Source organism: Triticum aestivum, chromosome 2D (assembly GCF_018294505.1).
Source record: "Triticum aestivum cultivar Chinese Spring chromosome 2D, IWGSC CS RefSeq v2.1, whole genome shotgun sequence".
NCBI classification, from domain to species: Eukaryota; Viridiplantae; Streptophyta; class Magnoliopsida; order Poales; family Poaceae; genus Triticum; species Triticum aestivum.
The window spans coordinates 564050683-564122771 of NC_057799.1; the positions used below are offsets into that span (position 1 = coordinate 564050683).

Consider the following 72089-nt stretch of genomic DNA (forward strand, 5'->3'; position numbering starts at 1 on the left):
GTGTTTTAGTAACAATCTTGATGTTGTATCTTTGCAAAGTCACGCAGCCAATACTCTATGACATGATTAAATGGTCCTAGCGGACGGGTGGAGTGTAATGCTACCTTAGATCATGTTCAGATCCTCTCCGCTCCTCAAGTGCGCTCCCAGAGCGGATGGAGCGGCACCGAACTGCACGGGCTCCGTGGAGTCAAAAGAGCGGAGCAGAACATCATGCAGTTCATTTTTCACGGAGTGGCTAAAACCGAACTCCGCGGGCTCTGCAGAATCAGAAATGATGGAGCGGATTAGGTGGAGTGGAGAGATTCAAGACGGGCTCTTAGTCTGTCACTACGACCACCGGTAGGTCGTTCATATCACGGCGAGGATCTGGTCGCTACCATTCCACACCCGCATGAACGGACTAGCAACATCCAACACTCCCCTTGGGTAGTTACCTCATCCTTCGTGTGAAGAAAAGTAGATGTCGCACTGCTTGATGCCAATGGGAAACCGCCAGCGGATCTCAGCCCTGTCAACATTGTCTTGCTCCAAGAGTCCGATGCTCACCGACACCCATCACAGGCGGACACACTACCCTCGGACGACAGATGTGTCGCTTGGAGGGCCATCGTTGCATCATCCTACGTCGGCCAATCTGCAACTCGCATCCATCGTGTTGCCATATCATCTATCATTGTGCATCGTCTGGCCTGGTAGTGACACGCGTGTTGGTGGTTGAATCGAGAACCTCGGAGGCCGCTACGACAACCAACATCATTGCTGCAATGAAGTGACCTTGGAGAGGACAACTCGTCAACTCATACCACTGATACGTTCATTTTCCATCATGTTTTCTTACTGTTATTTATGATGTTTTTATGAATAAGAATGCTTTTTGGAGTAATTCTAATGCTTTTTCTCTCATAATTTGCAAGGTACACACCAAGAGGGAGAATTCCAGCAGCTGGAAATCTAGACCTGGAAAAGCTACGTCAGGCTACCTATTCTGCACAACTCCAAATGAGCTGAAACTTTACGGAGAATTTTTATGGAATATTTGAAGAATATTGTAGCAAATAACTACCAGAGAGGGCCCACCAGGTGGGCACAACCCACCTGGGCGCGCCAGGCAGCCCAGGCGCGCCCTGGTGGGTTGTGCTCACCCAGGCCCACCTTTGGTGCCCATCTTCTGGTATATAAGTCATTTTCACCTAGAAAAAATAGAGAGAAGACTTTCGGGACGGCGCGCCGCCGTCTCGAGGCGGAACTTGGGCAGGAGCACTTTTGCCCTCCGGCGGAGCGATTCCGCCGGGGGAACTTCCCTCCCGGAGGGGAAAATCATCGTCATCATCATCACCAACAACTCTCCCATCTTGGGGAGGGCAATCTCCATCAACATCTTCAACAACACCATCTTATCTCAAACCCTAGTTCATCTCCTGTGTTCAATCTTGTTACCGGAACTATAGATTGGTGCTTGTGGGTGACTAGTAGTGTTGATTACATCTTGTAGTTGATTACTATATGGTTTATTTGGTGGAAGATTATATGTTCAGATCCAATATGCTATTTAATACCCCTCTGATCTTGAGCATGATTATCATTTGTGAGTAGTTACTTTTGCTCTTGAGGTCACGGGAGAAATCATGTTGCAAGTAATCATGTGAACTTGATATGTGTTCGATATTTTGATATTATGTATGTTGTGATTCCCATAGTGGTGTCATGTGAACGTCGACTACATGACACTTCACCATATTTGGGCCTAAGGGAATGCATTGTGGAGTAGCAATTAGATGATGGGTTGCGAGAGTGACAGAAGCTTAAACCCCAGTTTATGCGCTATTTTGTAAGGGACCGATTGGATCCAAAAGTTTAATGCTATGGTTAGAATTTATTCTTAATACTTTTCTCATAGTTGCGGATACTTGCGGGAGGGTTAATCATAAGTAGGAGGTTTGTTCAAGTAAGAACTGCACCTAAGCACCGGTCCACCCACATATCAAATTATCAAAGTAGCGAACACGAATTAAACCAACATGATGAAAGTGACTAGATGAAAATCCCGTGTACCCTCAAGAACGCTTTGCTTATCATAAGAGACCGTTTTGGCCTGTCCTTTGCCTCAAAAGGATTGGGCTACCTTGCTGCACTTTTTTTACTACTATCGTTACTTGCTCGTTACAAATTATCTTGTTATCAAACTACTACGCTACTTACAATTTTAGCACTTGCAGACATTACCTTGCTGAAAACCACTTGTCATTTCCTTCTGCTCCTGGTTGGGTTCGACACTCTTACTTATCGAAAAGAGTTACAATTGATACCCTATACTTGTGGGTTATCAAGGCTATTTTCTAGCGCCGTTGCCAGGGAGTGAAGCGCCTTTGGTAAGTGGAATTTGGTAAGGAAACATTTATATAGTGTGCTGAAATTTATTGTCACTTGTTACTATGGAAAACAATCCCTTGAGGGGTTTGTTTGGGGTATCTTCACCTCGGCCGGAACCACAATTAGTTACCCCTCAACCTACTGCACCTACTGAAAATATTGAATATGAAATTCCTTCGGGTATGATAGAACAACTGCTAGCTAATCCTTATGCAGGAGATAGAACAGAACATCCTGATATGCACTTGATATATGTAGAACAAATTTGTGGATTGTTTAAGCTTGCAGGTCTACCAGGGATGAAGTTATGAAAAGGTTTTCCCTTTATATTTGAATGGAAAAGCATTAGCATGGTATAAGCTATGCGATGATATTGGATCTTGGAATTGGAATCAATTGAAATTGGAGTTCCACCAAAAAAATTATCCCATGCATCTAGTTCATCGTGATCGGAATTATATATATAATTTTTGGCCTCGTGAAGAGAAAGTATTGCTCTAGCTTGGGGGAGGCTGAAGTCAATGTTATATTCATGCCCCAATCATGAGCTCTCAAGAGAAATTATTATCCAGAACTTTTATGCTCGGCTTTCTCGTAATGATCAAACCATGATTGATACTTCTTGTGCTGGTTCTTTTATGAAGAAGACTATTGAATTCTGGTGGGATCTTTTGGAAAGAATTAAACGCAACTCTGAAGATTGGGAACTCGACGAAGGTAAAGAGTCAGGTATTGAGCTTAAGTATGATTGTGTTAAATCTTTTATGAATACCGATGCTTTTCAAAAGTTTAGCACTAAATATGGACTTGACTCTGAGATAGTAGCCTCCTTTTGTTAATCATTTGCTACTCATGTTGATCTCCCTAAAGAGAAGTGGTTTAAATATCACCCACCTGTTAAAGAAGAAATCAAAGAACCGGTACCAGTTAAAGAAGAAACTATAATTTATAATGTTGATCTAGTTGTTCCTTCTACTTATATTGAGAAACCACCTTTCCCTGTTAGGATAAAGGAACATGCTAAAGTTTCAATTGTGGTTAACAAAAGCTATATTAGAACACCTAAACTTGATGAAAAAATTAAAGTAGAACCTAGTATTTCTATGGTTAAAGACCTCTTAGAAGAAGATATAGATGGGCATGTTATTTACTTCTGTGAAGAAGCTGCTAGAATTGTCAAACCTGATAAAAAGGATAAACATAGACCTGTTGTTGGCATGCTTGTCATCTCAGTTAAAATAGGAGATCACGTTATCATGGTTTATGTGACATAGGTGCTAGTGTGAGTGTTATTCCTTACACCTTATATCAAGAAATTATGAATGACATAACACCCGCAGAGATAGAAGACATAGATGCTACTATTAAACTTGCTAATAGAGACACTATATCACCAATTGGGATTGTTAGAGATGTTGAAGTCTTGTGTGGGAAAATAAAATACCCTACTGATTTTCTTGTTCTTGGTTCCCCACAAGATGATTTTTGTCCCATTATCTTTGGTAGACCTTTCTTGAACACCGTTAATGCTAGAATAGACTGTGAGAAACAAACTGTCGGTGTTAGTTTTGGTGACGAATCTCATGAGTTTAATTTTTCCAAGTTTAGTAGAAAACTTCATGAAAAAGAATTTCCTGGTAAAGATGAATTAATTGGTCTTGCTTCTGTTGTTGTACCACCTATTGATCCTTTAGAACAATATTTGCTCGACCATGGAAATGATTTACATAAGCATGAAAGAAATGAAATAGATAAGATTTTCTTTGAGCAACGCCCTTTGCTTAAACACAATTTGCCTATTGAAACTCTAGGAGGTCCTTCTCCACCTAAAGGTGATCCTGTGTTTGAATTAAAACAATTGCCAGACACTTTTAAGTATGCTTATCTTCATGAAAATAAGATATATCCTGTTATTATTAGTGCTAACCTTTCAGAACATGAAGAAGAAAGATTATTGAAAGTTCTAAGGAAGCACCGAGCTTCTATTGGATATACTCTTGATGATCTAAAGGGCATTAGTCCCACTCTATGTCAGCACAAAATTAATATGGAACCTGATGCTAAACCCGTTGTTGATCACCAACGTCGGTTAAATCCAAAGATGAAAGAAGTGGTAAGAACGGAAATATTAAAACTTCTGGAAGCATGTATAATCTATCCTATAGCTGATAGTAGATGGGTAAGTCCCATTCATTGTGTCCCTAAGAAAGGAGGTATAACTGTTGTTCCTAATGATAAGAATGAACTCATTCCACAAAGAATTGTTACAGGCTATAGAATGGCAATTGATTTTAGAAAACTAAACAAAGCAACTAGAAAAGATCATTACCCTATGCCTTTTATTGATCAAATGCTTGAAAGATTATCTAAGCACACACATTTTTGCTTCCTTGATGGATATTCTGGTTTTTCACAAATACCTGTTTCTCAACCTGATCAAGAAAAGACCACTTTTACTTGTCCCTTTGGAACTTATGCTTATAGACGTATGCCTTTTGGTTTATGTAATGCACCTGCTACCTTTCAAAGATGTATGACTGCTATATTCTCTGACTTTTGTGAAAAGATTGTTGAGGTTTTCATGGACGACTTCTCTGTTTATGGGAAGTCTTTTGATGATTGTTTAAGCATCTTGATCGAGTTTTTCAGAGATGTGAACAAACAAATCTTGTATGGAATTGGTAGAAGTGCCACTTTATAGTTAATGTCGGTATTGTCTTGGGTCATAAGATTTCTAAGAAGGGTATTGAAGTGGAAAAAGCTAAGGTTGATGCAATTGAGAAAATGCCATGTCCTAAGGATATCAAAGGTATTCGTAGTTTCCTTGGTCACGCTAGTTTCTATAGGATATTTATCAAAGACTTTTCTAAAATTTCTAGGCCTCTTACAAATCTTTTGCAAAAGGATATTCCTTTTGTTTTTTATGATGATTGTTTAGAAGCTTTTGAAACACTCAGGAAAGCCTTAATTTTTGCACCTATTGTTCAACCACCTGACTGGAACTTGCCTTTTGAAATTATGTGTGATGCTAGTGATTATGCTGTTGGTGTTGTTCTAGGAGAAAGAGTTGATAAGAAACTGAATGTTATTCATTATGCTAGTAAAACTCTAGACAGTGCTCAACGAAATTATGCTACTACTGAAAAGGAATTTCTAGTAGTGGTGTTTGCTTGTGATAAATTTAGATCTTACATTGTTGATTCTAAAGTTATCGTTCACACCGACCATGCTGCTATTAAATATCTTATGGAAAAGAAAGATGCTAAACCTAGACTTATTCGATGGGTTCTCTTGTTACAAGAATTTGATTTACATATCACTGGTAGGAAAGGAGCTGAGAACCCCGTAGCTGATAACTTTTCTAGGCTTGAAAATGTGCTTGATGACCCACTACCTATTGATGATAGTTTTCCTGATGAGCAGTTAGCTACAATAAATGTTGCTCATAGTACTCCTTGGTATGCTGACTATGCTAATTACATTGTTGCTAAATATTTACCACCTAGCTTTACATACCAACAAAATAAAAAGTTCTTCTATGATTTAAGACATTACTTTTGGGATGACCCACATCTTTATAAAGAAGGAGTAGATGGTATTATTAGACGTTGTGTACCTGAGTATGACTAGGGACAAATCCTACGGAAATGTCACTCCGAAGCTTATGGAGGGCATCATGCTGGAGATAGAACTGCTCACAAGGTATTACAATCTGGATTTTATTGGCCTACTCTCTTCAAGGATGCTCGTAAGTTCGTCTTATCTAGTGATGAATGTCAAAGAATAGGTAATATCGGTAAGCGTCAAGAAATGCCTATGAATTATTCACTTGCTGTTGAACCATTTGATGTTTGGGGATTTGATTACATGGGACCTTTTCCTTCCTCTAATGGGTATACACATATTTTGGTTGCTGTTGATTATGTTACTAAATGGGTAGAAGCTATTCCAACCAGTAGTGCTGATCACAACACCTCTATTAAAATGCTTAAGGAAGTTATTTTCCCAAGGTTTGGAGTCCCTAGATATTTAATGACTGATGGTGGTTCACACTTTATTCATGGTGCTTTTCGTAAAATTCTTGCCAAGTATGATGTTAACCATAGAATTGCATCACCTTATCATTCTCAGTCTAGTGGTCAAGTTGAACTTAGCAATAGAGTAATAAAATTAATTTTGCAAAAGGCTGTCAATAGGTCTAGGAAGAATTGGTCTAAGAAATTAGATGATGCACTTTGGGCTTATAGAACAGCATATAAAAATCCTATGGGTATGTCTCCTTATAAAATGGTCTATGGAAAGGCTTGTCATTTGCCTCTTGAGTTAGAACATAAAGCATATTGGGCAGTCAAAGAACTCAATTATGATTTCAAACTTTCTGGAGAAAAGAGGTTATTTGATATTAGCTCATTGGATGAATGGAGAACCCAAGCTTATGAAAATGCAAAATTATTCAAACAAAAAATTAAAAGATGGCATGACAAAAGAATCCAAAAGCGTGAGTTTAAAGTTGGAGAATATGTTCTTTTGTATTACTCTCGTTTCAGATTCTTTGCAGGAAAAATCCTCTCAAAATGGGAAGGCCCATATGTTATTGATATGTCTCCAACGTATCTACTTTTTCTCACGCTTTTCCTCTTGTTTTGGACTCTAATTTGCATGATTTGAATGAAACTAACCCCAGACTGACGCTGTTTTCAGCAGAACTACCATGGTGTTGTTTTTGTGTAGAAATAAAAGTTCTCGGAATAAAACGAAACTTTGCGAGGATTTTTTATGGAATAAAAGAGGATTTTTGGAGCCAAGACCCACCAGAGAGGGGCCCGTGGGTGGGCACAATCCACCAGGGCGCGCCCAGGTGGGTTGTACCCACCTGGTGGCCCCGCAGACGATCCCCCTGATACTATAAAATCACATATTTCCAGAAAAAAATCAAGGAGAAAGAATTATCGCGTTCCATAAGACGGAGCCGCCGCCAAGCCCTGTTCTTCCTCGGGAGGGCAGATCTGGAGTCCGTTTGGGGCTCCGGAGAGGGGGATCTTCGTTCTTCGTCATCACCAACCCATCTCCATCGCCAATTCCATGATGCTCCCCACCGGGAGTGAGTAATTCCTTCGTAGGCTCGCTGGTCGGTGAGGAGTTGGATGAGATTCTTCATGTAATCGAGTTAGTTTTGTTAGGGCCTGATCCCTAGTATCCACTGTGTTCTTAGATTGATGTTGCTATGACTTTGCTATGCTTAATGCTTGTCACTTTGGGCCCGGGTGCCATGAACTCAGATCTGAACCATTTATGAATTCATCATTATATTCATGTTTTAGATCCGATCTTGCAAGTTATAGTCACCTACTACGTGTTATGATCCGACAACCCCGGAGTGACAACAACCGGGCCCACTCTCGGTGATGACCGTAGTTTGAGGAGTTCATGTATTCACTATGTGTTAATGCTTTGTTCCGTTCTCTATTAAAAGGAGGCCTTAATACCCCTTAGTTTCCAATATGGACCCCGCTGCCACGGGAGGGTAGGACAAAAGATGTCATGCAAGTTCTTTTAATAAAGCACGTATGATTATTTATGGTATGCATGCCTACATTATATCGATGAACTGGAGCTAGTGTCGTATCGCCCTAGGTTATAACTGTCACATGATGAATATCATCCAACAAGCCACCGATCTAATGCCTACAAATTTATTTATATTGATCTTGCTGCATTACTATTGCTATCATCACTGCTACACTTGCTACAAATTACTGCTATTACTCTTACCGTTACCATTGCTATTGTCACTATTATCAAAACTATCAAACTACTATGCTACTGATCACTTTTGCTACAGATAATTAATCTCCAGGTGTGGTTGAATTGACTACTCATCTGCTAATACCTTCAAATATTCTTTGGCTCCCCTTGTGTCGAATCTATAAATTTGGGTTGAATACTCTACCCTCAAAAACTGTTGCGATCCCCTATACTTGTGGATTCTCAAGACCTTTTTCTGGCGCCGTTGCCGGGGAGCATAGCAATATTTGTTGAGTCACTTGGGATTATTATCATATTATCACTATGAAGAATCTGAAGGATCCAAAGACTAAGATTTATCCCTCTAAGATGAGGGGAGGTAAGGAACTGCCATCCAGTTCTGCTTTAGATTCACCTTCTGTTATGAGTAAACTTGCAACACCACCACATGCTATGAATTCTAATATGTCGCAAGTTATTGATGATGCTACTTCTACTATGAATGATGCTTATGATGATGCTAGTACCTTGCTTGATAATGATGATGTGCCACTTGGTGAATTTCTTGATGAACAAATTGCTAGAGTAATACAACATGATGTTGTTGAATCTGATGATGAGCTTGAAACTGAAACTCCCGAAACACCTGCTAGAACTAGCCTTCCTAGATATGAATTGCCTAAGGTATCGGAAGGTTATGTTATGAATGAGGAAGCAACTAGAGATATTCTTGCTTGTAGGGATAGAGATGATCTAGATAAATTACTATGCAAGTATAAAGAAAAATCTCTGAATGCTAGAATGAAATATAATCATAAGTTTGCTACTTCACCTATCTTTATTGCTGACAAGGATTATGAATTCTCTGTCGACCCAGAGTTAATTACTTTCGTTGAATCTGATCCTTTCCATGGTTATGAAACTGAAACTGTTGTGGCACATCTTACTAAGTTGAATGACATAGCCACCCTTTTTACTCATGATGAGAAAACTCGCTATTACTTTATTCTCAAATTATTTCCTTTCTCATTAAAGGGTGATGCTAAAGCTTGGTACAATACTCTTACTCCTGGTTGTGTGCGTAGTCCCCAGGATATGATTTATTACTTCTCTGAAAAATATTTTCCTGCTCATAAGAAACAAGCTGCCTTACAGGAAATATTTCTTTATTCAAACTAAAGAAGAGAGTCTCCCACAAGCTTGGGGGAGGATTTGCCAGTTACTTAATGCTTTGCCTGATCATCCTCTTAAGAAAAATGAAATACTTGATATCTTCTATAATGGACTAACCGATGCTTCTAGGGATTTCCTAGATAGTTGTGCTGGTTGTGTTTTCACGGAACGAACTATTGCTCAAGCTGAAGAATTATTGAATAACATATTGAAAAATTATGATGATTGGACTATTCCTCAACCACCGGCTAAACCCACTCCAAAGAAGAGGGGCATATTATATCTGAGTCCTGAAGATATGCAAGAGGCAAAGAAATCTATGAAGGAAAAAGTTATTAAAGCTGAGGATGTTAAAAATTTACCTCCTATTGAAGAAATACATGGGCTTGATACACCACCACTTTCTAAGGTGGTAGAGGTAAATCCTCTTATGAAGTTCAATGAAAATGATAATCCTCACAATATGCATCCTAGTCAATGCCTTTATGAGTTTGAAAACTACATTAGAAAACAAGATCACTTCAATGCAAATGTTATGAAACAATTGAAATACTATTCTGATATGATTGCTCGCTTGAGTGACTTGTTATTTAGAATTTCAAATGATGTTAGAGGTGTGGGAAAACATGCTTCTATGGTACAAACCCAGTTAGAACAAGTTGCTAAATCACAAAGAGAATTGCTTGATGAAACGAATAATAATATGCATGACTTTGCTGTTAGAGTTGCAACTAGAGGAGGTAAAATGACTCAGGAACCACTTTATCCTGAGGGACACCCAAAAAGAATTGAACAAGACTCACAAAGAAAGAATACTAGGTGACTAGTGCACCTAGTCCTTCTAGAAAGAAAAAGAAGAAGAAAAATGATAGGACTTTGCATACTTCTAGTGAACCTGAAATAGGAAAACCTCCTGATAATGAAAATGAAACTTCTATCTCTAATGCTGAAACTCAATCTGGTAATGAACATCCACCTAATGATAATGAAAAAGATAATGTTGATGTTCATGAAGATGCTCAACCAAATGAAAAAGAACCATATAATGATGTTGAGATAGAACCACATGTTGATCTTGATAACCCACAACCTAAGAATAAAAGGTATGATAAAAGAGACTTTGTGGTTAGAAAACACGGTAAAGAAAAAGAACCGTGGGTTCAAAAACCTATGCCTTTTCCACCCAAGTGAACTAAAAAGAATGATGATGAAGAATTTGAACGCTTTGCTGAAATGCCGAGGCCAGTCTTTTTGTGTACTCGCTTGACCGATATCTTGAAAATGCCTCCTTATGCAAAGTATATGAAAGACATCATCACAAATAAGAAAAAAATACCGGAAGCTGAAATCTCCACTATGCTTGCTAATTATACTTTCAAAGATGGAGTACCTAAAAAACTTGGAGATCCGGGTATACCAACTATACCTTGCTTTATCAAACAGAATTATGTGAAAACTGCTTTGTGTGATTTAGGAGCTGGTGTTAGTGTTATGCCTTTCTCTTTATATAAAATACTTGACTTGAACAAACTCACACCTACTGAAATATCTTTGCAAATGGCTGACAAGTCAACTGCCATACCTATCGATATTTGTGAGGATGTGCCCGTTGTTGTTGCTAATGTTACTATTTTGACTGACTTTGTTATACTTGAGATGCCCGAGGACGACAACATGTAGATTATCCTTGGTAGACCCTTCTTGAATATTGCAGGAGCTGTTATTGATTGCAATAAAAGCAAGGTCACGTTTCATATTAATGGTAATGAGCATACGGTGCACTTTCCGAAGAAACAATTCCAAGTGAATGGTATTAATGTTATTGAAAAATCTCCGACAATCACTATTGGAACTTTTCAAATACCTCTACCTACTGTCAAAAAGAAATATGAAATGCTTATTGTTGGGGACATTCATATTCCCATTGAGGTAACTTAGTGATTTACGGAAGTTCTTCGGTTTCATGCTAATCGAAACTGGTTGTTAATAAGACCTGATCAACCTTATTAATGAATCATTTTTTAGCGGTATGAAGTTGATGAATTTAGTAAGCACTACCTTCTGTCCCTACTTTTTGTTTTCTGTTTTGTTTAGTTAAATAAAATAAAATGCCATGTTCTGTCTGTTTTGTGAATTTTCCGTGCAATAAAAAAAGACCCAAAAATAAAAGTTCTCAGAATGCTCTGAAAATTTTATACGATTTTTTTCTGAATATTTCCGAATTTTTGGTGTAAATAATACCAGAGGGAGGTGCACCAGGTGGGCACAACCCACCTGGGCGCGTCAGGATCCCCAGGCGTGCCCTGGTGGGTTGTGGTCCCCACGTGGGCCCCCTCACTTATCTCTTTAGCCCACATCATCACTTACCTCCAGAAAAAAATCCCCATTGCTCTCTCTCCCGTGTTCTTGAGCTCAAACCCGCGGATTTCGATCTCTTTGCTCGAAGCTCCGTTTCTGAAACTGTTTCGGAGGATTGTTGCTTGGTATGTGACTCCACCGTTTGTCCAATTAGTTTTTGTTTTAGTGGTTTATATTTTGAATAATTAGCTACTCTTTGTGCTGCTATAGATGAGCTTGCATATTGAATTCTTAGTGTTCTAAGTAGTTTGAATGCTTGCCATGGTCTCTATGTATCCCTATGAGTAGTTGCTATCAATTTTATAAAGTTTTGTTGACAAATTTTTGTCACCCCCAAAAAATTTTATTTTCAGAAAATTGTACGCGGATATGATGAAACTATTTGGAAGGAGTTCTTCGAGGAGATGATCCTCGGGGGCATCTTCTAGTGACAGTTCTGCTCGCCGGTCTTATGTTGAACCAAGTGAAAGTTCCACACGAAGTGCCGCTACCAAAACATGCTTATGGCCTTGCGATGAATATATGGTGCGTGTGGGCATCAAGGAGGAATTTGAGCAATATGTTCACAATGCCGGTCTCGGTTCCTACATTTCAGATAAGTGTGAACAACGCCAACTTCTCACTGAATCATTTGTCAAAGGATTTAGATATTTTCCATGTGAGTCTAGGGTGTCATTTATGCTTTATGATAATCCATTTACTATTCCACTAGAGAACTTTGCTTACCATTGCAAACTTCCATTTTGGGGTTCGCTTGATGAGCCACCAACGGCTGAGTATGAGTCTTTCTTGACTAGCCTTTGTTACGGTGAAAATAGGGGAGTGAGACAAGGAAGAATAAAGAGCATCCACTTTCCCGCAATTCAGTATTTTGCATTATTTAACGGGAAATGCATAGTAGGCAAGCAAGACTGTAGCATACTTTGTGCGCCAGACTTGAGCCTCATTCACACCGCTCTCACTGGTGAAAGGAATTATAACCTTGGAGTGATTGTTGTACATAGACTTCAGCATAACGCTAACAGTGGCTGGTTCTATGGTGGAATTTACGCCACGCGTTTAGCACGAGGACTGGGTGTTCCACTTTTACCCTTTGATCCCATCCTACCCACGCAGTATTTAGATTTTGACACCTTAAAAGAGCATAAGATTCTCAAGGGAAAGGTTGATAACTTCACTTATAATCTGTTGTTTAACCAATCACATGTTGTGGACACATATTTGCATGCGTCTGCTCTCTTTGATTATCACAGCAGAGGAAGACATTTTGTTCTTGAGAGCGAGGCTCGAGCTCACAACGTAGCAGTGAAGGCAGCACAACAGGCTGGGGCCTCCGCACCGAGAGCCTCCGTGAGCTACCACGCCAACTACTATCTAGACTACTGATTGACTACCAAGCTAGGCCAAAAGCTTAAGCTTGGGGGAGTACGTGTTCTCACCGACATTATATTCATGTTCACTCATATCATTCTACTTGTCGGTGTTCACACTTTTTCATTGTATCATCCATACTTAGACTTATTTTCTTGCTTTCTTCTTATGTGTTTGAAAAACTTTAGAAAAACCAAAAAAATAGTTGTAATAATTTACTTTCTATGCATGCTTAGTAGTAGCACTAAAAAGAAAATCCAAAAAGATTTCCTTGTTCTTCTTTTGCTTGTTGGGAGCTTTCCCGTGTAAATAGTTTTTCTCGTTTTTGCTTTTTCCTTGTATTTGCTTATTCAAGAAAACCAAAAACTCCAAAAATATTTCAGTGTGTTTCTCTGAATTTCTTTTCTTTTTTTTCGAGTCCTGCCGAGGAGAAGACCACGATGAAAATGTTGAGTGGCTCTCATATGAATAACTGTTCAACTAATAAGAGCACATTTTACCTTGTCTTCTCCTGTTAAATAAAATGTTTTGCAGATTCCAACTTAGTCCACGGCACTCTTGCACTATTATTATTTTCATATTGTTCGGTCGTGCAAGTGAAAGGCAATAATGATGATATTCAATGAACTGGTCGTAGCAAGGAGAAACTGGTATGAACTCGACTTGTTCTGTCTGTGTAAATATGTTTAACCTAGTATACAGGCTTCAGCCTATTATGATTAAACATGTTTGCAATGACAATTAGATATTATAGTTTCTCATGCCATGCATAAGTTGCTAGGAGTGGATAATGATTTATCTTGGATATCAACATAGCGTTAAAATGATTGTGATGTAGTATGATGATATGGTATCCTCCTCCGAATGTTCGAGTGGCTTGACTTGGCACATGTTCATGCATGTAGTTGAATCAAGACCAACATAGCCTCTATGATATTTATGTTCATGGTGTTCATATCCTACTCATGCTAGTGTCCAATGTTACTTATGCATAAGCCTGGTTATGATCGTTGTTGCTCTCTAGCTGGCCGCTTCTCAATCTAATTGCTAGCCTTCGCCTGTACTAAGTGGGAACTCTGCTTGTACATCAAAAACCTTGAACCCAAAGTTATTCCAGAAGAGTCAACCATACCTACCTATATGCGGTATTACCCTGCCGTCCTAAGTAAATTTGCACGTTCCACCTCTAAAAACTTCTAAAAATTATCCTTTTTGTGTGCCTGAATCGTTCATGGAACGACAGGAGGTGGTCGGTATCTTCCATGCTAAGCGGGTTATTCTCAGGTCGAGTGTTTATTCACTCGCCATCGCACGAGAAAATGGGCGGTAATAGGGATTCCCAGTCCCGAACTCAAAAATGCAAATAATTAAACAAAGCTCCCCCGGGACTGATGTTGGTATGGACGGCACCCGTTGTTTCGGACAAGCCGTGGAGTGTGATTGATGGTGGAGGGGGAGTAAACATTTACTTTTATCGCTTGGGAACCGCCACTAGCGTGCTTAGCATGGAAGATGTTGATAACTGATGGTCGTGAAGTGAATAAGAAGGGTGCATGTCTCAAAATATCATTTATCTCTGTTAAAACCTGAGCTCTGGCACCTCTGCAAATCACTACTTCCCTCTGCGAAGGGACTATCTATTTATTTTTATGTTGTGTTATCACCTTCTAAAACAAGCGCCAGAACCTAAGAGCACAGTTGTCATGATTTATGCATTGTGTATAGCTAATGTTGGGTGCATCATGACTGGATCTTTTCTACCATGAATTACAATGTCTAGTCGCTGCTTGAACTTTGGACGTGCTCTGCATTTATGTTTTGCGGCCTCAGAAAGGGCTAGCGAGATACCACAATTATCATATTATATCATGGTTGTTTTGACAACGTGTTGCTGTTTGAGATATGTTATTATTACTCGCTAGCTGATTTTGTCATTGGTATGAGTTAATATAATCTTTAAATGTTATTGTCGACATGGTTAGTTATAATGCTGGCTGAAAACCTGGGTGTTGTTTAAGCCTATTTATGCAAACAATAGCAAAAGAGTTCGTAAAAGTTTTTCTTTCTCACTTTCAGTTTATCAACTGAATTGCTTGAGGACAAGCAAAGGTTTAAGCTTTGGGAGTTGATACGTCTCCAACGTATCTACTTTTTCTCACGCTTTTCCTCTTGTTTTGGACTCTAATTTGCATGATTTGAATGAAACTAACCCCGGACTGACGCTGTTTTCAGCAGAACTACCATGGTGTTGTTTTTGTGCAGAAATAAAAGTTCTCGGAATAAAACGAAACTTTGCGAGGATTTTTTATGGAATAAAAGAGGATTTTTGGAGCCAAGACCCACCAGAGAGGGGCCCCTGGGTGGGCACAATCCACCAGGGCGCGCCCCCCTCTCCTGGCGCGCCCAGGTGGGTTGTACCCACCTGGTGGCCCCGCAGACGATCCCCCTGATACTATAAAATCACATATTTCCAGAAAAAAATCAGGGAGAAAGAATTATCGCGTTCCACGAGACGGAGCCGCCGCCAAGCCCTGTTCTTCCTCGGGAGGGCAGATCTGGAGTCCATTTGGGGCTCCGGGGAGGGGGATCTTCGTTCTTCGTCACCACCAACCCATCTCCATCGCCAATTCCATGATGCTCCCCACCGGGAGTGAGTAATTCCTTCGTAGGCTCGCTGGTCGGTGAGGAGTTGGATGAGATTCATCATGTAATCGAGTTAGTTTCGTTAGGGCCCGATCCCTAGTATCCACTGTGTTCTTAGATTGATGTTGCTATGACTTTGCTATGCTTAATGCTTGTCACTTTGGGCCCGGGTGCCATGAACTCAGATCTGAACCGTTTATGAATTCATCATTATATTCATGTTTTAGATCCGATCTTGCAAGTTATAGTCACCTACTACATGTTATGATCCGACAACCCCGGAGTGACAACAACCGGGCCCACTCTCGGTGATGACCGTAGTTTGAGGAGTTCATGTATTCACTACGTGTTAATGCTTTGTTCCGGTTCTCTATTAAAAGGAGGCCTTAATATCCCTTAGTTTCCAATATGGACCCCGCTGCCACGGGAGGGTAGGACAAAAGATGTCATGCAAGTTCTTTTAATAAAGCATGTATGACTATTTACGAAATACATGCCTACATTATATCGATGAACTGGAGCTAGTGCCGTATCGCCCTAGGTTATAACTGTCACATGATGAATATCATCCAACAAGTCACCGATCCAATGCCTACGAATTTATTTATATTGATCTTGCTGCGTTACTATTGCTATCATCACTGCTACACTTGCTACAAATTACTGCTATTACTGTTACCGTTACCGTTGCTGCTGTCACTATTATCAAAACTATCCAACTACTGTGCTACTGATCACTTTTGCTGCAGATAATTAATCTCCCGGTGTGGTTGAATTGACAACTCAGCTGCTAATACCTTCAAATATTCTTTGGCTCCCCTTATGTCGAATCTATAAATTTGGGCTGAATACTCTACCCTCGAAAACTGTTGCGATCCCCTATACTTGTGGGTTATCAGTTATCGAGGAGGTTTATCGGTCTGGAGCCATCAAAATAAATAATTCCGAAGGTACTAACCCGAAGGTTGTCAATGGGCAACGAATAAAACATTATATCTCAGGTACACCCATTAATGTTGAAAGTAATATTATCCAAACTTTGACACCGGAAGAACACATCAAAGAGTCCTTCCGGAACACTTCAGAATCATGAAAATAAGGAGGTATGTGATACGGTAAGTAAACAGACTACGAAAAATCCGCAAAAATATTTTTTATCAGTTCTGGAATATTTAAAAATTTAGGAAATAAAGAAATTTCCAGGAAGCGTATCCTGGTGGGCACAAGACACCAGGGTACGCCAGGCTTGCCTGGCGCACCCAGGTGGGTTGTGCCCACCTGGGACACCTTCCGGACTCCGTTTTTCTTCCGTATACTTGTCCTCCAAGATAAAAAAATCTATATATACTTCCTGAACCTGTTAACCACCATATCACGAAGAAATCCTCTGTTCTCTTTTCTTGCTGTTTCCGGTCAGATTTATCAAGCCAGGCATCATGTCTTCCTGCTCCTCCAACAACATGGAAGAAGATGCTTGGTTGATAAAGATCAAGACGAAGAGGGAGGAGCCTACAGACGCCATCAAGGGAGACAAGGGCAAGGGAGCTACCGTAGATCCATCCCCGGTGGCAGCACAAGCACTGCTGGCCGAGGAGGAGGAAGAAGATATCCTTAAGCCCTACCTTACTCATCTTACTCCTGCTGAGATTGAAGCTTTTCACGTCATTGAAATAGTTCGCATACAAAATAAGTATCTCACCCGCGAAAATATTCTGCATCAAGAGCATATCGTCCGTCTCCGGAGCGTCATCCGCCGGTTGGAGAATCTCTTGATCCTTAAGGATAGAATCGCTTCATCACCAACATCACCCTCTTCACCACCAAAGGAGAATTAAGTATCGGGTATGGGCACTCCCCTTGGCTTCCACCAAGCTTGGGGGAGGTGCCCCGGTATCCTACCATCCCACTATCTTTTTGGTTTTACTTATTTTAGTTCGATCTTTTGCTTTAGATGAATAAAAGTTTAGTTCGATCCTTTCTTCTTTTCGAGAGTTTTTGCTTAGTGATCTATCCTTGTAATCATGTGCAAGTTATATAATAAACTTTAGTTTGAATTTTTGCTTTCTTTACTTCCATGTTGCAAATAAAGAAAAGATAAGAAATAAAAAGAGAAAGGAAATAAAGAAAAAGAGAAAGAAAATAAATTAAGAAGATCATATACTAATCCTATGGTAGGTGATGACACCACATAAGGAAAAGTATAAGTAGAAAATTTTATTAGAGATTGACAAACATAGCATTAGTCAATGATGCAACTTATGAAAGAATTAATAAGGGAAGAGAAGCTTCACATATAAATATACTATCCTAGAAACCTTTTGTGCTTGTGAGCACTCATCAAAATATTATATGCCAAAATTGTTGACGTTGGACAAGGAAGACAACTTAATGATTTATGTTTGTTTATATTCACATAGAAGTCATATTGTCATAGATCCTTCAACATGTGGTGCTTGCCCCTATCTTTGCTAGCCAAAAATTCCGCACTAAGTAGAGATACTACTTGTGGATCCAAAAACCCTTAAACCCAAATCTTATTTTCAAGTGTCCACCATACCTACCTAGGGATTGAGCAAGATCCCTCAAGTAAGTTGTCATCGGTGCAAAAAGACAATAAAAATTGCTTCTAAATGTGTGAGATCATTTAGTGTAAGAGAAAATTGAGCGTTGCACGAACTTGTGATGGTGAAGAATAAAAGCGACAAACTGCATAATAAAGGTCGCTATCACAAGGGGCAATGCAACGTGATGTTCTTTTGCACTAAGGGGTTGAGCATACAAACAAATAAGTGCATGGCAACCTCTGCTTCCCTCTGCGAAGGGCCTATCTTTTACTTTTATGTATTTACTTTTATGTAAAGAGTCAAAGTTTTCCGTCTATTCCTTTTTATTTTTCTCCTTTGGCAAGCATCATGTGGTGAGGAAAGATCTAGGCACATATGTCCAGTTGAATATAGATAGCATGAGTTATTATTGTTGACATCACCCTTGAGGTGAATATGTTGGGAGGCGAAACTGTAAGCCCCTATCTTTCTATGTGTCCGGTTGAAACGTTTTGATCATGTGTACGCGGTGAGTGTTAGCAATCATAGCAGACTATATGATGGTTGAGTATGTGGACTTGCCTAAAGGCTCCGACACGTGACCCTTCCTGAAAAGATGATGAATTGTAGTTGCAAAGTTGACTGAGAACATAGTTTGTCGGTTTTTAATAGAGTTTTTGCTTTGTACTTCGACTGTGTGATGAATTGTCACTTATTCATGAGAAGTCTATGATAAAAGTTCTATGATAAAAGTCTTATGTTTAACTTTGTTGTTGTTATAATAATTCACATGATGCTTCTATGTCCGTATTTTGTTTTTATCGACACCTCTTTCTCAAAGCATGTGGACATGTTTTTCGATTTCGGTTTTCGCTTGAGGACAAGCGAGGTCTAAGCTTGGGGAGTTGATACGTCCATTTTACATCATGTTTTCTTACTGTTATTTCTGATGTTTTTATGAATACTAATGCTTTTTGGAGTAATTCTAGTGCATTTTCTCTCATAATTTGCAAGGTACACACCAAGAGGGAGAATTCCGGCAGCTGGAAATCTGGACCTGAAAAAGCTATGTCAGGCTACCTATTCTGCACAACTCCAAATGAGCTGAAACTTCACGACGAATTTTGATGGAATATTTGAAGAATATTGGAGCAAATAACTACCAGAGGGGGCCCACCAGGAAGCCCAGGCGCGCCCTCGTGGGTTGTGCTCACCCAGGCCAACCTCCGGTGCCCATCTTCTGGTATATAAGTCATTTTGACCTAGAAAAAATAGAGAGAAGACTTTCGGGACGGAGCGCCGCCGTCTCGAGGCGGAACTTGGGCAGGAGCACTTTTGCCCTTTGGCGGAGCGATTCCGCCGGGGGAACTTCCCTCCCGGAGGGGGAAATCATCGTCATCATCATCACCACCAACTCTCCCATCTTGGGGAGGGCAAGCTCCGTCAACATCTTCAACAACACCATCTTATCTCAAACCCTAGTTCATCTCTTGTGTTCAATCTTGTTACCGGAACTATAGATTGGTGCTTGTGGGTGACTAGTAGTGTTGATTACATCTTGTAGTTGATTACTATATGGTTTATTTGGTGGAAGATTATATGTTTAGATCCAATATGCTATTTAATACCCCTCTGATCTTGAGCATGATTATCATTTGTGAGTAGTTATTTTTGTTCTTGAGGTCACGGGAGAAATCATGTTGCAAGTAATCATGTGAACTTGATATGTGTTCGATATTTTGATAGTATGTATATTGTGATTCCCTTAGTGGTGTCATGTGAACGTCGACTACATGGCACTTCACCATATTTGGGCCTAAGGGAATGCATTGTGGAGTAGCAATTAGATGATGGGTTGCGAGAGTGATAGAAGTTTAAACCCCAGTTTATGCGCTATTCCATAAGGGACCGATTGGATCTAAAAGTTTAATGCTATGGTTAGAATTTATTCTTAATACTTTTCTCGTAGTTGCGGATGCTTGCGGGAGGGTTAATCATAAGTAGGAGGTTTGTTCAAGTAAGAACTGCACCTAAGCACCGGTCCACCCACATATCAAATTATCCCGTGTACCCTCAAGAACGCTTTGCTTATCATAAGAGACCGTTTTGGCCTGTCCTTTGCCTCAAAAGGATTGGGCTACCTTGCTGCACTTTTGTTACTACTATCGTTACTTGCTCGTTACAAATTATCTTGTTATCAAACTACTACGCTACTTACAATTTCAGCACTTGCAAACATTACCTTGCTGAAAACACTTGTCATTTCCTTCTGTTCCTCGTTGGGTTCGACACTCTTACTTATCAAAAAGAGCTATAATTGATCCCCTATACTTGTGGGTCATCAACCACCACATCAGGCCACTGGGAGCATCGCCAGTTGACACCATGATGCCGATGTGCAGCCATGCCTTCCACGAGTCGCACCCGTTGGAGCACAATCCTGGGAACCTGGAACTGCTGACCTCCATCATGTGTGGGTCAAGCAATGAAACCAAATGACATCTCCTCGGCAAGCAGGGCCCCGATAACTTGGAACTTGGTGTGTAGTCGATGTTGTTGCACCACTACACTTGTTGCAATCGAGCCCGTGCTTCCCGCTTCGCTTGCTGCAGTAGGCGCAATGCGTTGACGTGCGCAAAGCCACTGCTACTAATCCACAGTGGGGAGGATGAGATGAAGAGAGGGTCTGGTGAGGGAACAGGTGGGCACTGCCACAATGCCATCACACGTGGCAGGGACTTGAGAATGGTGGCTGAATCCCTGATGTTGGCGGATCAGAGGTTCGGTTGGGGCTTGACGAGTGATATTTTTACACTCATTCCACCATTGTTTAAACCAGATATTCCCAAAATATATGAGAGAATCACCTCGGTACTACCACGAATGACTAACTAATGCAAGAAATTGCAAAATCCTTTGTTTAATGTGTTTCCGCGGGAAATGGACCCAAAAATAAAAGAAAATCATCACTAGGAAGGAAACAACAAATTTGGAAAGTGAAGGAAACAACAAGTTTGGAAACCAAGCCAAGGAAAATGGAGTCGCCAAGAGAGAAACAGGGGAGAAGACAGCGCAAGGTACGGGCACACAAGCTCGTACCCGCGATCGTACCACGCATCGTTGATCGTGGTGTCCACCTGAACAAACTTTATAAAGGGGTCGAGGCCTAATTCGCAACACAGAGGATCGACATAATTGCCCATTGACAAAATACAGAACTAGAAGAAATCTACGAACCCTAGAGCCGCCATTTTCCACCTCATCTCCATAGCCATCACCCCCTTCATCACTGCAACCATTCTCTCCAAGTTAATCATAATTGTAATCGGTGCAACGCAATTGACAACTACTGTAAGAAAATTTTCAATCAATCACTCATCGTTATGTCACCTTCAATGACTTCATCTTGTGATTTAGCCATGATGTATGAGTAATTCCTTAAGGCAATGGGTTGAGGCAAAGGCTTGCATCCCTATGTATTTGTGCACGGGATTGTTGGAATGACTTTGCTTGATTTGTGTTATTTGTATGTGCGCTTCACAATGGATTTATCTTTTGTTTTTCTCTCGTTCTAAGGCCATGTAGGTACCCAGGCTCCTGTAGCTCGATCAAGGAGGAGGTAAGAAGCAAGGATGCATTGAATGCGATTCTGAGCATGATGAGTGTTATTTTTACACTCCTCTAACCTGAGTTTAAACCGAAATATTTCATTAAAACCGAGATATTCACTTCGGTATTGCTATTAATGACTAACGAATACAGAGGATTCCAAATATCTGATTTTTATTTAGTTTCCACGGGAAATTGGCTATTTATGGATGAAATCGGGCCAATACATGGAAAAGAGTAAAGTGGAGATAGAGGAACTCAAGTGGGAGGCGCCGCAGAGGACCCAGAGCAAAAGATGGCATTTCATACGACCATCCCCGCTCGTATGGATGGTCGTATGGTGTGCCAACCGAGGTGTCTGATCAACCTGAACAACTTGAGTTCATCGTCATCTTCGCAACAGTCATCTCCATCAACCCTAGCCGCCGCCATTTCCCATCACCACCTTCACCACCACCATAGTTCTCAGCCATCTAGTCATACTTGTAATCGTGTATCACATCCAGCATGCATTGCAAGACATATTATCAATCAATCAATCTTCATGATGTGTTCTTCAGTGAGTTCTTCGTGTGATATGATCTCCATGTGTGAGTACTTCGGTAAGGTCATGGGTTGAGGCAAGGCATTGACACCCAATGTATTTGTTGGAGGAATCGATGGAAGTACTTTGAATTAACAGCCCTTATGTGTAGCATAAAGTTGCTTCATAGCTTTCTCTTGCCCCATTCGCGTTCTTCATCCGTGTAAGTACCCAGAATCATGGAGAGCGAGTCATAGAGAGATAAGGGCAGGGAGAGCATGAAGTGCTATTCTGAACACCTGTGACAGAATGGTTTAGTACGGTAACACGGATCCTATCCCTAGGGATTCAAGAGTGTAGTCCTTAAACACCCTATGCTTATGTCTGATTATTGCTATCTTAATTAACGAGGCAACATCACACAACGGATAGGGCCTTCGCTTGGACAATTGGCTCTTCATGCAAGACACGTGCCGGTCAAGACGTATTTTGGACACGTCCCTCACTTCGATACGTAGCAAGCACATCTTGATGGATGAATTCCAGAGCACAAATTAAGATCACGATGATCCCGACACAAATATATGATTGTAAGCATAAGTCCTCATACCCATGCCTATTTTTATTACAAGTGTTTTCAGTGTCAACTTGATTCCGATCCGTTAAAAGTTGGAATCTAATTCTCTAGCAAGAGCTTGTTAGAAACCCTTACTTAAAGGGCACCGTCCTCTTGTGGGTTCGATAACTCAGGGTCACCTCTGGGGAAAAAAGGATAGAATCCATTTTGCTCCTTTACCGGATCACTAAATGAACTAATCAGAACACCAATGACATAAAGAATTAGTAAGGTAGCGAAAAGAAATTTCTTGGGGACAAATAAGGTATAGTTATTAAACGTCCAATGCTAATGTTTAAAGTAATTATTAATAACTGAGGTAACCCCGTGCGACGGTAAGAGCCATCTGTTGGACATATGACTCTTGATGCAAGTCGCAACCGTTGTGATATACTTTGGACACATCCCCACTTCATCGCATTGTGAGCACATCGTAACGGTATCTTCCAGAACTATCTTTATTGTGAAGATGAGACCTCATACAATGCCTATTTCCGTATCATTGTTTACATTTCAAAAGGTTGTTAAAGGTCCAGTTCAAAACTATTACTTATTGCAAGAACAATAACTTGTTTGACTCATTGTCATAGGGCACATGCTCTAGTGGGTTCGATATAGATACGTCTCAAACATATCTATAAGTTTTTATTCTTTCATACTATAATATTATCACTTTTATATACTTTTTATAGCATTTTATATTATTTTCATGGACTAACATATTAATTTAGTGCCTAGTGTTAGTTTTCTGTTTTCTTCTTGTTTTTGGATTCACATGAAATCAATATCTATGGAGGTCAAAATCATTTGCCGATTTAATACATTTTTTGGGTGACAAGAAACACGGGAAGCTCGGTCTCGCCTGAGGGTCGCATGCTCACTTGCTTGCTCGCTCTACATACTGGTTTCTTTTCTCTTTTTCGTTTTCATTTTTTCTTCCAGTTTTGACCTTTTCTTTATCAGTTTTTTGTTTCTTAATCGACTTTCTTTGTTTCTTTAACATTTTTTACTGGTTTAATCTTTTATTTTTATTTTTTGGTTTTTACTGCTTTTTGTGCTTTTTTATTTTTTTCCTTTGTTTATTTGTGTTTATTTTTTGGTTTTTATTGGGTTTCTTTGTACATTTTTTGTATGCACCATCAACATATTTTATATACATGTTTCCCCCACAAAAAATATATTTATATACATGTTTAACCTTTTCCAAATACTTGATTAGCATTTTTGAAAACTTATACTTTTTGTTGTCCATACACTTTGTACATTTTTTGTATGCACTAGGAACATTTGTACATATTTAACATTTTGGAAATACATGATTAATATTTTTCTACAACATATATGTTTTTATCTTTTACACCATAATATATACATGTTAACATTTTCCAAATACATGACAACATTTTTAAACAAATATTTTTTTGATCTACTTTTTCCATAGACATTGTATATTTTTTGTATACATCAGGAATATTTTTATATACACCATTAACCATATCCAAATAAATGATTAACATTTTGGAAAACTTATATTTTCTGATCTCTACTATTTTCCATACACATTGGAAACATCTTTTCTATACACATTTAACAATTTTATATGAATGATTAACATTTCACAAAAAAAATTGATTTTATTTCTACTTTTTTCCACACACATTGTACTTTTTTTATATAGAGCCGAAACATTTGTTTATACACATTTAACATTTTTTGAATGCATGATTAATAATTTTCAAATTGTGTATATAAAATGATTTTGATATTAGATATAATCATAAAATTTCGAAATATAAGCAAAATAAATAAAAACGAATGCAATAATGTGAAAAAGGAAGGAAAAAAGTGTAGAAGGCATGTTTCCGTGCTAAGCCGGCCCAATCGGGCGGCTGCCTAAAGCGAGACGCCATGCAGTCTTGCTTGAAGCGAGACATAGGCGCGCTCGTCCATGGAAAGTCTGCGGCAAATAGACGCCCCTTCGCCCAGGGAGCGCCCGACTGAGCCGGCCCATTGGGGTCGAACTATAGCGAGCGGTCGAGCACAAAAATACAAAATATAAAGAATTTGTGCATCGTAGAATTCAAACTTTCGACCGGCTGTTGGTGAACGCATCCTGCCAGCCAGTGAAACTGATGAGTAGTAGTGGCGAATTAGCAGCACAAACTCTAAAGAACTAAAGGCAGTGGCGTAACTAAACCTTACCTGAAAAACTGCAATCAAAATTTTGAGATTCAAATAATTTTTGGTAAACACAAACAATTTTAAAAATTTCTGAACATTTTTTGAATATGTTAGAAAAAATTTGAAAACATGAATATCTATTAAAACTCTGAACAAAATGCAAACAATTTTTAAATGCCAGAACATTTTTGGGAAATGCAAACATTTTTTTGAATTCATGAACAAAATTTGAAAATGGGAACATCTTTTGAAATTGTAAACAATTTTCAAAAGTGTGAGCATTTTTTAAAACACGATTTTTTTTCAAATTTGCAGATAATTTTGAAAACAAGAACATCTTTTGAAATTATGAACAAATTTTGTAAAAATTGATCATTTTTTGAATTTGTGAACAAAATTTTAAAATAGGAACTTTATTTGTAGCATTTTTTGGAATTCACAAACTTTTTTGAAATTGTGAACAAAAGAGCATTTTTTAAGCATTCAGACAATTTTAAAATAGGAACATTTTTCGTGTTTTTTTAGAAAAAAAGAAAAGGAAAAGCTTGAAAAGGTAAAATAAGTAACAGAAAAAATAAAACGATAAAAGAAAAAGAAAAGAATTTTTTTTTTTCAAGGATACGTCAAAGATTGACATATCGAGATTATAGATAGAAAATGCCTAGAAAGGCGGATAGTTTTACAACTTAGCCATGGCTAGCCTAGTCAACGTCGACATGCGAATTACTCTAATCGGGAGCGATCCCGCCTCGCGCAGCAGCCCGGCCGCCCTCGAGTCTTGCCCCTTCTAAATCGATCTTCTTGAGAAGTTCACTCGTGGAAGGAGCCGCTAAATTGAACACAACATCATTCTTGTGCTTCCACAACATCCACGCAACAATTGCAATTACGTCTATGTCTCCTTCCTAAGCTTTGGTTGTGGATTTATGGAGGTCCATCATTCCACCAGATTGGCATCCGCGCTTGGTAGCCTAGTTTGTCCCAGTGGTAGAGGATGGGGAGCCACACTTGCCTAGCAAAGACGCAGCCATGCAGGATGTGGTTGATTGTTTTCGGTGCTTGATCACAGAAGGGGCAAGCTGGAGGGTGTGGTAGATGTCGTCGTGCAAGCTTGTCCGCCGTCCAACACCTCTCCCTAGCCGCCAGCCATGCCAAAAACTTACAGGTCGACGGCACCCTCAACCGCCAGATTTGCGTGGCTCTAGTGGCCTCCACTCTCTAGCAAAGAACGCCCGATAAGCCGATCTTGCCGAGAAGCATCCATTTTTCTCCCAAGCCCAAACTAATTTGTCTTCAATACCGTCCAACAGCTGAATGTGTTGCGTTCTGTCCACAAGCTCCAAGAACTCACTCAATGATTGAGTGCACATGTTAGGCGGCACATCTTGCCACCATCCATCGGCTATAGCTTGTTTCACTGTTCTCTTTCGCGCTCCTTTTTTAACCGCGGCAAATAAGTTAGGCATGAGGTCTTGGACTCGCTCGTCCCACAACCACCAATCTGTCCAAAACAGTGCCACATCTCCATTTCCTAGCGTGCACTTTACCGCCGCCTTGTAGATGCTTAAGGAATCCAGTGAGACCTGCAGGTTGAACTCACTCCATGGCCAATCATGCTCCGTTCTCATCCGCCAAGGCCATCGTGCTTTGAGAGCGCGTTAAGAAGACGCAAGTTTGGAATGCCAAGGCCGCCGTATTCCTTTGGCATGCAAACTTGGTCCCACGCCACAAGACAGTGGCCTTCATGCACAACGCGGTGTCCCTTCCACAGAAAACCGCCACATATCTTGTTTGGTGCTTCAATAGTTTTTATTGGCAGATGGAGTGCCACCGTCGCATGTATGGGCATAGACACTAGCGTGGTCTTCACTAGCTTCAGGCGCCCAACCCTGAGAGAGTCTCGCTTGCCACTCGGGAAGCTGAACAACCGTTGTATCCACCAAGTACTGTAACTACGATGCCGAGATTTTGGGCAAGCCCAACGGTAGTCCCAGCCTCCCAGGCAACGGCATGGCCATCCCGTTACTTGGCATCCCAGTTCGTCAGCTATCAGCTGCACTTGCTCCTCCAAACAATGAATAGGGTGCACAGAGCACTTGGCCATGTTCGTGCGAAGCCCCGAAGCAATGCCAAAAATCTGCGAGCAGCGTGGCACACGCCCTAAGGCTCTGAAGGTCTGGTCTGAGAAATGTGACGACGTCATTAACATATATTGAGGTCCTATGTCGTAGTCCAGTGGGTGCCAGTGGTGTCAGCACAACAGTCGTTGCCGCACGATGAAGCAAATAGTGGAGGCCCTCCATGACCATAACGAATAGCATGGGGGACATAGCCCCCCCCCCCCCCCCCCCCCGCGCCGAAGTACGTTGAGCAGGACCCTTGTTGAGGAGGAGGCAAGAAGGCCATCCACTTGGGGCCAAATCCTAGCGGCTGCATAACTTCCATCAAGGACGCCCAATCCATGGTGTCAAATGCTTTGGTAATGTCTAGCTTGAGGAGGTTTGAATCTTTTTGGCTGTGCATTGCACCATCATGTAGTTGTCATGTAGGCATCTTCCTCTTATGAACGCACTTTGGTGAGCACCGACCAAGCGTCGCATATCTCCGGCCACCCGTGCCACTAGCACCTTGGCAACCAATTTGGGGAAGCTATGAATTAAGCTGATCGGTCTATAGTCCCGGACTTCAAGCGCGGCTGCAGACTTTGGCAACAAATTAGTGATGAATGCCTGGTTGATGGATGTCATCCCACGAAAGTCCATGTTCCCAAAGGACAGAAATGCCGCCAAGACGTCGCCCTTAATGATCAGCCAACATGTGACGTAGAAACAAGCCGAGAAATTGTCCGGGCCCGGCGCTTTGGTCAAGCTCTTGTGCGGGAACCGCCTCCCAAATTTCTTCCCCTGTGAACTCTCCCTCAAGATGTGCCATGTCGTAGGTTGGCATGCCCAGCTCGCTAAGGTCTAGCGTGTATGCCCGGTCCGGTGCCACCCCAAGTAGGAATAGCAAGAAAAAACGGTTCAGGAACCTTTTAGAAGGTTCCCTAAATGTATATCTATCAAAATGGGCCGGCCAACTGTCAGGAACTCTGAATGTCTATCTGCAAGTGTTAATTTCTTCATTATCTCCAGTGTGCCAGAATGAATATCAGCCGTGGATCGTCGATCCTACCATCCACGCCACTTCATACCGCTTCGTGCCTGAAGAAGGACGTGGCGGACATTGATCTCCGATCCAGCGGCACGACAGCTCCTGGAGATCGCTGTTTGAAATCCGACAACGCCACTGTAGCTTTTATCTTTTACTCTCTGTAATGGCTATAAAGCCATGGACGCGTGAGTGTGAGACTTATCTTCATTCTTGTAATAGGGGAAAACCCTAGCCGCCGTGTTCCGGCTGGCGCCTATCTCCCTTGTAGCTCAAGAACCCTGGCAATACATCCCAGATTTTGCCGCTACTTTCTGCTCTGAACTTCATTTCTGCTAGTTCTAGATCGTAGGGAACTCTGAACCGTACACCAACGCAGTTCGATCGATCAGTATCCTGTGCGATACAGCGGCAGATGCGATTTACGACAGTCCAGCACTGCAATCTCGACTTGGCCATCTAGCCAACAATTTTTCCCAAAAGCAAATCTGGCCAACCATTGATTGCCAGCAAGTACAGGTCAAGAGGAAAAGACAATGCTTACAGAACAGCCATAAGCTCCAGAAAAAAGAGTATGCATTGACTGACCACGAAGAGTTGATGGAGTGGCAACCAAGGTACTACGTCCGTCCTTATTATACAACGCCCTTCTCCAAAAGAAAAAGGGCACTGAACGTGACACGAAAACCAGGAAGCATTATTGTGTAATCATTGAGGAGACTAGACTCCATTGCTCTTGCACACACGTTCGTTTTTATCTGCTTGCCACACCTCGCTCTCGCTTAGTTTTAACCTGACCTGATCACGGCCAAGGCCTCGTACGTCATTCATCCGCGTTAGGTTAGGTGGCGTCCAACGTCATGTGCTTGGATCAGCTTAATTTGATATGGTTGATTGATTTTGAATTCTCTGCTCAGCATTTTGTTTTGTTGCACTCTCTAACCTTACCTGCCCAAGTGGCCGTCACCATCGGGTCCTCTGGTCGCTCCACCTCCGATATACTCCCTCCGTCCCAAAATTCTTGTCTTAGATTTGTCTAAATACGGATGTATCAAGTCACGTTTTAGTATTAGATACATCCGTATCTAGACAAATCTAAGACAAGAATTTTGGGACGGAGGGAGTATATTTCACCGTCGATCGCCACCTCTCAACTCTGTCTCTCCCTCGCATTTGGCCTCACTGCGCCATGGAAGGAGGGAGGAGCCACCTGCATTCGCTTCTTCCCCGGAGGGTGCAGGAGATGTTCCTCGCCCACACGGCGGGCTTGCTCCATGATTCGCCGAGTAAGTCCTGACAAATTTCAAGTCCTGTTAATAAAGGTCTGTTTAGTTTCCTTTTTGTATTCCGACATGGAGCAGAAACTGCACAAGAATGTGCATACAAACATGGCAGCATTTGTAGCCCAGGACCCGTAATTTTAGTTAGTTAGCTAGCCTCAATGGTTCTGTCATTTTGTATGACTAACTGAATTAATAGCCACCACGTTTAAATTTAATTTTCAGTGACCAATGAATAGCCGTATAAATTTACTTATGGTTTCAAACATGCTCATGAAGAAAATTTAGCAAACTGGGCCAATGACAGTCAGGTCATCTGCAATGATCAGCTTTCCGTTTTCATCCTAGCATCCTTTCTGCAAAAATATAATATCATTCTGACTAGAAACACTCCTACGCATGCAACTGTCTAAAAGAAAGAAACCAAGGGGTAATATATCTTTTCTACACTTTTTCCCTTCATGTATTATTCATTCAATCTCTAATAACATGACATTTATTTCATTAAGAAATAAGGAATATGTCACTACAGGGAACACTAGGAGAATGTATGTTTTTTCTTTCTCAAATGTGTCACTATATTAAGAAGAGGAAAGAGTCTAAAAGAACTCGTACAAGCCCATTAGGGTAGGGGGCTGTTACAAAGAAACACCAAGAAAGATGTAGCTACGGTCAAAAATCCCCTGGAGTCCTTTGGCCCCAACCATACACCACAAGTGAGCCTCATCCCTAATGTTCCGTAGGATCACGTTAAGGCTAGGAGAGCCCCCCTCAAAAACACATCAATTACTACTATGCTTCCAGTCACCGAAGTCAAACCTTAGGACGAAACTTGCTATGTGTTGTGCGTGCTTGCTGTGTCTGCGTGTTGGGCTTGTTGTGCTGTGCCCACAGCTGAACCTCGTTTGATGTTTGTGTGTGTGTATGGTTGTCTGTGAGACCTTGCCTGCGGTGGCGGTGTGTGTGTGTTTTTCTGTTGGTACTCTGTTGACATTGTGCTCGGTGGTTGCTTTATTTATAAAGCGGGGCGGAAGCCTTTTTCGGTAACCTTAGGACGATATGGAATACATTCTGTCAGACAAAACTTAGGGACGAAACTTAAATACTTTTTTGCAAGTTTCTTAGGTGGAGAGACAGAGCAATAAGTTCCTACCAACATGACTTGTGCTTTTAGCCTCTGGGGTTGTCGTTGCTGGTAGAACTAGCTTGGAGAATGTACATATAGAAACTCCAATTTTTCCAAAAGTCGACCAAATGTCTTATTCAGGAAATTCCATTTTCATAAAGAAAAAAACATGCTGTTTTCTGTTTTCTCGAGCATTGATGACGTAGATGTAGGTACTGTTCATAATAAAAATTGGATAACCGATTCTGCTGTTGATTCTTGACACACAAATTTGCTATGCAACCTTGCAGATTCCATTATATCGCAACACATGCAAGAATGGCCAGAAATATATTCACCTTGTTTCTGGACGAGCACTTCTGTATTGATACAGTTGGTATTTATCACGAGTATCGTGGCTCAGTTTCTGTTCAAGCGAATTAGATGGTGCAGGCAGAGATTGAAGACTGCAACTCCTGAAAGCAATAAACATTCTAATCAGGAACAAAAGAATGCAGACATAAAGCTGGGTCTCTCATATCAAGCAAGCAAAGTCTGTTGTCTGCTTATATTAGCCACTCATGTCCTGAGGATATTCTTTTTGCAGTTACAAGGAAGAATAAGTGGTTGCAAGTACCCACCTTTTGTTCTGGGTGAAGGCATACAGGTGCTCTCCTGGATAATATTGTCACTAGCAGTATTCAGTCTACGGAAGACAAAATCTGCAAAGCATCCGCTCATTATTCGGGCATGGTTGGTACTTAGCTTTCTGCAATCAATAATCAGTTTGATATTTGATCTCAGGTTCACCTTATCAGATCATGGATACATGGGGTTTGCGGAATTGATGGACCTGTTCACACTTGTTATCTGCACTTATCTGTTTGCAATTTCTGTCAGAGGAAAAACAGGAATCACCTTAATAAACAGCAGCATAACAGAGCCACTATTGAGTCCATCTGCAGGACAGCAGACAGAAACCAAAAGAACAAGTCTGTATGGCAAAGCAAGCGTTCTGGACCTTGTCACGTTCTCCTGGATGACTCCTCTATTTGTTATCGGATATAAGAAACCTCTAGATAAGAATGATGTGCCAGATATTGATGAAAGGGACTATGCCGATTTACTCTCTGATTCATTTAAAAGGATCCTAGCAGATGTTGAACACAGGCATGGTTTAAGTACTTTATCAATCTATAGAGCAATGTTCCTATTTATTAGAAGAAAAGCAATACTCAATGCAGTATTTGCAATTCTGTGTGCATGTGCATCCTATGTTGGACCATCACTGATTAATGACTTGGTGAAATTCCTTGGGGGAGAGAGGAAAAATGGACTGCAAAAAGGTTATCTTCTTGCTGTTGCATTTTTAAGTGCCAAAGTTGTGGAGACAATAGCAGAGAGGCAGTGGATTTTTGGAGCTCAAAGGCTTGGGATGCGGCTAGGAGCTGCTTTAATATCCCACATCTATCAAAAGGGGCTCCGGTTATCCTGTGGCGCAAGGCAGAAGCATTCCAGTGGAGAGATCATAAACTACATGAGTGTAGATATACAAAGGATAACCGAAGTTATGTGGTACACAAACTACATTTGGATGTTACCCATACAGCTTTCTCTAGCAGTCTATGTTCTCCATCTAAACCTAGGTGCTGGAGCATGGGCTGGTTTAGCAGCAACACTGGCAATAATGACTTGCAATATTCCTCTGACAAGACTCCAGAAAAGGTTGCAATCAGAGATCATGGCTGCTAAAGACAACAGAATGAAGGCAACAACGGAAGTGCTTAGAAGCATGAAAATACTGAAACTTCAAGCATGGGATACAGAGTACCTTCAAAAGCTAGAAGCTTTGCGAAGGGAGGAGCACAATTGGTTGTGGAAATCTGTAAGGTTGTCAGCTTTAACAACATTCATATTTTGGGGGTCCCCTGCATTCATATCCTCCATAACATTCGGTACATGTATATTGATGGGGATTCCTCTAACAGCTGGTACTGTTTTGTCTGCTCTTGCAACGTTCCGGATGCTACAAGATCCAATCTTCACACTCCCTGATTTACTTTCGGTGTTTGCTCAGGGGAAAGTTTCAGCAGATCGAGTAGCACAATACCTCCAGGAAGAAGAGTTGAAATGTGACGCAATTACAGAAGTACCAAGGAATGACACGGACTATGATGTGGAGATTGATCATGGAGCATTCAGCTGGGAACCTGAGACCACATCTCCAACTATAACAGATGTAAATTTAAAAGTAAAGAGAGGGAAGAAAGTAGCAATCTGTGGAGTAGTTGGCTCTGGGAAATCTAGTCTATTATCATGCATACTTGGGGAGATGCCTAAGCTAGCTGGGACTGTGAGGGTCAGTGGGAGCAGAGCATATGTTCCTCAGACTGCCTGGATCCTATCTGGGAACATCAGAGACAACATTCTGTTTGGAAACCCATATGACAGGGAAAAGTACCAAAAGGTAATACAAGCTTGTGCATTGACAAAAGATATTGAACTATTTGCAAATGGCGATTTGACGGAGATTGGAGAAAGAGGAATTAACATGAGTGGTGGACAGAAGCAGAGGATTCAGATTGCAAGGTCAGTGTACGAGGATGCAGATATATACCTCTTCGATGATCCTTTCAGTGCAGTAGATGCTCACACTGGAGGGCAACTTTTCGAGGTTTGTTTATTCAGTGTCCATAAACCCATAAAATGTGATAATGTTTGTATGCTGTTAACTTGACAATTTATTTCCAAAATTTAGTTGCATATGATTCAAACAGGATAAATATCACCAGTTTTACTTATTCTTCAATGGTTTAGAGGCATCAGTCTGCATAAATGCTAATAGAATGCTACTATATTATTATGCAGGATTGCCTCATGGGGATGCTTAAAGACAAAACAATATTGTATGTGACACATCAAGTTGAATTTCTTCCAGCCGCAGATCTTATACTAGTAAGTACAAAAAAAAATGTTTTCGCACGCAAATAATACATATATGTTAGCACTGCTAAGATATGTAAAATAACCAAAGGGGTACAAAATAATAGGTGATGCAGGATGGGAAGATTGTGCAGAAAGGAACATTTGATGATCTCCTTCAACAGAACATAGGATTTGAAGATATAGTCGGAACCCATAGCCAGGCAACCGAGTCTGTAATAAATGCCGAGAGTTCCAGCAGAATTTTGTCAACAGAGAGCCAAAAGTTAGCAGATATTGATGATGAGTTTGAGAGAGAAAACCACACTGATGATCAAATTTAGGGCATATTGAAGCAAGAGTCTGCACATGATGTCTCACAAGTTATCAATGAAAAAGGAAGGCTCACACAAGATGAGGAATGAGAAAAGGGAGGGATTGGCAAGACGATCTACTGGGCATACCTGACGGCTGTTCATGGTGGCGCATTAGCACCAATAATAGTGGCAGCACAGTCATTCTTCCAAATATTCCAGGTCGCAGGCAACTATTGGATGGCATGGGCGTGTCCTCCAACGTCTGCAACCACCCCAAGGGTTGGATTAGGCCTTATTTTCTTCGTATACATAGTGCTATCTATAGGAAGTGCACTATGTGTTTTTGGTCGGTCTATGCTTGTTTCGCTTGTTGGCCTGCTAACAGCGGAGAAGTTCTTCAAGAATATGCTCCATTGCATCCTCCGTGCTCCAATGGCCTTCTTTGATTCCACACCCACTGGCAGGATCCTAAACAGGGTTGGTGTTCGATTACTCCTCACATCATTTTGCACTGGCTAGTCCTGCTATTTCCCTCTTTTTTTTAACACTGTCTCCTTGAAATTACTAATTATGTACTGTACTTTGTAACAGGTCTCCAATGACCAAAGTGTCTTAGATCTGAAAATGGCAGACAGCCTTGGTTGGTGCGCGTTTTCTGTTATACAAATTCTGGGGACCATTGGCGTTATGTCACAGGTTGCGTGGCCAGTTTTTGTCATCTTTATTCCAGTGACAGCAATCTGTTATGTGTTTCAAGTAAGAGCTCCTTGCAGTGATATTTTTGCACTAGATTTAACTCATCCAAGTACAATGTATGCATCAAGTTATTTCCGTACGCGTTGTTTTCCAGGAAGCCATTAGTGCATATTTCCTCCTTGATGATTTTTCACAAAGCACTGAATCCAATATTCTCCCTATGACATGCAGCGGTACTACATACCAACAGCAAGAGAGCTGGCTCGCCTGCAACAAATTCAAAGGGCTCCAATACTCCACCATTCTGCGGAATCACTTACAGGAGCGGCAAGTATTAGAGCATATGGACGGAAAGACCGCTTCAGCAAAGCAAACATCAGCCTTGTTAACAACCACTTACGACCATGGTTTCATAATGTCTCGGCTGTGGAGTGGCTTTGCTTCAGGCTAAACATGCTATCTAACTTTGTCTTTGCCTTTTCTTTGACTCTGTTGGTGAGTCTTCCCGAAGGTTTTATAAATCCAAGTAAGTTTTTCATGCAGACAAGTTATAGTTGCTTCATTTTTGCAGTCTATACTCTGATCACTAATTTTTGGTGGCTGTGAAACTGACATAATTGTATGCACAGGCATTGCGGGACTTGCAGTGACTTATGCACTGAACCTCAACGGGCAGTTGTCATCTGTAACCTGGAACATTTGCAACACAGAGAATAAAATGATTTCAGTTGAAAGAATAATGCAGTACTCAAGGATCCCTAGTGAGGCTCCTCTAATAGTTGATGATCACTGCCCCCCAAACAGATGGCCAAAGGATGGTACTATAAATATAAGAAACTTGGAGGTATGCATGATGTTACTGCGAGTTATCACTTGTAGTAACACAAAAGGAAAGCTCTTACTTTTGAATAATGAAATGTAATCTCTTTTATTTTTCAATTTTCTCATAAAATATGTGCATGCTCAAATGAAGCAACTAATGCGACTATTTGCTTTTACAGGTTCGATATGCAGAGCATCTCCCCTCTGTTTTAAGAAATATATCATGTACAATTCCAGGACGGAAGAAGGTGGGGATTGTTGGACGTACTGGCAGTGGAAAGTCAACCTTGATTCAAGCGCTTTTCCGGATTGTTGAACCGAGACAAGGGACAATTGAAATTGATAATGTTGATCTCAGCAAAATCGGGTTGCATGATTTACGAGGCAGACTTAGCATCATCCCACAGGATCCAACCATGTTTGAGGGCACAGTGAGAGGAAATCTTGATCCACTAAATGAATATTCTGATCAACATGTATGGGAGGTAAATAATTCAATTATACATGTTCTAATGATAAGAGAGTAAATTATATATCATGTGCAGCAAAAGGGAGCGTAACACCTCATATTTTTGCTCTTTATTGCCAATAGTACATGTTACAAAACAGATAGTTCTGGATGATTGTACCTTTTTCAACGAAAATATTGCTAACAGTTTATGCTGATAAAATATGATCTCATGATTATGCTAATCTATGAAAGGTCAAAATTGCTGACAGAGTACCCTAGGAAACACATTTGGATGGTCATTTTTACTATTGCAAAATACCGAAGATGATGTAATGTTTCATACAGATTGCAACCTGATCAAATCCATCTTCAGATATATCTATATATATAATGAATAAAAGAACAGGAGATATTGTAAAAAAAATGTAATGATTAAAAGAATGGAACACTGTACTTCCTCTACTGACCAGATGTATACATTTATTTTGGCCAGACATTGGACAAATGCCAGCTTGGTGACATAGTTCGTCGAAACCCAAAGAAGCTGGACACAACAGGTTTGTTTTTGTGTACAACAGCACACATATGCTAGATTGGCTAAAAGAGTGTGCATATCTCTATTGAGATGATCAAATGAGATTTCTCCTGCAGTTGTCGAAAATGGGGAAAACTGGAGTGTCGGACAGGCAGTTGTTTTGCCTGGGAAGGGTTCTGCTAAAGCGAAGCAATGTCCTTGTCCTTGACGAGGCAACTGCTTCAGTTGACTCATCTACGGATGCAATTATCCAGAAAACACTCCGTGAGGAGTTTGGGGACTGCACGGTGCTGACAGTAGCACATAGAATTCACACAGTTATCGACAGTGATCTTATTCTTGTCTTCAGCGAAGGTAAGCCGCACCATTGGCTAACAAAAAATATTCATCCACATTTTAGGACCTAGCGCCGCATCGCTGAAATCTGTACTCTTTTGTGCTGAGCAGGAAGAATTATAGAATACGACACGCCGTCAAGATTACTGGAGGACAAAAACTCTGAATTTTCAAGGCTCATAAAGGAGTACTCACGGAGATCCAAGGGGTTTTGACAGCACCAGAAACAATTGAACGGCGGGCGAAGCCCGACATGAAGCCAACTAGGCGCTCCGCAGAACTTTAGTAGAAAGGCCACACACACACACACCACACAGACTTTCTTCAGATGACAAGCACGCACAGTGCCCACCTAGAAAGAGACGATGGAATTTACAATGGATGGGACTGGCTAGATTATTCAGGCGATTCGGAGAAATTATTAAGCCATGCAATGTACTGGTACTAGTACACCAAGCAGTCTAGCACTATGTAAGCCGCTCTCTGATGTGAGAAAAATAAGAGTATGTAAGCGATTCCGCGTGAGCTCTTGAATTTCCTCGAGAAAGCATTGTCACAGCAGACTAGCAGAGGAGTCGCGCGCAATCGATTGTCAGTCAAAGAAGTAACTGCACGGGGTTCGCAGCGGGGTACTTACATGCGGCGTGCCCAGCCAGGCATTCCGTCGAGCAGGTGGTGAGCCGAGTCCTGCACAAGGAGTTGGGCATGGACGCATGGTCTGACGAGAGTATACCCAATCTGAGCGCAAGCATCGCACCCAAGCCGCTGATTTAGTTGAGACGATTTATTTGCGGCACTCGCTACCTTGCTGGGATTTCGAGCGGTGGCGGTGTGCCGCCGGCGTCGTGGACCGTGGTGCTTGGTGGTACGGCTTGTTTTCTCGTTCAGTCCACGGTTCAGCAAAGCTAACGTTTGAACCCCACCGGTCGGTATGCAATAGCCATAAAATCGCTTATTTTTTTAAGACAATATATATAAAGGCCGGCCCAACAAATAGTTTTGGAAGTTCAGACCGGTTTTAGAACCTTCCGGGTTTTTTTATTTTGTTTTTCAGTGTTTCTCTCTATTGTTTTTTTTGGGTTTATTGGTTTCTTCCGGTTTTCTTCTAAAAAATTGTCTTTTCCCCTTTTTTATTTCTTCCATTTTTCAAACACATAACGACTTTTTGAAATACACGTTGACCAATTTACATATATAGGTTACAAACGTATTTCACATACATGTTGAACATTTTGCAAAATGCACAGTGAACATTTTTTGAAAACGCATGAAACACACTTTTGAACATTTTTCAAGAATGTAATGAATATTTTTGTAACACATGCGAACATTTTGTTAGGTGCTGAAGCATTTTTTAAATGGTACAAACTTTTATTATATTTTAAGAATATTTTTCTAAAACGGTGGGAACAGTTTTTAAATTTCATAAACATTTTATAAAAAGTGGAAAACATAATTTTAAGCATGCGAACATTATATAAATTCCATGAATTTTTTAATCGTTTTTTGGTTTTAAAAAATTATGCAAATATTTTTTTACCTTTTCATGAAGATTTAAAAATTAATGATCATATTTAAAAATCTGTGAATATTTAAAAAAAATCATGACCATTTTCTAAAATGTTACAAACATTTGCCAAAAATGTGCCAACCAAAATTTTACACTACATAAACATGTTTAAAATGTGAGGTGCGCGATTTTTAAAATTAAAGTACACTAACTTTTGAAATATATGTACTTATAATATTTCAAAAAATAATAAAAAGGAGAAAAACAAATAGAGCAAAGTAACTTTTTTTGAGAGAGAAAATAGAAGAAAGTAACTAGACAGTGGAATGACCATCCCAATGACTCTCTAGAGGGCCGACCCACTACGGGCTCCCTTGAGGCGACCCTATGTTGTAGCTAGCTAAGCTATAGTCATCGCTCAAAAAAAAAAACTGAACTATAGTCCTAGAAGATCATGTCAAATCTGGAATGTGGATGTACTGGACAGAGGCTCGGCTAAAGGTGAAAGCGGGTAGGATTATTTTCTATCAAAGCTTTCAAATCCCGGTAGCATATGATATGGTGAAAGTTTGGAATCAGACGGCCGATCTGGAGCTGACGTCGATCGGTCGTGATAACCCCCTGCGTAATGGGGCCTGTGCATAAAACAACCGCGTCACCCCCTCTTTCTCATATGTTATCCATATTGCATCGCTTTCCTTCACTCGTTCGTCTCTCTTGTCTCATCTCAAGATGGCAACAGGTAGAAACCGATCGGTTATTGCCATGTCATCCGCGTCCTTGTGAAACCCATCTATGCCCGCTGCTCATCCTCGCCGGCCATGCTACCCGTCCGAGTAATTTATTCTTGCGGGGATCCCCGCCCTGTCCCACGAGCTTCAGTGGCATAAGCGTGGTGCTTGCTGCTCGTGCAACACATTCAATATCTGGAGCTTCTAACATATGTGTTCCAAATTGTCAGAGAAGGGATGGTCACCGGTCTGGGCACTAGAAGAAGAGCTAGTGGCAGCGGAGGTGGACTTGTCCAGTGGAGGCAGAGTGTTCGCGTGGAAGGTAGGGTTAGTGGATGGGGAGGGAGGGAGAGAGAGGGAGAGAGAGGGAGGGGGCGAGAGAGAGAGAGAGAGAGAGAGAGAGAGAGTTTTGTAGGAAACTAGTAACGGGGGTTGGGCTTCAAGGATTTAGGTTTTTAGGGTTAGCCTTCCTCTCAGTTAGGAAGTTGTTGGCCCCCAAGTGCAGAGGTTTACTCAAGTGGATGAACTTAAGGCTTATTGAACCAATAGGAACGCTTGAACTACATCCAATGATCAGAAATAATGTGTGTCTATGGGGGATCGAATGTTGGGAATCGTAGCATAATTTAAAATTTTCCTACGCTCACCAAGATGCATCTATGGAGTGTACTAGCAACGAGGGGAAAGGAGTGCATCTACATACCCTTGTAGATCACGAGCGGAAGCGTTCCAATGAACGTGGATGACGGAGTCGTACTCGCCATGATCCAAATCACCGATGACCGAGTGCCGAACGGACGGCACCTCCGCGTTCAACACACGTACGGTGCAGCAACGTCTCGTCCTTCTTGATCCAGCAAGGGGGAAGGAGAGGTTGATGGAGATCCAACAGCACGACGGCGTGGTGGTGGATGTAGCGGGTCTCCGGCAGGGCTTCGCCGAGCTTCTACGAGAGAGAGAGAGGTGTTGCAGGGGAGGAGGGAGGCGCCCAAGGCTGTCGGTTCCTGCCCTCCCTCCCCCCCCTTTATATAGGCCCCCTGGGAGGGGGGGCGGCGGCCAAAGCCCATCTAGGGCAAGGGGCGTTGGATGGGGGGGTTCCTTGCCCCCCAAGGCAAGTGGGAAACCCCCCACCCTAGGGTTTGCAACCCTAGGCGCAGGGGGAAAGGCCCATGGGGGGCGCCCAGCCCACTAGGGGCTGGCTCCCTTCCCACTTCAGCCCACGGGGCCCTCCGGGATAGGTGGCCCCACCCGGTGGACCCCCGGGACCCTTCCGGTGGTCCCGGTACAATACCGGTAACCCCCGAAACTTTCCCGGTGGCCGAAACTTGACTTCCTATATATAATTCTTCACCTCCGGACCATTCCGGAACCTCTCGTGACGTCCGGGATCTCATCCGGGACTCCGAACAACTTTCGGGTTTCCGCGTACACATATCTCTACAACCCTAGCGTCACCGAACCTTAAGTGTGTAGACCCTACGGGTTCGGGAGACATGCAGACATGACCGAGACGCCTCTCCGGTCAATAACCAACAGCGGGATCTGGATACCCATGTTGGCTCCCACATGTTCCACGATGATCTCATCGGATGAACCACGGTGTCGAGGATTCAATCAATCCCGTATACAATTCCCTTTGTCAATCGGTATGTTACTTGCCCGAGATTCGATCGTCGGTATCCCAATACCTTGTTCAATCTCGTTACCGGCAAGTCTCTTTACTCGTACCGCAATGCATGATCCCGTGACTAACGCCTTAGTCACATAGAGCTCACTATGATGATGCATTACCGAGTGGGCCCAGAGATACCTCTCCGTCACACGGAGTGACAAATCCCAGTCTCGATCCGTGCCAACCCAACAGACACTTTCGGAGATACCCGTAGTGCACCTTTATAGTCACCCAGTTACGTTGTGACGTTTGGCACACCCAAAGCACTCCTACGGTATCCGGGAGTTGCACGATCTCATGGTCTAAGGAAAAGATACTTGACATTGGAAAAGCTCTAGCAAACGAAACTACACGATCTTTTATGCTATGCTTAGGATTGGGTCCTGTCCATCACATCATTCTCCTAATGATGTGATCCCGTTATCAACGACATCCAATGTCCATAGTCAGGAAACCATGACTATCTGTTGATCAACGAGCCAGTCAACTAGAGGCTTACTAGGGACACGTTGTGGTCTATGTATTCACACATGTATTACGATTTCCGGACAATACAATTATAGCATGAACAATAGACGATTATCATGAAAAAAGAAATATAATAATAACCATTTATTATTGCCTCTAGGGCATATTTCCAACAGTCTCCCACTTGCACTAGAGTCAATAATCTAGTTACATTGTGATGAATCGAACACCCATTGCGTCCTGGTGTTGATCATGTTTTGCTCTAGGGAGAGGTTTAGTCAACGGATCTGCTACATTCAGGTCCGTATGTACTTTACAAATATCTATGTCTCCATTTTGAACACTTTCACGAATGGAGTTGAAGCGACGCTTGATATGCCTGGTCTTCCTGTGAAACCTGGGCTCCTTCGCAAGGGCAATAGCTCCAGTGTTGTCACAGAAGAGAGTCATCGGGCCCGACGCATTGGGAATCACCCCTAGGTCGGTAATGAACTCCTTCATCCAGACTGCTTCCTGTGCTGCCTCCGAGGCTGCCATGTACTCCGCTTCACATGTAGATCCCGCCACGACGCTTTGCTTGCAACTGCACCAGCTTACTGCTCCTCCATTCAAAATATACACGTATCCGGTCTGTGACTTCGAGTCATCCAGATCTGTGTCGAAGCTAGCGTCGACGTAACCCTTTACGACGAGCTCTTCGTCACCTCCATAAATGAGAAACATATCCTTAGTCCTCTTCAGGTACTTCAGGATATTCTTGACCGCTGTCCAGTGTTCCATGCCGGGATTACTTTGGTACCTTCCTACCAAACTTACGGCAAGGTTTACATCAGGTCTGGTACACAGCATGGCATACATAATAGACCCTATGGCCGAGGCATACGGGATGACACTCATCTTTTCTATATCTTCTGCCGTGGTCGGGCATTGAGCCGTGCTCAATTGCACACCTTGCAATACAGGGAAGAACCCCTTCTTGGACTGATCCATACTGAACTTCTTCAATATCTTGTCAAGGTATGTACTCTGTGAAAGACCAATGAGGCGTCTTGATCTATCTCTATAGATCTTGATGCCTAATATATAAGCAGCTTCTCCAAGGTCCTTCATTGAAAAACACTTATTCAAATAGGCCTTTATACTTTCCAAGAATTCTATATCATTTCCCATCAATAGTATGTCATCCACATATAATACGAGAAATGCTACAGAGTTCCCACTCACTTTCTTGTAAACACAGGCTTCTCCATAAGTCTGTGTAAACCCAAACGCTTTGATCATCTCATCAAAGCGAATGTTCCAACTCCGAGATGCTTGCACCAACCCATAGATTGAGCGCTGGAGCTTGCATACTTTGTTAGCATTCTTAGGATCGACAAAACCTTCCGGCTGCATCATATACAACTCTTCCTTAAGAAAGCCGTTAAGGAATGCCGTTTTGACGTCCATCTGACATATCTCATAATCATAGTATGCGGCAATTGCTAACATGATTCGGACGGACTTCAGCTTCGCTACGGGTGAGAAAGTCTCATCGTAGTCAACCCCTTGAACTTGTCGATAACCCTTAGCGACAACTCGAGCTTTGTAGATGGTCACATTACCATCCGCGTCCGTCTTCTTCTTAAAGATCCATTTATTTTCTATGGCTCGCCGATCAACGGGCAAGTCAGTCAAAGTCCATACTTTGTTTTCATACATGGATTCTATCTCGGATTTCATGGCTTCTAGCCATTTGTCAGAATCCGGGCCCGCCATCGCTTCTTCATAGTTCGAAGGTTCACCGTTGTCTAACAACATGATTTCCAGGACAGGGTTGCCGTACCACTCTGGTGCGGAACGTGTCCTTGTGGACCTACAAAGTTCAGTAACTTGATCCGAAGCTTCATGATCATCATCATTAACTTCCTCCCCAGTCGGTGTAGGCACCACAGGAACATTTTCCCGCGCTGCGCTACTTTCCGGTTCGGAAGGGGTGACTATCACCTCATCAAGTTCCACTTTCCTCCCACTCAATTCTTTTGAGAGAAACTCCTTCTCCAGAAAGGACCCGTTCTTGGCAACGAAGATCTTGCCTTCGGATCTGAGGTAGAAGGTATACCCAATAGTTTCCTTAGGGTATCCTATGAAGACGCATTTTTCCGACTTGGGTTCGAGCTTTTCAGGTTGAAGTTTCTTGACATAAGCATCGCATCCCCAAACTTTTAGAAACGACAGCTTAGGTTTCTTCCCAAACCATAATTCATATGGTGTCGTCTCAACGGATTTCGATGGAGCCCTATTTAAAGTGAATGCGGCAGTCTCTAAAGCATAGCCCCAAAATGAGAGCGGTAAATCGGTAAGAGAAATCATAGATCGCACCATATCCAATAGAGTGCGATTACGACGTTCGGACACACCATTTCTCTGAGGTGTTCCAGGCGGCGTGAGTTGTGAAACTATTCCACATTTCCTTAAGTGTGTACCAAATTCGTGACTTAAATATTCTCCACCACGATCTGATCGTAAGAATTTTATTTTCCTGTCACGTTGATTCTCAACTTCACTCTGAAATTCCTTGAACTTTTCAAAGGTTTCGGACTTGTGTTTCATTAGGTAGACATACCCATATCTACTTAAGTCATCAGTGAGAGTGAGAACATAACGATATCCTCCGCGAGCCTCAACACTCATTGGACCACACACATCGGTATGTATGATTTCCAATAAGTTGGTTGCTCGCTCCATTGTTTCGGAGAACGGAGTCTTGGTCATCTTACCCATGAGGCATGGTTCGCACGTGTCAAATGATTCGTAATCAAGAGACTCCAAAAGTCCATCTGCATGGAGTTTCTTCATGCGCTTGACACCAATGTGACCAAGGCGGCAGTGCCACAAGTATGTGGGACTATCGTTATCAACTTTACATCTTTTGGTATTCACACTATGAACATGTGTAACATCACGTTCGAGATTCATCAAAAATAAACCATTGACCAGCGGGGCATGACCATAAAACATATCTCTCAAATAAATAGAACAACCATTATTCTCGGATTTAAATGAGTAGCCATCTCAAATTAAACGAGATCCAGATACAATGTTCATGCTCAAAGCTGGCACTAAATAACAATTATTGAGGTTTAAAACTAATCCCGTGGGTAGATGCAGAGGTAGCGTGCCGACGGCGATCACATCGACCTTGGAACCATTCCCGACGCGCATCATCACCTCGTCCTTCGCCAGTCTCCGTTTATTCCGTAGTTCCTGTTTTGAGTTACAAATATGAGCAACCGCACCGGTATCAAATACCCAGGAGCTACTACGAGTACTGGTAAGGTACACATCAATTACATGTATATCACACATACCTTTGGTGTTGCCGGCCTTCTTCTTGTCCGCTGAGTATTTGGGGCAGTTCCGCTTCAGTGACCACTTCCCTTGCAATAAAAGCACTCAGTCTCGGGCTTGGGTCCATTCTTTGACTTCTTCCCAGTAACTGGTTTACCGGGCGCGGCAACTCCCTTGCCGTCCTTCTTGAAGTTCTTCTTACCCTTGCCCTTCTTGAACTTAGTGGTTTTATTCACCATCAACACTTGATGTTCTTTTCTGATTTCCACCTCAGCTGATTTCAGCATTGAATATACCTCAGGAATGGTCTTTTCCATCCCCTGCATATTGTAGTTCATCACAAAGCTCTTGAAGCTTGGTGGAAGCGACTGGAGGATTCTGTCAATGACCGCGTCATCCGGGAGATTGACTCCCAGCTGAGACAAGCGGTTATGCAACCCAGACATTCTGAGTATGTGCTCACTAACAGAACTGTTCTCCTCCATTTTACAGCTGAAGAACTTGTCGGAGACATCATATCTCTCGACCCGGGCATGAGCTTGGAAAACCAATTTCAGCTCCTCGAACATCTCATATGCTCCATGTTTCTCAAAACGCTTTTGGAGACCCGGTTCTAGGCTGTAAAGCATGCCGCACTGAACAAGGGAGTAATCATCAGCACGCTGCTGCCAAGCGTTCATAACGTCTTGGTTCTCAGGGATTGGTGCATCACCTAGCGGTGCTTCTAAGACATAATCTTTCTTGGCTACTATGAGGATGAGCCTCAGGTTCCGGACCCAGTCTGTATAGTTGCTGCCATCATCTTTCAGCTTGGTTTTCTCTAGGAACGCGTTCAAATTGAGGACAACGTTGGCCATTTGATCTACAATACATAGTGTAAAGATTTTAGACTAAGTTCATGATAATTAAGTTCATCTAATCAAATTATTTAATGAACTCCCACTCAGATAGACATCCCTCTAGTCATCTAAGTGAAACATGATCCGAGTTTAACTAGGCCGTGTCCGATCATCACGTGAGACGGACTAGTCAAGATCGGTGAACATCTCCATGTTGATCGTATCTTCTATACGACTCATGCTCGACCTTTCGGTCCTCCGTGTTCCGAGGCCATGTCTGTACATGCTAGGCTCGTCAAGTCAACCTAAGTGTATTGCGCGTGTTCCGAGGCCATGTCTGTACATGCTAGGCTCGTCAACACCCGTTGTATTCGAACGTTAGAATCTATCACACCCGATCATCACGTGGTGCTTCGAAACAACGAACCTTCGCAACGGTGCACAGTTAGGGTGAACACTTTCTTGAAATTATTATAAGGGATCATCTTACTTACTACCGTCGTTCTAAGCAAATAAGATGCAAAAAACATGATAAACATCACATGCAATCAAATAGTGACATGATATGGCCAATATCATTATGCTCCTTTGATCTCCATCTTCGGGGCACCATGATCATCTTCGTCACCGGCATGACACCATGATCTCCATCATCATGATCTCCATCATTGTGTCTTCATGAAGTCGTCACGCCAACGATTACTTCTACTTCTATGGCTAACGCGTTTAGCAACAAAGTAAAGTAATTTACATGGCGTTATTCAATGACACGCAGGTCATACAAAATAATAAAGACAACTCCTATGGCTCCTGCCGGTTGTCATACTCATCGACATGCAAGTCGTGATTCCTATTACAAGAATATGATCAATCTCATACATCACATATATCATTCATCACATCTTCTGGCCATATCACATCACATAGCACTTGCTGCAAAAACAAGTTAGACGTCCTCTAATTGTTGTTGCAAGTTTTTACGTGGTTTGTAGGTTTCTAGCAAGAACGTTTCTTACCTACGTAAGACCACAACGTGATTTGCCAATTTCTATTTACCCTTCATAAGGACCCTTTTCATCGAATCCGTTCCGACTAAAGTAGGAGAGACAGACACCCGCTAGCCACCTTATGCAACTAGTGCATGTCAGTCGGTGGAACCTGTCTCACGTAAGCGTACGTGTAAGGTCGGTCCGGGCCGCTTCATCCTACAATACCGCCGAAACAAGAAAAGACTAGTAGCGGCAAGAAGAATTGGCAAACTCAACGCCCACAACTGCTTTGTGTTCTACTCGTGCATAGTAACTACGCATAGGCCTCGCTCATGATGCCACTGTTGGGAATCGTAGCATAATTTAAAATTTTCCTACGCTCACCAAGATGCATCTATGGAGTGTACTAGCAACGAGGGGAAAGGAGTGCATCTACATACCCTTGTAGATCGCGAGCGGAAGCGTTCCAATGAACGTGGATGACGGAGTCGTACTCGCCGTGATCCAAATCACCGATGACCGAGTGCCGAACGGACGGCACCTCCGCGTTCAACACACGTACGGTGCAACAACGTCTCCTCCTTCTTGATCCAGCAAGGGGGAAGGAGAGGTTGATGGAGATCCAACAGCACGACGGCGTGGTGGTGGATGTAGCGGGTCTCCGGCAGGGCTTCGCCGAGCTTCTGCGAGAGAGAGAGAGGGAGGTGTTGCAGGGGAGGAGGGAGGCGCCCAAGGCTGTCGGTTCCTGCCCTCCCTCCCCCCTTTTATATAGGCCCCCTGGGAGGGGGGGGCGGCGGCCAAAGCCCATCTAGGGCAAGGGGCGGCGGCCAGGGGGGGGTTCCTTGCCCCCCAAGGCAAGTGGGAAACCCCCCACCCTAGGGTTTGCAACCCTAGGCGCAGGGGGAAAGGCCCATGGGGGGGCTCCCAGCCCACTAGGGGCTGGCTCCCATCCCACTTCAGCCCACGGGGCCCTCCGGGATAGGTGGCCCCACCCGGTGGACCCCCGGGACCCTTCCGGTGGTCCCGGTACAATACCGGTAACCCCCGAAACTTTCCCGGTGGCCGAAACTTGACTTCCTATATATAATTCTTCACCTCCGGACCATTCCGGAACCTCTCGTGACGTCCGGGATCTCATCCGGGACTCCGAACAACTTTCGGGTTTCCGCATACACATATCTCTACAACCCTAGCGTCACCGAACCTTAAGTGTGTAGACCCTACGGGTTCGGGAGACATGCAGACATGACCGAGACGCCTCTCTGGTCAATAACCAACAGCGGGATCTGGATACCCATGTTGGCTCCCACATGTTCCACGATGATCTCATCGGATGAACCACGGTGTCGAGGATTCAATCAATCCCGTATACAATTCCCTTTGTCAATCGGTATGTTACTTGCCCGAGATTCGATCGTCGGTATCCCAATACCTTGTTCAATCTCGTTACCGGCAAGTCTCTTTACTCGTACCGCAATGCATGATCCCGTGACTAACGCCTTAGTCACATAGAGCTCACTATGATGATGCATTACCGAGTGGGCCCAGAGATACCTCTCCGTCACACGGAGTGACAAATCCCAGTCTCGATCCGTGCCAACCCAACAGACACTTTCGGAGATACCCGTAGTGCACCTTTATAGTCACCCAGTTACGTTGTGACGTTTGGCACACCCAAAGCACTCCTACGGTATCCGGGAGTTGCACGATCTCATGGTCTAAGGAAAAGATACTTGACATTGGAAAAGCTCTAGCAAACGAAACTACACGATCTTTTATGCTATGCTTAGGATTGGGTCCTGTCCATCACATCATTCTCCTAATGATGTGATCCCGTTATCAACGACATCCAATGTCCATAGTCAGGAAACCATGACTATCTGTTGATCAACGAGCCAGTCAACTAGAGGCTTACTAGGGACACGTTGTGGTCTATGTATTCACACATGTATTACGATTTCCGGACAATACAATTATAGCATGAACAATAGACGATTATCATGAACAAAGAAATATAATAATAACCATTTATTATTGCCTCTAGGGCATATTTCCAACATCGAACTCTGGTTGGCAAGGAAACAGGCCGAGGCCACCACTTTGGCCTAATAACGAGCTTACATGCATCCATTAAGTTTCTGTCAAATGTCAGAAACTTAGCTTATTTGACATGTGTTTACGTGATCCAAAAAATCAACAAGTGAACATGCGGTCCGACAGGTAAAAACCCGAGCCGATGGCTTCACCGGTTCGATCAGTGGTCCAATTTTTAAAACTATGACCTACCCACAATTACAGAGCTTGTCTTGGTCCCCAACGAAACCAGTGAGGTTGTCAATCTCACTAGTCTTGGTATTTGCAAGTATTAATGTATAGTCTGGATGGAATTCATGATTGCAACTAAACTAAATAAACTTCATGTTGTGAAAAAGAAAAGAATTGATGGATTGAGGTTCAAAAGAAACCAATTGATTGACCCATAATTTCACTAGTGACATCTCTTCACAAATTACATATGTGTGCTGAACAAATTGCATTTGCATATCGATTGCATTGCAGTTTTTAATAATCATGATTATACATGACATGGTTGCATATAGTCATTATGTTCTTATATCTATAGACCGTTATCCAACTGTATGCATAACTAATACTCCACCCCAAAATCGCTATCGAACATGCATCCCAAAGTATTAAGTTAAAAAAGCATTGAATTAAGCAATATGTAATAATGTAGATAGTATATTATCTTTACCTCCAGCTCATCACCCAAACAACTATGTAACTATCTCTTTTATCCTTATTCCATAGTGACAGCAAGTCACTAAACACAATACAGGTCATTTTCTCTGTCTTACTAAGATAGATTACTTGCAAGGTTAAACCCTACTAAAATACATAACTATCTATTGAAGATCATTCATCTAAATATTGCAGCGCAAGACTAATAGAGGGACAACACATATGTATATAAATCATGTAATAAAGAAACCAAAGAAATCAAAAGAACATAAAGTGATCATTCATCACACCACAAACAAGCACACCATTATTTACATTAGATGGATCACAATCATGTAGGGCGGCTCATGTGATCTTTGTATTGAAAAATAAGGGAAAGAAAATGTCATATAGCTACTATTTATGGATTGATAGTGCAAGGAGGAGTACTGACACGTGGTCATGGTGACAGCAAATATGATGAAGAAAACTCCGACAATGGATTCCCCCTGCCCGCAGAGTACAAGAACAGGCCTCCAGATTGGATATTCGCGGAACCGGAGGTGGCAGTGACAAAAAAAAAATCCTTGATGAATATTTCTGGGGTTTTCAGAGAATATAAATGTTGGGGAACGAAAGGAGGTGTAGGCGGCCCTTGTGGAGCCCACGCCCCTTATCTCGGCTAGCCCTGGCTCGTGGGCCAGGCCCACACGGAGCCCATAGGTGGCCTCCCGGCTGGGCTCTGGCCCCTGGCTCCATCCTGATTAGAAAGTTTCGTAACTTTTTCTCAATTTATTTTGTCTGAAGGCAATGATTTTCTGAAAAGTCAAAAGATATGAGAAAACAACAACTGACACTGGATTAATAGATAAAAATTGAAGCCAAAGTTGTACAATTATGATATAAATGTAGCATGAACAAGAGAAAATTATTGATACGTCTACAACATATCAATGACCAAAACCCATCCCCTAATAATAGGGTAATTACCCATCGATGGTCGCGTAACAGGTACCCATTGCCATATCACTCTCATCCATCTCGCTCTGCACCAATCCATCACCTGACTTCTTCGACGAGCTCTCCCACTGGCCACCCCTCCCTCCGCTCAGCCAAACCGCTACTTCCCCAGCCTTCTCTTTCTCCTTCTCCGAAGACATCTCTCTCTCTCTCTCTCTCTCTCTCTCTCTCTCTCTCTCTAAGCCGTCGACGCCATCCCCTTGGGTCCACTATCAACCTGCACAGGCGACACATCGGCCCCCTTCCTGCTCTTCATCCTCCTTCAGGCACCGACGGTGCAACGACAAGGAGGTGGACGACGACAGATTGGAGTAGCGGACAATATCCTAGAGTTGTTTTCGCATTTTCTATTTTAATTAGGGTGTTCTCTGCAAAAGTGGGCAGTTGTCTCGTATCTGGATGTATGCAGTATGTTGTTTTTCTCTCTGTTTAATCTAGATATATGTAATAGAAAAAGGACATCAATCCTAGCGAACTTTCGCCAGCAAGGATGGCAAGCGCGAACTCCCCGAATGGTAGTTTGTGTGGCAGGGGGTGGCATTTTACAAAACTGCCATGACAATTTGTTTAATTTGCATGGAGTTTTTGGCAAAAACTGACGCCGTCAGATAAAGATCAGACGACTCGGGGGCGTTCGCTGGGATCCCACCCCAGAGAACGTTCGGCAAATAACATTTTTCGTAAAAAAGAAAATTGTCCCACGGCCGGGGAGACAGAGAGACAGAGTCGGGGCGACCCCCGTCCCCAACCGTGACTGGATCGCCTCGTAACCGCCGTGGCCGCGGCGATGGAGGAGACTCGACGCCTCGTCGGAGTCGGACCAGCGCCGCCTGGGTGCTATGAGCCAGCTGCGCGTGCTAAGAAGGCCAAGGACGCGCGGTCCATGGAATCCGACGACATGGCGACCAAGACCAACTACAGCGCCGCCGCTGCCGCATCGGAGGACTCTCGTCGCCTCCTTGAATCCGAATCAGCGGCTAGGCCTTTCGTGCTGCCTGGTCCGGCTGATGAGGAAGTAAAGTCAAGGTGGGCGGCGGCTGGCCGCCGCCGCGCGTGCAACTGGCTGCGGCGGCTGCTCCGTTCGCCTCCTCTCCATCCTCCCCCCCGACTTCAGGTAATTAGTCGACGGTCCCTCCTTCCGATTCGATCGATTCACTGATCCGCGTGGCGTGCTATATGTTGTGTGCTAGGCCTAAGATGTCACGTTCGGAGATAAAAGCACTGAATCACGATACTATGCTGCAATGCCTTCAGCTGTACAACGCCGCCCATCCGGTGATACATTTTTCCTCACTCGATCAAATTTTACTTGCAATTAGCTGCAGCCAATCAAACCTTAAAAAACATTGATCACCAATGCATAGAAAGCTGGCACATGGAAATTATATTATTAGGCCTGACAATGCAATGTGCTTATGAAAAGTAACCCTTTTTTCTTAATCACCGGTGCTTATTTGTATAGGCGCCTCTGCAATATGAAAAAGCACTCATGCTTAAGCAAAAATCGGTTTATTCTTACTAGCACTGCCTAAGCACCTTGCATTGTACATCCTAGTGGTTTGTCATGAAAATTACTTTTGTACCATTATACATTTCTAACAGATTTCGCTCAGCGATAATTATAATAAATTTGCGTATAGGGGGTTGTAGTAATTAAGTGAAGTCAATCAATGATGCATCTTTGTTCTATTTTGTTTTACCTTGCTAACTTCACCAATTTATTTTTCCATGATTTGTTTGGCTGGTCAGGGTGATGAGTACGAACCTGCTCCTGGTAAGGTGACCAGACGCGGCAAGCTTGACAATTACGGTTTTTGGACTCATGGCAACTTTGTGGCTCGTCGGAAGCGCTCTGGCTGCTTCTTTCCTGCTCGCTCCGCGAACTCTCTTCTTTTTTGAGCTCATTGATAGAGGTGACGACGATGAAGTTCTCACATGCATCCCCCTAGGTTGGTATCTACTTGCTAGCTTGATGTACCCTTACCTCCCTGTTGCCATGGCATGCACCATATGTACTTTAAAGAACCATTGGGTTTTCATCATCTGGAGAGGTCTATTGCTAGTGCCCAGCATTTCACCTTAATAGACACAATGTACCACTCTACAAAGGAAGCCCTCTGGAACCAATTGTTGACTTCTTTAGGTTGTCTTTGACATTGTAAATTTGAGAGGTTCATGATCCAATTGTGAGATAAGAATGGGTGGCCCATGCTTTTACGAGGGTGTGTAGTTATGGTTTTTATTTATTTCTGCTATTTTTTGGTTTTGACCATAATTTTCTCTGTGTCAATTGTTTTAAAATAAATATTGCATCATGTGCTCATTCTTCTTCCATAAATATGTATTCTACTTCATTTTAATCTTTATGCGCCTATAATGGTTTGGAAAGTTTATCTGTGCAGCTAATTTTACTGTACATACTATGCGCATGCTTCTGTGTTTCCCCTTTCAATGCATTCTGTCATTTACCTGGTTTGTTTTGGCAATAAGACAGTAAGGATTATAGCAAAATGAATTCCTCTGTTTCTCCTTTTTGTTCTCCACATTTGTCTTCTGTACTCTTGTCCATATTCCTTAGACTACCTCTTCACACTATATACCTGAATATTTCAAAGCAACAATGTTAAAAAAATGAACAGACTATATATTATTCCTTGATTCAGTGAGCTTCGTATTCTATACCCTTCCTACTGGAAGTTTAAGTCTCCTTACTTGCCTCAGCCAACCTAGGATTCATAAGACTTTGGTTCCCTCTTCTACCTCGCCATGTCCTTCCAGCCTGAATTGCCTACTTTATGGCTGATCGCTCCAGCTCCTATAGCAATGCTACGTTCTCAAGTCTGCAGTCTCATACTTATCTTGCATTGCTTATTTCATTAGTTGAGCTTGAGCAGCTGAGGGAATAATCAAACTCTGCTACCGTGTGTCGTCCCTCTTCAACTGTTTCCAGTAATTTAGATGACCCCATTCCTGTTTATGCATCTTTGCTTAACCTTATGTGTACTTAGATTCATGTGTGGATCAGTGGATGAATTGCAGGCAGCAGTTGCTTTATCACTCTTTGCATATAGAATTGGGCGTTATATCATGCTTAGAGGCACAATGCACATGTTTTAGGACAGGGATAATTAATGGTATTTTCCTTGATGGTATTTTCAGATGAACCAGTTACTGAAGCCTACGTTTTCCTTGGTATCCCTCTTGGACGGGGTACCCGTCGTAATGGTGAATGTATGTCTCTCTAGATGTATATATAGACCAAGTTACACTGTACGATCGATCTCTTACATTGTCTCTTTGTTACTGGGCCTGTTTTTTCAGTGGACTGTGTTTGCAAGACATGCTACCGTCGATTTCATGTCCCACATGCTGGTCTGACGAGGAAATGTGGATGTGAAGATAGCAAGGTGGAGAGGGTATGTAAAATGTGCTATCTTGACGCCGATGTGTTGCATCCCTTCCGAGGAGGATTCCGTTTTGGCCATCACCAAGAGAGCTTTGTAAAGCGTTACTGCTCCTACTACTGAGTAGTGAGCCCTGATTCAGTCACTCTGATAGGAAACAGACTTGTTGTATGATGCTTTAGTTAGATTTTGTCGGTGGCATACCTTTTCGAATGACCTATGTAATTTATAGTGCCTGGTCATCATTACTAGTGTAAATAAACTAAGTATGGACGGGTCGTTGTATTTCTCTAATATTTTGTGCTTCAGTGTACAGTCGTTTGGATGCTACAGCTGGGATTTGTGGTAGGGCTGCTACTAAATAATAGCAATGTACTATCTCCAATTAGCATTTAACCCGTTCCACAGTTTGACCTGAAATGCAAGAAAGCTAAATGTCATCCCGCTGATATTGGGATGAGAATAAAATTGACATGCCTATAGGTAGCTTTGGATTACGAAATAAATTTTTCCATGTGATTGGGAGGTTGGAAGAAATATTTCAGAATTGGCCAAACTGGATCTTCAATCAAAATACTGCATGACCATTCCATTTTCCTATTTTTTAATTAATTTGTTCACCATTATTGGAAATGCGGAATACTTCTGTATCATATCTGATTTTTTTTATTATCTCTCCAAATAGTTTCGGCAGAAAGGAATTTGATTAAAACTTAGACTCTAAACCATTTTTCTCGTTTGCAGTATAAAATGCTTTCTTGCTTTTTTCTTTCATTTTGATGAAGAAAGGGCAGATTTGATGAGAAAACAACATAGCTCCCAAACAACATCTCAGCTAAAGGCGAACCAACCTGTGCTAGATGGTTAGGATTAGATGATTAGGAGGACAGTGGTTTCCCCAGCCCATCAGAGTTTAAGTCCTAGACTCGACACTAGTGCTTGTATTTTCCTAGATTTTTCCTAGGGCTTCCGGCGATGTGCGTTCAGGAGAGGAGACGTTCCCATCGACTACGAATGTGTATGTGGCGACTTCGTCAATTTCAAAATAATGTGCCGGCTCAGTCTCTCGGAGGTGCCCATAGAGATAGGGTGTGTGTGCGTTCATAAGGGTGAGTGTATATGCGTATGTATCAACGTATGCGTCTGTGCTGTGTTAAAAAAATATCTCAGCTAAAGCTCATGAGTTGCTAAAAAAAGCCAAAGCTCATGCAACATAATATATGTCCTTGATTGTACTAGTGACTTCACTGTTCACATCGCACGTGCAATAAAAAAAATTCTAGACTTTGGCCCTGTTTGGATACTCTAACCAAGGTTAGAGTTAGAGTTAGTTTCTAACTCTAGACTAACCCTGAACTAACTCTAACCAAGATGGTTGTTTGGATCACAGGGTTAGATTGACAATAAATGCATTTTTTCTCACTTTCTAGCCGGATTTGGTGTGGCCTTGAATCATAAAAGGTTGACGAACAACAAATACTCACTTCACATCGCTCTTGAAGAAGCCTAGGCGCAATCAGTGAAGACTCCACGAATAAGTGAAGCCTAGCCGCAACGAGGGGCGCCAGTCGAGTGGCTTAACGGCGACGGGGGCGCAAGAGACGACGCCGTGGCTCGAGTGGCTAAACGGGAAGGGATGCCGCGGTGCCGGAAGGAGCGGGATGGGGGCAGGGGAAGCGGTGGCGGGATGGGGGCGACGGGCGGGCGCGGCGGGGAGCTGCGGGACGGGGGCGGCGGGGGCTGCGGGAGCGGCGGCGGGGGTGGCGGGATTGGGGCGACGGGGCGGGGCGATTGGGGCGGCTGGCTGGTGCGGAAGGATGAGGTACGAGTGCAGGAGAGGGTATTTTTTTAATGAAACCAACCACATCTAACTCCAATTAGCACTTCCCCACCGGGTTGGATTTTTTTGCCAGGTTAGAGCAACTAACTGCTATCTAACTCCACCTGTTTGGATCCTCTAGGGTTAGTTTAGCCTGAACTAACCAACTCTAACTCTAACTGCAGCATCCAAACAGAGCCTTTGTATCTGGTTTGAAAACTAGACTTCTTGTCCTGGGTTCTTTTCGTCACTTGTATATACGTTATAACCTAACATGCAAAATAAGAAAAAGCTCAACCTAGATAGAGTCCTAGAAAAATTGCAGATCAAAAGGCCCATCCCAATTTGGTGGGATGCTCGAGTAACTTAGACGACAGCAACCCCCGATGCTATGCATCCATTACTGCGAGATGAACTCACGCTCGTCTATAGAGATCGTTGAAAGTGGGTTGATCCAATAATTGGTACCGAGCGGTTTTGTGAAGATTTTGAGGGCTGGTTCACCAAACCTTCCACTTAGTTTTGGCCGGTTTTGCAAGGTGCTACGTGATTATTTTTCTTTTTTCTATTATGTGTTTTTCTCTATTGAATTTCATTGGTTTTCCTTTGTATGTATCTTTTTTTTTACCCTTTTCCAAAATATGTGTTGACTTTTTAACATGCGTTGACCATTTTTCGTATACAAACCGAACATTTTTGGATACACGTTGTTTAAATATACTATTAACATTTATCCGAATAAATGTTGAAATATGTAAAACGCACATAGTACGTTTTTTAATACAGAATGAATATTTTAAAGAAGAAGAAAATCTAGTTTTTGGAATTGGTTTTAAAAGCCTAGATTCTACGCCTGGATTCTTTTCCACTTGTGGATACAACATAACCCAACAACAAAAAAGAAGAAAAGGCCAGCCTAGGTACAACCCCAGAGAAAAATGCAGATCAAAAGATCCTTCCAATTTTGGCGGAACGCTCGGTCGATAACTTAGACAACAACAACACAAAATCAACATGCGATGAAAGAAAAAATATCATGAGATGGGAAGAAACAGGAATAAGGTCATTTTTAATGTGATTTAATTAAGTTTCATCCACATACACCCGAAAGGGGCCCTATTCATAGTTTTGAATACCTTCGGGGAAGAAGGATGTTATTGGAGAAGCTGCAGACACAAGAAGAACAAGGGGTCTGGTGCGGTATCTCAACTGTGAAGTCCCCGTTTTCTTTTATGTTTCATTCAGTCTGTTGATAGGTTGTTACGCTCACGCTTTTAATAGGTTGATCTTTGCACCTTGAAGATTGGTACCAAAGGAGTGGATGTCAATTTAATTGATGAGGAAGAAGAATACTCCCTTCATTCCTAAATACCCCCTAAACTAATATAAGAACGTTTAGATCACTACTACTAATATAAGAGCGTTTAGATCACTAAAGTAGTAACCTAAACGCTCTTATATTAGTTTACAGAGGGAGTATAATTCTTTTTAGAGATTTCAAAATAGACTACATATGAAGCAAAGTGAGTGAATTTACACTCTAAAATACGCCTATATACGTCTGTATGTAGTCCATATTGAAATATCTAAAATGACTTATATTTAAGAACAGAGGGAGTACAAAAGATTGAACTCCAAACTACTACTACCCAAAATATACCGTACCTAGTATATTTGTTCGAACATATCACAATGCCAAGATATGCCTTATTTCTATGTTTTATTCAATAGTAGCATAATTATGATAAAATTTACAGAAGAGTGAAACCATGGCAGGAGCTCTGACTTAACATCGAAGACTTGCACTGAAGGAGCTAAGCAAGAACATAAACATCGACAATACAATGTTTATATTCGGTGGTGCTGCCAACAGTTTTGAGTACATAGTATATCATACAAAATTGTTCCTCTGACAAAGCTATGCTACACATATCTGTATCTGTACACGATGTTCCGCCGGGCGCAGAGTCTGCCCTTCTCTCCGTCTCCCATTGGATCATGCCAACTCCCTGACAAGAGTTCGCTTGAAGACTTCGGCTTCCCTTGGCTTGATCATGCTGGTATGCTTAGCTAGAGCTTAGCTAGTTCCTGTGGTTACTCTGAATATTCATCTTTTCTCAGTTCTCACACAACGCCCTGTACTGAAGCGCTGGGGAGGATATTGCTGCTGGGACAGCATTGCCTCTTCCTCTCAGGCGCCGATCCGGTTCCGCCTGCCGCCGCCACCTTCTTGACGTCGCCGGAAGCAGACGACAACGGAGGAGAAGAGCTGCTCTCGGCGGCGCGCTTTCTCTTGAGATGCCCAGGCGGGAGGATCTGATCGAGCACGTAGGACGGCAGGTCCTTCCTCCGGGTGTGCGAGACCTCCAGCTCCATCCCGGGCCTCCAGAACTCGTACGTGTACACCTCCTGCTTGAACCCCTCCGTCGTCGCGCGTAGGTCGAACGGCACCTGGGGCTGCTGCTGCTGTTGCTGTGGCTTGGACAAGCCCACGAAGAAGGATGACGTGCAGTGCAGATCATGGGGCTTGGCGGTGTAGGCTTTCGGGTTGGGATGGCAGAGCAGCATGCCGGCCGTGGCCATCTCGACCCTGCTCACCAGCTGCCTCAGCCGCGACTCCACCCACCCCTTCCACTCCCGGAGGTCGGCCTCCCCTCCGGCGACCTTCACGGCGACCTTCAGGTAGCTCTTGTACGCCTTGAAGAACTGGAACGGCTGGAACAGCGCGTCCCACCCGCCGGCGCCGCCGGGGCCGGACTTGAGGATCTCCTGCTGGCAGATGCCGTTGCCGATCTGGAGCTGCTCCGTGATGGTCCGCAGGGTGGCGTGCGAGACGTTGTAGCACGAGTTCATGCATGGGTAGGCCGGCGTGATGACGGGCATGAGGTGGCTCTTGTCACGCGGGTTCCGCCGCGGGTCCCAGACTGGCAGCCGGAGCGCGAGCTCGCCGCCGTCGTCGTGCTCGATGTCCCGCAGCAGCACCGGGTTGGGCCACTTCCACTGCGCGAAGATCTTGAAGAAGCGCGGCACCAGCATGCTCGGCGAGGCGTTGGGGTAGAGCTGGCACACGCGCGCCACCAGGATCGCCCAGCCCACGCCGCCCAGGAACCCCATCACGTTGGAGTAGACGCCCCGCGCCTTGGCCCAGTGCTTGATGCATCGCAGCGTTGTGCGGAAGGCGCCGGCGTCCGGGACGAGACGCAGGAGCTCGTCGGCGACGCGCACGCCGTTGAGGCTGCGCGCGGAGGCCAGGTCCATGCCGCGAAAAACGGAGCGGTCGCGCAGGTCGAGGTCCCTGGGCACCACCGGGAGGCACAGGCCGGCGTACAGGAGGTCCACCTGCACGCCCCGGAATCGCATCTTGATGACGGGCACGTGCGCGCGAGGCACGGGCTGCAGCTCCGTCACGGCCTCCGTCCCCGCCAGCACGCCGCCGAGCACGGCGAAGAAGTCGTGGTCGCGGTCGATGTAGGAGGGGCCGACGACGAGGGCGTCGATGTCGGAGCCGCGGCCGTGGACGCCGAGACGGTACGAACCGAACGGAATCAGAAGGGCGGTGGCCTGCTCAGCCATGCCGTCGGGAAACCCTCGCTGAGCGGTGACGCGCTTCACCCACCGGTCGACGATGGCCTGGAGATCGCGCAGCACATCCTCGCGGGCCGCCAGCTCATCGGAGGTCTCGTACAGCCCGGCCTCACGGAGAAGAACCTCTAACCGGCTGGAGCTCTCGTGGTCGGCCGGCGTCGGGCCAACCAGCGAGATCGGCGTCATGATCGCGGTGGTCCGTGGTCAGTTCTCGAGCTGCGGTTGTGCCACCGGTAGAAGCAGGGCATAGAGAACGCTCATGCTATTATTTATACACAAGTGGGATGGTCTAGTCGGGATTGCTTTCAGATTCAGAAACTGGCCAATACGTTAGCAAGGCAGAGGTTGAATCGGACTGCTCCTTTGCGGTTGAGTCGCTTCAGCTCATGGATGATTATCTCGGACCTGACTATCTGAGGCCGCAGTTGTTGCTGATTGCAAGCAACTTTCCATTGATTTTGCAAAGACCTCTTTCAAACATTGTTTCAGAGAAGCCAATAGCTGATGAGTTAGCAAAACAATCCTTTAGCTCGAAATCACCTGGTTTTTGGAATGTTGTAATCCCCGAATTTACTTCGCATCTTCTGATAAACAATATGACTATTATATGAGAAAAATAAAATAAAGTCTAGTTGCTCTAAAAAAAAAGTTCTGTATGGCATCTAGGGTATCTCCAACGCTGACCACTAACCGCCCGCATCAACTCGGAGCGAGTGGTCCGGACGCGATTTGCCATCCAACGCGGTAGCCCATTCGTCTGCGGTTTGGTTCAGACACCCGTTTTCCCGCAAGCCGCAGCAAATCAGGGTGGCTTTGCAGACGTCCGGAATGTTGCCATGTACGCGATGGACACCTCGTACCCATTCAAAATCCTCTCCCTCACCCGTGTCCTTTTTTGCAGGAAGCAGTTAACGCACATCCATGTCTGTCAGCGCCACTCCAGAGCACCCGCACCGAATTCATGCCAGCTTGGAGCGGACGCGGCCTCTCATTGAAACTGGCATTGAAGCGGCATGCCGGCCGAGAGTGCCGCCTGCGCCGTGTCCCGGTGACCAAATGATCTTACAACACTATCAAGTTCGATGAGCCAGTTACTAGGCTATGCTAGTATCTCTAAATTAACCGCCCTTTAGGGGAAGTTAAGGAATAAAAATCCCTCCAACACTGGCCTTAAGTTTAGAGGATCTCATAAAAAGTGGCATTTTCTCCCCATAGGTTTATGAAAAGATCATCTTCCAATATCTTTTTGACCCGTATTTTTTTGGCGGGCAGAAATTTCACCAACTACCACTCTATGCGCCACACCCTGCCACCGTCTCTAGTCCTTGCTGCCGCCGCCACGCTACCGCCTCACGCCGGCGGCCAGCACACCGCCTCGCGCTGCCCCTCGTCAGTGATGGCCCGCCCGCCGTCATGTGGGTCACTAACTAACAGGTCCTAGGCAATTATCTTTATTTGTTTAACTAAAAATAAAAATAAAAATGGATTAGAGGAAGAAGTTTAGGGGAACGAACAAAAGTTGCTTCCAGAAAACTTCTCCTAACCTTTACGGGAAGGCCAAAAAACTAGTTTTACGGGAAGATTTTTAAGGGAGTTGTTGAACTTGATCTAACAACTATGGTTATTCATTGATAGTCATCGGATTATCCGGTGTTAGCTGTCAAGTTGTTTAGGCATCAACGGTTGTGTTTGGTCCAATGATAGTCAGCAAGTTATTTGGCGACGATCATGCAAATATTCGGTGAAAGCCATAGGTTATTTGGTGATATATAGTTGGAAACCATATGATGGGTGAAAGGCACATGTTATTCTCCAACTAGGTGGAGCTCTCGAGATCGGCCGGCGTTGGACCAACCGGTGAGATGTGTGTCATGATTGTGGTGTCATCTTGTTGCGGAGGAGCGATCAATAGGGTGAGTCGGGACTCAAAAGAGCCGTGATGTTATAACGGTAGGAGTCCGGGTGTGAACGTAGTAGTATTTGCTAAGGGCCCTATTATTGCGCAATATTGTGTTCCTTGCTGTCTCAAATGAGCCATAAAAGGGATTAAAATGTTATAGCGCTTACGCCACTCTAATTCACCATTTCACACTCGGTCTACATACTTCTGTTTGATGTGCGTGATATTGTTTCAATATTAGTCATCACTTGTAAGTTTTGATGAAACATTAGGCACACCTATTATTGATTTTGTTTAATGGGCGAGTTACCAGTCATTAAAGTGATATCAAGTACCCTGTGGCAGTTACTTGGTTATCACACTAATTAATAGCTACCGTTATTCGATGATGGTCACCAAATTATCCAGTGTTAGCGGCAAATTTTTCACGTAACAACTGGTTGGTTTGTCGGACAATAGTCACCGGGTTATCCGGGGACGATTGCATTCGTTGAAAGCCACCGGGTTATTCGTGATAACTGTCAAGTTAGGTAACAACTGCTATGTTTGGTCGGGTTTTTCGGTGAAAACCACCAGGTTATCTGGTGATAACTATCAAGTTGCTTAGGCAACAACTAAAAGGTTTACCCGATGACGACCACCAAGTTATTCAGTGATACTATTGGGCTATGCGATGATAGCTGCTAAGTTGTTCAGGTAACAATTGTTAGGTTTTCTTGGCCACCAGGTTTGCCCGATGAGAATCACTAGGTTATTCGTGGATAGTCACTAGGTTATTCAATGAAATTTGCTATGTTATCCGATGGTAGCCACCAAATTGTTCCGGTAAGAACCACGAGGTTATCCCATGATAGTCACTAGGTTATCCACCGACAACTAGTAACTTATGAGAATAAACACGAAAATAGATATTTATCAAAGAACCTTCTAATTGTTGCCTAACAACTTGGTAGCTATGATGATGTGGTAAACTGACATATGGCATTCTGAATACTTCTCATAGTATTTGGCTAGCAAAATCATCACATGCTAGGAGAAGTAAGGTAAAAGGGCCACATCGCGGAGAGGCACATCACTGAGTGCCACATTTTGTGTAGTTGGAGAGGCTCCAACACCTTTGATGAAATAAAGCATGGAAATGTACTCCTAGCAATTAATAATGTTCACTCATCTGCCTTACCAAGGATGGTGTCTCCTACATATCTTCCTCACTACTACTCTCTTATCTCATAGCGATGTATGCTAACATAATCTCTCAGCGCTCATCACTAACTTGGCCAGGGTGGTAGAGAGGAATTTCATCAAACTACCTAAGGGTGCCTAAATAGTGCCCGACATTATTATTTTTTCCGCTTTTCAAAAAAGTTACATTATTATTTTTAAATAACATTGAGAAATTTAAATATATGCTAAATATATTCGCATACATGTGAACATTTATAAAATGCACATCGAATTTTTTTTAAACACACTTTTGAATTTTTTTCAAGAATGTGATTAATATTTTTCTAAAACATGCAAACATTTTTTCATGTGTTGATTTTTTTTAAATGGCACCCTTTTCTATGATAATATCTTTTTCTATAGCTGTGGGAACATTTTTTACATTTCATGATTTTTTTTTAAAATGTGACGGAACATAATTTTAAGTGTGTGAAAATTTTATAATTGTCATGAACAATTTTTTTGTGTGGTTTTTATTTACAAAAATAATTTTTTACCTTTACATGAACATTTATAAAATAATTTAATGATCATATTTTGTAAATTTTTAAACATTTTTAAAATTTCACGAACGTTTTTAAATGCTATCAACATTTTCCAGAAAAATGTGCCAACAAAAATTTTACACTACGCACATAAACATGTTTAGAAGGCGTGGTGAATTTTTTTCTATATTTAAGTATATATTTTTTGAAATATATATATGTAGAATAGTTTGAAAGAAAAAGTGAAATCTAAAAGGAGAAAAACGAATAGAACAGACTAACTAGACAAGGGAATGAACCAACCCAACGACTTTCTAGTGGGCCAGTCCACTACGGGAAATTTCGAGGGATTCTCTTTTGCACCAAGACTGAAAAAAGAGCATCCCCGTCGCCCGCGCTGCCTCCAGGGGGGCGGATCGGGCGAACCCTAGCCGCCGCCGCCCCCTCCTCTCCTCCCCCTCCTCTCCCCGCCGCCGCCGGAGGAGGCCGGCGAGCGAAGCTCGCTTGGCTGACGGCGGTGGCGGGCTCGCCTCCGTACCTCGCGAGGAGGCCTCCGGTTGCGGCGCGATGGCGCCCCTGGGCGCCCGACGGCGCGACGGAAGCGGGATGCTTGGGCGGCGGCCCCAGGGGACTCCGGCGGTGGCTGTGCCGCCACGGCTGCAGGGGCAGCATGGGGGGCAGCCTTTGTGGCTGGTGGCGACGGATATCGGGCATCCGACCCAGATCCGGTTTCCTCTGGGTGGTGTGGGCTCGGGCGCCGGCCGGCGGCCCTGAGCGGTGGTGGTTGCGCGTCTGGGTTGCTCCCTTCTCCGGCGTGGTTGAGGATGGTTGGTGGTGGTGGCGTGGTGCCGGTTGTGCTCAAAGTTGGCTTTGTCCGACGGTCAGCGCGCCTGGTGGTGGGATTCCGGTAGGCTACGGCTTGCAGTGGATCCCGGATGCCAGAGCGGCAGCTCTGTGCAGTGGTCCGACGGGTCTGCCTCATGCGGTGAGGACGGCCAGTCGAGGTTGTCGTTGGTGGAGAGGAGGCCTGCGGCGTCCGGTGTCACCTCTCTACAACGTTGATGAGTGTGTCTCACCATCCTGTAGCGGTGAACTCACCCGGCAACCTGCTCCCTGGTCGTGGCTCTGGTGGTTTGGATTTTGTTCATGGACGGGGCGAAATCTCCGCACGGCTTGCCGATGCTGGCAGCGACGACACATGTGGGTGCCGTTTCCTTCTTGGGGGCGTTGCCATGGTCCTGATCATGTCCCTTCTCGAGCGCCGGGGGAAACACTTGTTCCGGCCCTCCGGAATAGGCGGCGGCGGCGTCACGGCGTCGTTACCTTCATGAAGGCGCCGCCTTGGCTGCTCGCGGAGTCCTCGGAGCTAGAGTTTGGAGCATCTCGCTTTTGGTGTGGGTTGCCCCTCGGGACGTGGGCCTCCAGGGCGCTATGTATGCCATCGCGGGGCATCCTGCACGTCTTCTTCTTCAGGCCCGGCTAGGTCCTGCCATCCACCTGCCGACTCTTCTAGGCACTATGTGGTGGGAGGTGCGTTGATCTAGTTAGTTCTGTAGTCATTGGTGTGGCTTGGATGTTGCTTGCAACAGTAGTGACGCGGCCTGTTTGCTCGGTGCCCCGTCTTCTTTGCTTTCTTGGCTAGGGATAGGGCAAGGCAAGTTCTCTCATTCTCGTTTGTAGTAGGTGTGGTTCTAATCCCAGGGATTAGCGTGGTGTGTTTTGCCTTTTGGCATTGTACTCAAACCGTGGATGGGTCTCTTCACCCTTTCTTCTATCAATATATGATACGCATGCTTGTGCGTATTGAAGAAAAAAGTCCACTACGGGTTGCCCTTGAGGCGATGCTATGTTGTAGCAGCTAGCTAGTCTATTTTCTAAAAAAAAGCTAGCTAGTCTAAAAAAAAGGCTATAAGCGCGCTTTTCCTTTTTTTTTAAAGCTATAAGTGAGTTGTAGACGCGCCCCCACCAGTAGTCCTAGAAGCGCATGTCAAAATATGAAACTGAATTTTCACATCACAACTATCAATGTGAATCTGAAATAGTGAAAATTAAACAACTTTCAAATGTATCCAAATTTGATGTTGTTTGAAAGGTCTTGTTCCCAGGTTTAGAAGATATGAATGGTTTAAAATATCACCTAATAAATGGGTTGTTTTTTGTATGGGAGAGGAAGAATATAAAACCGTTCCTCTCTGCGCTCTCTCTTTCTCTTTCCTGACAAGATGGCAAAAAGCTCACATCTCTTGTATTGCCTCTTTAGCACATAAAGTTCATATACATGCACAGGTCTAAAAAAAGTGTTGAACGATGAATGTTTGCCTGGTACTCCGCTAGAAATGCAATTCGCTAAGTTAGACCCAATGTATATATGAATGACGCGTCTAGCGAGTGGCTGTTAGCTCGTTAGACGTTCGAAGTGGCCGGCCATATTTGGAAATAGTTTGTCCCCCCTAATTCATATTAAAAAAAGTATCATGTGAACATTAAAAAGAAAAAATAACCATGTGAACAAGTGTGAACACATTTAATTCACCATTGGAATCCTTGCGACGCGCATTTCGAAACTAGATCCCGCATGAGTATGTTTTCCCAAACCTTTTTTTGTGCAATTTAGTCCTCGTTTGGTGCAACTGATTAGTAGTCGATGTACAACTAGCTTACAGTCAATGTGCAACTTTTTCCCTACTCATTGACGTGCAGTTTTCACAGATGCGAACAAGTGTGAACACATTTAATTCGAGTTTTCATTTTTCTAAAAAAGTCATAACTTTTGAACCGAGCATCGAATTAACATCCGCCTTTACCGTAGGTGTACTCGCAACGTGCTCCTCGCAACTAGATCTCGCATGGGTATGTTTCGATAATTTTTTCTGTGTACAATTTAGTCCCTATTTGGTGCAATTGTCTAATACTCGATGTGCAACTTTCCCTCTCGCCCGTGGACGTGCAGTTTTCAGTGATGGTCCCTCCACCCCAAAATTACCCCATAACAGTGAGATGTGCAACTTCGTCTGCTGTCCCGACCAACTGCCTAGTAGTCAATGTGCAACTCCACGGTCGTCTGTGTGCAACTATGCAGACGAGAGTGTGCAAACTTCACTGCCACGCAAGTGTGACTATGGTGACGTGAGTGTGCAACTCCACGCCCGTGCGTGAACTACTAACCGATTAGAGTGTGCAGCTCTGTGGTCGTGCGTGTGCGACTATGCCGCCGCGTGTATGCAACTCCCACAGTAGTGTGTGAGCTACTATGCCGACGAGAGTGTGCACCTCCGTGGTCGTGCATGTGCGACTATACTGGTGAGAGTGTGCAACTCTGTGGCCGTGCGTGTACGACTATGCGGCCGAGAGTGTGCAACTCCACGACCGTGCGTGAGCTACTACGCCGACAAGAGTGTGCAGCTTCTTGGTCCTGTGTACGCGACTATGTCGTCGCACGTGTGCCACTCCCGCAGTTGTGCGCCAGCTACTATGCTGACGAGAGTGCACATGCGCGACCGCGCGTATGCAACTATGCCGACGAGAGTGTGCAACTATATGGTCGTGCGTGAGCTAATACACCGATGAGAGTGTGCACCTCCGTGGTCGTGCCTATGTGACTATACCGGTGAGAGTGTGCAACTCTGTGGCCATCCGTGTGCGACTATGTAGACGAGTGTGCAACTCTGCGGCCGCGCGTGTGCAACTATACCGACAAGAGTGCGCAACTCCGCAGCCGTACGTGAGCTACTATGCAGACGAGAGTGTGCAGCTCCGTGTTCCTGTGTGTGCGACTATACCGTTGTGCGTGTGCAACTCCCGCATTCGTCCGTGAGAAACTACGTCGACGAGAGTGTGCACCTGCCGCGCATGTGCGACTATGCCAACGAAAGTGTGCAAATCCGTGGCCATGCGTGTGTGACTAAGAATATGAGTGCGCAACTCCATGGCCATGTGTGTGCGCTATGCAGAGGAAAGTGTGCAACTCTGGGTCCGCGTGTGTGCAACTATGCCGATGAGAGTGTGCAACTCCATGGCTTTGGGTGTGCGACTATGCCGACGAGAGTGTGCAACTCCATGGCTGTGCAGGTGTGAACGCATTTTATTCGGATTTTCATTTATCTAAAAAAGCCATAACTTTTGACTCGAACATCGGAATTAAAACCCATTTTCACCATAGGAATGCTCGTGACGTGCTCTTCGAAACTAGACCCCACATGGGTATGTTTTGGTCAACTTTTTTATGTGCAATTTAGTTCCCGTTTTGTGCAACTGCCTAGCAGTCAATGTGCAACTACCTGACAGCCGATGTGCAACTTTTCCCCATACCCGTGGACATATAGTTTTCATTGATGACGCTTCCACCTCAACAGTATTCTCTACTAATGAGATGTGCAACTCTAAAAGTATGGTTGTGCAACTACATATAGTATAGTGTGCAAACTATATCCTACCTTACGTGAAACTTGTAATACATCTCGCAATTGATATCATTCGATAAAAAACAGGTACCAAGTAGAATTTTAAGGTACCACACATTCAATGCGAGCACTGACATGTCATCTAACTAACTTAATATCATTGTGTGTGCAATTTTTTTCAATGATTGTATTTAACTGAAATAACTATGTGTGTAACTACAACGACTACATATGCCAAGCAAATGATGTGCAACTTCATCAGTTACGTCGTAGTGGATGAAGTGCAACTTCGTCAGTTGCCCCGGCCAACTGTCTAGCAGTCGATGTGCAACTTTCCCCTGTACTGTACTCGGTCGTGGATGTGCGGTCCTCATCGTCCCATACTACTCTTGTTAGTGAGATATGCAACTTTACAATGGTAGTGTCCTGCTGAGAATTACTATGTGTGCAACTATCACTATTTTTGATGCCAATAATAATGTGACAAGCAAAAATAGATCAACTGAAGAAAAACATCATCTAGCCAACTTAGTATCACCATTTGTGCAACTTCCCAGCTGACTTATTCAACTTGAACTACTACCCTGGCCAACTTAATACAATTGTGTTTTGCCAAAAGCATCCGGTAACAAACAACTACTGGATCCCGTCAACCATGTTTCCAAGGGCAACAATTGCATAACGGATACTGAGCTAACGTGGACGTCCTAGTGCTCACTCAAAGGGCAAGGTTCAGATAAAAACAAGATTGCTAGAACATTCAGATCAACAAAAGGCCGCAAACTCATAGCTGTAGATTACAACACATGTGTCCGAGCAAACTTATAGTTGTAGATTACTCTCTCCATCCCATAATGTAAGACGTTTTTGACACTAACACATATGTCAGAGCGATCAACAGACTGAAGATTGATCATCAATCCATGATCTGAGTCTGCTCGAAGCTGAAACGTGTAGAAACACAACAGGAAGGATCGGTATAGTTGACTAGAGGGGGGGGGGAGTGAATAGGCAACTAACAATTTTAAGCTTTTCTTTACCAAATTAAACTTTGCATCAAAGGAGGTTGTCTAGATATGCAACTAGGTGAACAACCTATATGATGCAACAACAACAAGCACATAAGCAAGCAATGGATACAACTAAATATAAGCTTGCACAAGTAAAGGTAAGAGATAACCAAAAGTGGAGCCGGTGGAGACGAGGGTGTGTTACCGAAGTTTCTTCCCTTTGAGAGGAAGTACGTCTCCGTTGGAGCGGTGTGGAGGCCAATGCTCCCCAAGAAGCCACTAGGGACACTGTATTCTCCTCACGCCCTCACACAATGCGAGATGCCGTGATTCCACTATTGGTGCCCTTGGGGGCGGCGACCAAACCTTTACAAACAAGGTTGGGGTAATCTCCACAACTCAATTGGAGGCTCCCAACGATACCATGGAGCTTCACCACAATGGAATGTGGCTCCGCGGTGACCTCAACCGTCTAGGGTGCTCAAACACCCAAGAGTAACAAGATCCGCAAGGGATTAGTGGGGGGGGATCAAATTTCTCTTGGTGAAAGTGTAGATCCGGGCCTTCTCAACCAATCCCTAAAGAATCAACAAGTTTGATTGGCTAGGGAGAGAGATCGGACGAAAATGAGCTTTGGAGAAACAATGGAGCTTGGCGGAAAAGAGTTAGGTCAACTTGGAGAAGAAGACCTTCTTTTATAGTGGGGGAAACAATCCAACCGTTACCCCCCTCTTCAGCCCGCACAGAGCGGTACTAATGCTCAGTGGGGCGGTACTACCGCGACCCCCAGCGGTACTACCGCGGTGACTGAGACTAGAGCCATCAGAGGAGGAACGAGAGAGAGACGGGGTGTTTGGGCGGCACTAGTAGCGGTGGTAGCCGCGGACTACCGCCCAGGGGCGGTACTACCGCTGCTACTGCCGCTACTAGTGCCGCTCAACCTGACACAAGGAGAGCACCCTCGAATCGAGGCGGCAGCAGTGCCAACCTAGGACGGTACTGCCGCCGATGCACCCAAGCGGTACTGCCGCTGTAGAACATCGGTACTGCCACTTGAGGTCCATGGGCGGTACTACCGCTCTGGCGGCGGTACTACCGCGAGCACCTCACAACCTCCACTTTCAATGAAATGACAAACTCCAAGGATGAGAAAGGAGCTGGGGTGCAAAGATGAAGTGTACATGTTGATTCCACCCTAGCCTTTCCAATGCGGACCCCCTCTTGATAGTACGGTGTCTCCAACGACTCAAATCCACCAAAATCGAAACAAAAGAGACTACACCGTCTTCACTAAAGCTCCGAGGGGAAAGAATCGTCTCGTGCCAAAGAATGAATCTCTGAAATACTCAACACACACGATTAGTCAGAAAAAGCATTGTCATCAATCTCCAAAACTACTTAGAGAGAGACATGCCCTAACAATCTCCCCCTTTTTGGTGGATTGATGACAAGACGGGATTTGCACAAAGTAATGACATGAGAGTAAGCGAATCCCGAAACTACAAAATATAGATGGGCTCCCCCTAGATGTGTGCACTTAATTAGAGGTGCCTTTGGATTGCAAAGTACACACATTAGGATCAACACTCCCCCTATATTTTATAGTCTGACAACAATTGCATCAAAGATAAGACATATATGAGCTAGGATGCAATAGAGTGGCAAGTGAGCAAAGTAGACATATGAGATAAGCATGAACTCACAAACTACTAAAGTACTTGACATACAAAGATAATAATAGGATAGGGTAGCATATGTCTCACACCATATGATAGGGTACCAGGTCTCACGAGAACAAACCAAGCCAAAGCAACTGACGATAAAAGAGAGTTTGCGAGAGAGAGAAAGACAAGGAAAATAAGACACTCGCAACTGGACAAATCCCTAACCCCCCCTTGGCATCAAGACACCAAAAAAGGGCAAAGTGTGCTGCTACGGCCACAGGTGATATCATAACTGAAGATCTCTAGCATCACATCCCCGCGTGATCGTCCGCTCCTCCGTCGTCGGCAAGAGGCTGCTCGGTGTCTGAGTCTGTCCATGGGCAGTGCTGCTGAACCCACTCCTCATTGGTGATCTTGCCCTCAGAACCACTGGCAACAGTTGCACCAAACTGACGCATGAGCTCCTCGTGACGGCTCCTGGCCTTCTTCTCAGACACATGAGCCATATACTGTCCATGAGACTCCATGCAGAAAAGTTTCTTCATCTTGCGCTTGAGTTTCTTTGCCCATTAGGGCTCCGCTCCGGAGGGCACATAGTCCTCCTCCTCATCATCATCAGCCTCTGTCTCAACATCGTCAGCTCCAGATGGAATCCCAGACCTCGGAACCGAAGTGCTCCAGTTCTCCTTCTTCCTCAAACGCTTGATCTCATGAGAGATCAACTCGCCAGTCTCCAGTACGACACCGGGATGAGTGTGATCCCAAGCCTTCTCAATAGGCAACATGAGGAAAGTACCATAGATGGGGCTTTTGCGCTCGGAGATAGCAGAGAGAAGCTCAAACCACATGAAATGAGAGATATCCAAGGGCTCTCCAGTGTTTTCTTCCTTCTCATGCTGACAGAAAAGTAACATGTCCACGAGAAATGAGTGAACCATATCCAAGTTCCCAATGCGTGGGAAAAGAGTCTCTCTGAAGATGCGATGAAGGATGTCCAGGTAGGTAGGCAGCTCATACGTCTCCTTCTGCGTCTCGGGGTTAATCTTCACAGTGCAGAACGGCCAGAGAGCTTGCTTGTGAGTAGAGGTTGTCTTCCGGTGAGGACGAAAGCCAACCGGGTTCTCAAGCCCTTGAACTTCAATCCCAAACAATTCCATGAACTCCTTTCATTTGACCGATGGAAGTTTTCCATTAGTCATCCAAGTCAAGGTCCTTTCCGCATCAGTGCCCAGATGAACCGGGGCATAAAACTGAGCCACTAAATCCGCATAGAAGTCCTTGTTGAACTCCATGATCCTGAGAATATTCAGCTGAGTACACATCTGTAGGGCTTCGCCAAAGTAGGTAGGATCCTTCTCCATATAGTCAGTGTCGATGGTGCGAACATCAACATAAAGATTCTTCTTTGCTTTGATCACATCAAAATAGATTGCCCACTGAAAACGGTTCCAAAACGGGCGGTTGATCAAATTGGGTTCTTGATCTTCCGCATATGGGTTGCGCTGGCGCCTTTCCCAGAACTCCTTTGCAGTCATCTCTGTCACAGACTTGGCCCTAGGCTTGGGCTTGTTCGCAATAGTCTTCTTGGGCTGAGAAAGAGGAGGAACACTTGAGGAAGCAGCCCCTGATTTGGAAGTGCGATAGCGCTTTGAGGTAGAACGCCCGGGGTTAACACGACGGACAGGTTGCTTTGAAGGGCCATCACCTGGAACCAAACACAAGAACACGAGAAACAACACAAGAGAACAAGCATAAGCCAGCAGAAAGAGCAACAACGATCAAGGTTTGGTAGGAAAAAAAGGGAAGTTGGCATCCAGCGGTAGTACCGCATATAGCCCTCAAGCAGCAGTACCGCTCCAGGAGAGCGGTAGTATCGCTCTAGGCGGAGGAGGCGGCGGTTCCTTACTGCCGCGGCCAAATCCGGTGCTGCCAGGATGCCAAATTCAAAAATTATCCTACCAAACATCAATCTAACTAGTCTAGACGCCTTCTCCAACCTAATCAAGCCTTGATTTAGCCAAAAATCGAGAAATGCAACAACTATTGCCCCTAAAGACTAGATCTGAAACCTATACACAAAGAGAAGAGGAACGTGGGCAATACTGGCATCCATGGCAAGAGGACGAGGTGGGGATCAACTCCACCGGAGGAAATGGACAGGGATGGCCCGGAGACGGTGGCCCACCGGAGCCCTCCCACGGCGAGTGCGTCGTTGGAGCACGAAGAGGACTGAGAGGGGTGAGCGAATAGGTGTGGGGGAGAAAGAAACCCCCTGCCCAACATAACCCCCTCAGTCCCGCCCCGCAGCGGTAGTACCGTTGGGGAGGGCGGTAGTACCGCTTGATGTCAATCAACAGTAGTACCGCGCGCCTCTAGAGGTAGTACCGCCCAGCCAAGCACACAAAGACTAGACATAAACACGGCTTAGCTCAAGCAAGAGAAAAACGACGAGGAGAGGGAGCAAATACAAAAGCAGAAAAACACCCACGAGAGGACAAGAACCACACAACTCTCAAAGAGAGGGCGGTGGGCGAGGCCACCTATGTTTGAGTCAAGTGGTATGGCACCGCGA

At 43.6% G+C, this 72089-nt stretch overlaps 1 protein-coding gene, 2 long non-coding RNA genes and 1 pseudogene across 6 annotated transcripts; 2 read left to right on the forward strand and 2 right to left on the reverse strand.

The window, feature by feature from the left end:
* Positions 1-28778: 28778 nt before the first annotated feature.
* Positions 28779-37643, reverse strand: LOC123054532 (uncharacterized). Of its 3 annotated transcripts, XR_006426225.1 has the most exons (7): positions 37384-37643; positions 35693-35889; positions 34054-35292; positions 31478-31560; positions 31309-31389; positions 31027-31143; positions 28779-29575 (listed from the first exon to the last, which is right to left on the reverse strand). It is a non-coding gene; the product is annotated as an uncharacterized lncRNA (long non-coding RNA). The 3 variants fall into 3 exon arrangements; XR_006426224.1 differs by having other exon boundaries at positions 31478-35292; XR_006426226.1 differs by having other exon boundaries at positions 28779-29592; positions 31478-35292.
* LOC123054531 (putative ABC transporter C family member 15) lies at positions 29472-37182 on the forward strand (annotated as a pseudogene).
* Positions 37644-50749: 13106 nt separating the features above from the next.
* On the forward strand, positions 50750-53790 carry LOC123049987 (uncharacterized). 2 transcript variants are annotated; one of them, XR_006423694.1, is made up of 5 exons: positions 50750-51140; positions 51217-51301; positions 51776-51975; positions 53186-53257; positions 53348-53790. It is a non-coding gene; the product is annotated as an uncharacterized lncRNA (long non-coding RNA). The 2 variants fall into 2 exon arrangements; XR_006423695.1 differs by lacking the exon at positions 51217-51301.
* Positions 53791-57036: 3246 nt separating this feature from the next.
* Positions 57037-59055, reverse strand: LOC123049988 (nuclear poly(A) polymerase 4-like). The gene has a single exon (XM_044472838.1). It carries the CDS (start codon positions 59018-59020, stop codon positions 57374-57376), a length of 1647 nt encoding a protein of 548 aa, XP_044328773.1. The 5' UTR covers positions 59021-59055; the 3' UTR covers positions 57037-57373.
* Between the last annotated feature and the right edge of the window lie 13034 nt (positions 59056-72089).

What these genes read in the sequence shown, in the direction of transcription:
- LOC123049988 (XM_044472838.1), bottom strand. Translation starts at nt 59,020, where the DNA reads ATGACGCCGATCTCGCTGGTTGGCCCGACGCCGGCCGACCACGAGAGC.